The sequence below is a fragment of the Harpia harpyja genome, chromosome Z (genome assembly GCF_026419915.1).
Source record: "Harpia harpyja isolate bHarHar1 chromosome Z, bHarHar1 primary haplotype, whole genome shotgun sequence".
In the NCBI taxonomy this organism is placed as follows: domain Eukaryota; kingdom Metazoa; phylum Chordata; class Aves; order Accipitriformes; family Accipitridae; genus Harpia; species Harpia harpyja.
This window is the reverse complement of record NC_068969.1, coordinates 65,093,604-65,165,692: the sequence shown is the minus strand read 5'-3', so window position 1 is coordinate 65,165,692 and position 72,089 is coordinate 65,093,604. Positions and strand designations below refer to the sequence as shown.

Genomic DNA, 72,089 nt, shown 5'->3' with positions numbered 1-72,089 from the left:
TAGTTTTTTATTGATACGGTAGTGTTCCTTACTTGTAAGGTGCAATGGACGTATCTGTATATGTTGTAAATGTACACCTGTATAAAGACAGAAGTATTTAGTTTTTCTGCTGGTGAGCATCACTTCTTCCAGAAAGACATTTTGTGAGAAGATAGAATCTTTGCTTGCTTTTCTTAGGTGAAGGTAACTTAATGGCCCAGTGTTTGGGGTTTTTTTCTTTGTTTTTTTTTTTTTTTAAATAAATAACAAGTAAATTAAATGGTACAGTAACCTGTGCTTAAAGTAATGCAAAAAACCCACTGTACAGTTATTTGGCTGACTAGAGTTTGGCATTGTTAACAGCTACGTAAATGTGCATAAATAATGAATAAAGGGAAAGACTGTGAGCTTTAAGGAAGTTGTATACTTACATGTTGATTTGAAAGAAGAGGCAGTTTGAAAGATACTCTTCTTTGCAAGGATTACTTTGAAGGAGGCAGAAAGAAAGCAGAAGGGGAGGCATTCTGCTGTGTAGTGCAGACGTGACAAGAAATGAGAACAAAAATGCTTGAAGAGTCAGATCTGTGAAAGCTCTGGGTATACTGATGAGAGTGAAAATAAAAGCAATAGGTGATAGGTAATTGGTAGAGCACAAAAGGAAGATAAATACAGAATGGCCTGTGGATGGGAGAGATGTATTTTAAATATACTGTGCTGTGAGCTGAAAATCAGACAGGCAAGTGAGCAGGAGATTGCATTTGCTAAGGTGACTAATGACTAGCACATCACCGAAGACATTAGTCATGAGAACAGAAAGGAAGAATTTTGTGCTTTAGATGTTATCAGTGCTACTAATCCCAAAGAACAGAAATGATGAGCAAGATCCTAACGTAAAGACTCTGGTACTCTAAAATACTTAGTTTCAAAGGAACATTGTCATTTTGTGATCTCTGAATTGTCCCTGTTCCTCTCAACTGTGCAGAGAAATTGTATCAATCCTCTGTACTCATTATCCAAGTGTCTTTGTAAAGTTAACATTAATTTACTTATTGTCATCCTCTCCAAGGGAGGAAGGAAATTTCCATAGTGTATGAGTTGTTTTTCAGTAATTTTCTCATTTGTTATAAAAATGTATAACCGGAGGCAAGAAATTTCAGTAGACAATGAAAGAGTCACAAAATTCAGGTGAAGCAATACTGGAATTGGGTTTGATCCCTGCCTGTGCCAGAATTCCTGTGTGATACTGGATTAATCACTTACTTATGCCCTCCCCAAACTGAGTGATTTAGCCAAGCTATATGCCTAACCTTAGACTTTCAGACCCTCTTAGACTCTTGACTTGGTGGTTAGTCAAAGAACTATACATTAAGACAGCTTAAATCCACCTTCAGTATTTTTGCTTTCTAAATTTTCAAGTTTTTATCTGATGGAGATGTATGCACATTTATTAATATTTTTGAAGTAAATAGCATAGGATTTGAAAGGCTCACAAAGAAATTAATAATTTTATTTCATGTTAACTAGTTAATAGCAATGAAGATAAAATTTTCTGCATGCATGGGTCAATGAGTGTAACACAAACTACTGACCTGTTGTTAAGTAAACATCAGCTGCCGTGTACATTGAATATAGCAATAGTTGTCTGAGAAAAATTATATGTTATTATGAGATTAAAATTACTAACATAACACATACTTGCAAGTGGTAAATTCATATTGTGAAGAAGCCTTAATTAAGGCTATTCCAAAGGTTAACTCTAAAAAACCTCTAAAAACTCTTCTATTAAATGTAGTGATATTTATTTTTAAGTAAATAAAGCACCACAAGTACCACAAGAAATTTACCCATTAATAGGCTTCTAGTTACATGTCATGAGCTGGAACCTATTTTACTCTTGACATTATGAAGAACTCATAAACTCATACCACAGACAAACCACTGAGCCCGGAATTATTTAGTACACTGTAATTATTCTGCACAGTTTCCCTTCAACAGAAAACATTTTGATGCCTGAGAGTATGGTATGACCCAATAATGAAGTATAAAGGAGTTTAATTTTCTTCTAGGGGAATTCAGATGGAAGAAAAATGTCTTTTTGAAAATTGTGATTAAATAAAACTAAAATATTTTGCTGTAACATCTCAATGTAGCAAGAAAATACACACAGATTACAGAAATGCTTCTGTAGTGTAAAAAAAATGTAGTTTCGATATTGTAATTTTGACACATTATGCCTTTTAATATCAAGATAACACAATATAGTGCTGCATGTATATTTGCATTAACTCTGAACCTGGCTAATATGCCTAAGGGAATTAGGTTGTGCTGTTTTAGTAGCATGAGTGTCAACAAAGTGAAATACTTCAATTTTGAAAAAAAGAAAAAAAAAAGTTGTTTTAAATAAGGTATTTTATATGTATGAAGTTTTTTTCCCAGGGAATATAATAGCATAAATTTTGAAGTGTCAGCTATTTATCTCAATTTTTTATTAAAGTCATTTTTAAGTAGTGACTTTTCTTCTGGAATAGAAGTTTTGAATTTTACAGAAGAATAAGGTAAAATAGACATTTGTAGAAGAGAGTGTCTGTGACTTAAAAATATACAGCTAACTTTTCAGATTGTCAGAGAATGCTGTAATATGGAAAAGGAAGAAAACAGCTTCACGGTCTGAAGATTATCTTGCAGATTGTCCCCCACTATTGAATTCTTCCTAAGCATCTGTTGAATCCTTTTCTATATTTTAAAAAATAGAAACATATAATCTAGAAAATCTCTATAAAAATAAACTTACCTTGAAAATGCAATTCCCAGCTCTTCACATCTCACTATTCAACTACATCCCCATTAAAGTAAAATAATTATATCTAAATAATTGTGTCTTAATTTTCGCAGTTTATCTGTGAAACTTATGTCTAGCAAAGTCTAAAATCTTAAATCTAAAACTAGACAAGTAATAAGCAAACCAGGAATGGGTGGCTGAGTGGCCAGCAAGCAAGTCATAGCACAGAAACAGACACACAAAACTAACTTTTGACTAATAATGTCACACGGGGATTTCGGTAGTGAGTGGTGTAGTCATACTAGAGTTATTGCAGGGACCCGAGGAGGTAAAGATTAAAGTTGTGGTGGTGACAGGGACAGGACATCATGGAAGTTTTTGATCATTGGAAAGCATTTAGGACTCAAATCCATAGGAAATTAAAAATATTTTTTATAATATTTTGGAGTGCTGCTTTATTCTGTAATTTTCTGAGGACGTTAATTTAAAATACTTACATTACATGAAGTGTCTGGTCTCGAGTCATTCATTACAGCATGTCAACACTACAGACTTGTGTCAACCCTTCAAGGATGTAGAGAAATATCATCTCTGGTAGATGTAGTTTTATTAACAGAAACCTTTACTATCAATGTAATAGACCATTAAAAAAAAAACAAAGCACTTTATTTTTGTCTTTTAATTCACTTTGAATACACTGTATGGGTAAATCTGTAGTTTTGCCTGAATTCATGAAACTGTGCTCATACTAGGAGCCATTTGCCTGTATGTCATGCCACTGTATTAGTACTCCAGTAAAATTTAGCCATAACCTCCCAGAGAAGTGAATTGAAATACTCAGATTTTCTCATTCCTTGAAGAACTTTGTTGACTGCTGATGGAATAAGCTCATTCCTGGAAAGATAGAGTTGGGGTTCAGTCTCACCGTCATCCAGAAGTGATCTGAATTAAGAACTGATAGCAATCTGCAAATATAAACCCTACTTTTTTCTTTTTTCTTTTTTTTTAAATTTCTTTAGTTGCCAGTGTATTCATTTGAGATGAAATATAACAATGATATGGAAGAGTTTAACATTTTACTCTAATAGACTCAAGCCAATGTTTTTGATTTTACTCCTTACACAGCTCCTGCCTTTCTAATCAAGTATAGGAAATGGCACTGACCTGTTAAACGGACGCTTACTTTACTTGACTCTTGAGAATAGGTAATCATTTGTAGAGAAAGATCAAAAGCACCTCTTAAGTAAGAATCAGATGAAGATTTGAATCTGAATATAAATCCTTTAGAGGGGATATTCTGGTGCAGTCTCAGGTGTAAGGTACGCAAGAAGACTAAACCTTTAAAGCATGGGGAAAACCCAGACAGGATGTGAACTGAATGGAGAAGGAAACAGACTTCTTCTCAGTATGAAGTGCCATCGTTTTCACATCCTTTAAATAGGTATTTTATCAACTGCTATTTTAACTTGCCTTAAGTTATGGGTGATTTGAAAGTACTTAATATATAGGCAATCAATGCTTTAATTTTTTGTTATTCTTATAATTGTTGTTCTAGACTACAAATGCAGAGCATAGTATCCCCATTCATTTTTTAAGAGATGTCAGTTAATAAAATCATACTTCTATGTAATCTTATCTTGGCTTGGAATGGGATAACATAGGAGTCTAGCAGAAAGTCTTCCAGTAATCACCAGGGTAATTTTCTGGCCTGTTGGCCTGTGTCAAAATAGCATGGAGTACGTCTAAGTCATGAAGATCTTGAGCAAAACTGCAACAATGACTAAATACAACAAACTGGCTCTAAGAAATCATCTTGGAGGTAGATGCCTAGCATTTCCATTCTGTTTGCTTCTGCTTTGTGGGTATGTGCTAGGGAGACCAAAGTTAATTTAAAAGGAAATAAAAAAACCCCCATATTTCTAATCAGGGTGTTTTGAATAGCTACCAGCTGGAAGGATTCAGTCTTTTTATTATCCTGTTGAATTTCTAGGTGAAAGGGCTGCCAGAATCATCCTTCAAAGGATTAGAACAGGGTGTTTGCCTCCTATGCCTTCAGGCATGCCTAAGATAGATTTCAACTTGCCTCTGTTTTCTGAGCTTTCATGTTTCCATCACAGAGTTAAACAGTATGCCAGAGAACATCTGTCCCTTATTTGTGCTTTCATTATTTTGTACTTTGATTGCATTAGAAATTTTACCTGATGACACTGAAGATGATGTTATCAATGTTAGCTGATACAACAGTTTGTTACTGTGGCCTCTTCTTCCTAGCAGTACTTCTCTGTACTTGTATTCCCATTTTTGAATCTGTCCCTATGTTACAAAAAATTGTGTCTTCTATATGGAACACCACTTTGAGAAATACTTTGTCATCGTGTATAACTGGGCTATATGCTAAAATACTGATTTCTTTAAATTCAGTAGCAAAAATGTTTGCTCATTTTCTTAGTTTTCTCATGTGCCTCTTTTCTCTTGTATGGAAATGAAGAGGGGAAACAACACTCTTGAAAGCCCAAGAACCAACATACAATGGGCAAGGGAGAAAAGAATTTTAGGTGCTTAAGAGTTACAGGTACTTGTACTTCTCTGCACATGTTTGGGCCATTTCTTCAGAATCCTGAAACCACAGTCATTTTGTGGTGCAAGAGACACATTCCTCAAGCATCTTCTACCTAGATCCTGGTAAATGCGATTGTAAAGCAAATTGTTCTCGTATGATGTGTTTTTTCACACCTAATAACAGTTTCTGGCACACATTAATTTCAGGCTTGCTTGAAGCAATGTTTGACATGCTCTTTGTGCTCCCCGTGCTCCCCTTTTTTCCTGGTATTCTCCTTTCCCCCTTCACAAGGCAGTTTACACAGAGAGGTGACGAGAAAACTCCCACTTCATATTACTGTGACTCCATTTCACATGGTCAGTGTCACCAAGCAGCAACAGCAGGGCTACTCAACAACCTGGAGGACCAAACGGGTGCTGAGGATGCCCACAACACAGGCAGTAGTACCCTCCCTGACCAAAGGGCAGTCCTGCTGCACCTGAACACACCAGGGTCTGGGGTACTTCAACATAAGAGCTGTCAGCAGTTCCAGACAAGGCACAGGGATGAATCAGGTCCAGGGTCCATCCAGTGAGTCCAGACAGGAGATGAAGCCAAAGGTAGGACTAGAGACAAGGACACAGCAAGGTCCATCCACAGGACAGGACACCATAGTTCAGGTAGGAGTGGCTGCCTGGGCCTGAGCTTAAATAGAGGTCTTGGGGCCTTTGGGATCCCAGGTGACTGTTGGTCAGGGCCATTAAGGCCAATTAGTGACACTTGCCCATTGTGGCACTGCCTGGGACTTGATTCTCACAGATTCTAAGAAGCTGGAATGCCCTCTGACTCCAGCTGGAGCTTCACGTCTTCAGCTGTATTCTGAAAAAACAAACAAACAAAATCCTTTATGTTCATTCAGGTAACTTGTCATATGAAACGTAGAAGAGATCTGTCACATTGTTGAACTACCTTGATTGATAAACCTTCTGATGTTAATGAGGAACAAATAAAGGTGACTCAATCAGATCTTTTAATGTCATTAACTTTGCATTTATTTGATATAGTCAGTACTACATGCATAGAAAATATTTTTTGTATGTGTCATTTTATGGCATTTCTAAGCTATAAGCCATGAACAGTTAGACAAATTAGCCATTTTCTTAGTTTCTAACTGCCTGGGGTGTGTCTGTGTTATTAGGTGGTTAGCTTAATAATGAGAAGGTAAATATGTAGGTATCTTCAAATGCTAGCCTGGTAATAAAAGAAAAAAGAAAGTGGTAACAACAAGGCAAGTATAGACACAAAAAAATCAGCATTATGTGAGCAAATAACTATGCTTTTGTTTCTGAAAGGGACTTTTGTGCCAAAAACTTCAGCTGGATGCAGTTTAATAACTTTTTATATCTATATGAATGATCTTGTTGTAAAATATAACTTTCGTGCCAGGGTGTTGGAAAAGTCATTTTCAAGGATATGTCTGTATGCAGTGGCCAATTTTTTTTTTAAGGAGTTACTGTAATGAACATTAGTAACCTGTATCGTACACTAGTCCATTAACCACTTAAGTGGCCTGTTGGCTAATCGCAGCTTCATAGTCCTGTCTCAACAGTGTTAACAATAACCTTACAACATGAGTGTTAGTGGTCAGTGAAGTACTAATACATGCTGAGGTAATCCTATTTTGTATTTTCTCAGCTAGCACGCTGTCCACTCAGGTGCCACTGTTTTGACAACACTGAAAATTGCTTTAATGCGAGGTAGTCAGCTTCACTTCAACTGAAAGCAAAAGGAATTCTGGAAGCTTTCAGAAGGTCAGCTGACCATGCAAAGATGTACAAAGATGACCACCCAACATGATCTGACTGGAGTAATTTGTGGTTAGTATGTCTTCCTACGTTTCCATCCGTCTGTAAACCATGATAGCTGAAAAATCACAGCTTGGGGAAATGAGCTTAAGAGTTGCTTTTGCAATTGCTGCAGAATGCCAAGGCTGGAAAGTTTGTGCCCAATTAGCTTGTGGAATAAGCAAAGCAGAGAATTGCCTAGCTGGAGGAGGAAAAAGCACAGACTGCAGAAAGAAGAGTTTCACATTTGTCATAGCAGTGACTGCAGTAGTCTGCCTAGACAGTACAGGCTCAGGCATGGCAGTAAGCCACTTCTCTCATGCACTCTCTTCTCTAAGTAGCTTAGTGAAGATCTCACACCCCAGTAAAACTGCAAGGGTTGGGTTTTTCTTTGCCTTAGACTTCTTCTGACAATGGGACAAGAAAGGATGAACACAGACACAGGGGAGGGGGCAGTAGTAAGGGTAGAGAGGCCAGTGACATGCTGCACTCCTTACCTTGTCCCCTTCCTGTCCCCTGTACCTCAGCACTACGTTGCCTTCCAAAGGTTGGGTGGATGCTCTTTGCATTGTCAGAGGTCAAGGAAGTGGAGTGGTGGTAAGGAGAGAAGCAACATGCTGTAGTTACATGTCCTGAGGCTTGATAGTTATTCCAGCTTTAAATACTGATTATTTGTTTTTCTGAAGTTAAAGTCCAGAAATCTGCTATGCCTATATATTGCAGAAATACAATCTTCATTAGTGTCACTTTTTCTGAAAGATTTTAGAGCCTTATTACTCATCTGGGGCTCTTACCTAGGAAAGTGAGAAAGGTTCTGTCTGGAAGTTGCTAAAAATCCTTTTCTGAATGAGTGTTGAGTGTACTTATGATTTGGTTACTCCATATTTATTTGTGTGTATTTAATAACAAAATTACTTAATTTGCATGCTTTGCAAATGCCATATTCAGAAATTACTGGTTAGTGAAGTATTTTGAGAAAGGCTGACATAGTTGATTTTTAGTAAAAATTCAAGAATCATCTCCTTGAAGTTTCAAAAACAGATCAGAAAAATTATATGAGAGGTATTGCTAAATATAATCTAGGTAAAAGACGACCATTTAATAGGTTTCTCTATTAAGGGCTTCACAATCACGAGTTCTGTTACATTTAAACTGTTTTTTCAACACAGAACATAGCAATTTTTAAAAAGTATTGTCAGTTGAAATTGCTAAATGCTGCTGTATGTGTTAGAAAAGCTGTTTGACAGGGCTGGCAGAAAATAATTAATATAAAGACCTATTGCTACACAATACCTTTTTCCATTCTTCCTCTCAACAGGCAGACTCTAAATGTTCATTTACTGTCTCTAACATTCAGAAGGAGAATATCCCACATATCACCACCCCTTTCAGCTCTTTCACAAACCCCACTGTAAGGCTGCATAAGTATTTCTGTCTCTGAAAGTCCTTAATACCTTTGCCATATTGTTGTTGCTCTTCTTGCTGAAAAAAGGCTCAGGCCTCAAGGCATACTACAGAATGCTTAGGGTTTTTTACATTGGAAGTGGTACTTGTGTTAAGGTTATCTAACTGTTCATTTTTACTGTGTCCTTGTCTATACCATATATTTATCATTTTGGGGGGAAGGTAGCTGAGACTCGTAATTTATTCATACTGACATTTTTCCTCATTATTATTTTCCTATTTTCCTGATTTTCTTATTGAGGTGATTTGAGCAATCCTATGGCTTTAGCTTTCTTTTTCTCTATGTCCTGAAGTAAAAGTACAGAGAATTTTGGATAAGGTTTCTCTATATTGTAATTCACATAAAATGCATATGTATTGTTAGTATTTATGTGGCAGTGTAGATGTCCACTTAACAGAAAGAAAAAAGTATGTAAAAAATTAAGCATACATACATACAGAGTGAGAATAGGTGAAAATTTTATATCATCTACTTTGTACAAGTAAATAACTATTTTTTTTAATGTAGGGTGTTTTGTACTGCTAATTCTTGCAATTCCATTTGTTATTTAAAGTTCAGTTGTGGACTGTAGCATATTATGTGTCTTAGAGCAAGAAGCTGCCTACACTGGAGATTATTTTCGAACATAATCTAGATTTCTTCAGTGCTTTTACTTCAAAAGCTACAACTGCCACCATATGCAGGAATGAATGACCTCTAAGATGCAGGCAATATAAAGCACAGTACCAGTACCTGTTATTAAATGGGCCCATTACTTCACACAGCAATTGTTATTATGATAATGGTCAAGACAAAAATTGAATTAATTTGGTTATTTTGGAAGAGTTTCTTAATTTGGCACCACTGTTGCTTTCAGAAAGTCACTGTTTTGGGAAATCTTATAATTGCTATGTGAAGGATAAATGCATATGTCAATATACATGGGTAGTAAAAAGTAACAGGAGCTATGTTGTTATCAGATTTCTGTTATTAAAAAGGCTGTGAATTACTTCATAAACACTTTGCTTCACTCATTGCTCCAAATTCCCGAGTGATCTAGTTTAAAGACTACTGTATATGTAGTTATTTACAGTACAGCATGCCAACATTGTTTAATTTAGATACATTCCTTTAAGGCTTTCAAAAGAAATCTTTGGTGAGTTATATTGAATTTGATAAAATTCAAGCAAATACTTTCATCTTAAACACTAAATCAAGCATTGTCCAATAGTAAACACACTGCAATATTTAAAATTTTGTCATGTTTTTTAATTTTTGAGAGAGATGTTGCTTAAGTCCAGATCCCCAGAAACTTGGAACAGTTTAAAACTCACATTTAGTCTTTTTTGTAAGCACCTTCCCTTCTCCTTGACTTGAGGCGTCTCAGAATTTTGGTTTATCTGTAGGACCTCTGAAGATAGTATAAATATGATTGTTGAATAGAAGTCATAGCAAAATAAAGCAATATCAAGCACTTTGAAAAATTTTTCTTTATATCCATTTGGGATTAGCCTATCTTTCCTGCAATTAAGGAAAGATGATCCCTCATCTTAGAACTTTTCTCTCTTTTGTCCAATTTCAATGTTTAGGTACCAAACTGTGGTCTTCATGTTGCTTTATTGCATGAGGACTCATCAACATATCAGAATACTTGGACTGCAATTTGCTCACCCCTATTCCTCTCTGCTGTATGTGAAGTGCCGCACTTTCTCCGCTGTGACAATCTAGGGAAAATGGCGCATCGCCAGGGACTCACCCTGGGGAGAAAACGGACCAACACAGATACTGTGGATCAAACGGTTTCTCCGTTTATTAACTGCGCAACACTCGGTTATATATGTTTCTAATATCTACTCACACATAAGCCATTTGTTGATTGGTTAACATGTGCCGTTCACGCGCTTAAACAATAGTCTAATTGGATAAAGTCTTCTGATCATGCGAATAGTTCCTCCACCTGCATGCTGTCTTGCACCCTGTCTTCGGTCACGTTGCCCTCCTGTTATCAGTCACGTAGGCCCGACTTGTTCTACTTTTGTGCTTACTTCAACAAACTTATAACAAAGAACAGTAGTGTCTTGTGCTAGCAAACAGAGAATAATGGTTGTGCCTTACACAGTTTCCCTCATTCTCCCACAAGTTCTCCCACAAATTCTCCCACATGAAGGATATTGGCATATTTTCAGCAGTTGTGACGTTCCTTTGGTGCTGACTGTCAGAGTTTAACCATCATGCATGTGGTAAAATGTGCCGCCTTTGTATATTTCAAAACAGCAGTTACAAACTTTTTTGAACAAGATGCAAAGGAACCTTTCAGTTTTTCCTTCTCAATATAAATACGTTTTTCTGCTAATGGGATTTATGTTTTCTTTTAAGCTTGTAAAATGAGCTGTATTTGTGTTGCAGTTTAAAGCAGGGTATTTTGAGTAATACTCTAACAGTTACAGAGTTCTCTCATTTGATTTCTGTAAGTGTTCTTTTAATTAAACCCCCTATTTGTAGAAAATGTTCAAAGATGTCAAACTTGTTTGACATGTAAAAATTTAATAGTTAATCAAGTCCTATCAAAGAAAACAGACAAACAAGTGCTTTTAAGCCTAGGAGAACACTAGCAATGCCAGATAAAATTAGCAATGCCACGTAAAACCATTGGGGTATTTTAAAATCAGCATGTAGAACGTGACATAGAATGCCATGCATCACTTCAGTTGCCCCTCAACTTCTAATAAACTTAGCCTGCTTTCTGGCAGTTTGTTTACCTGCCTGCCTGAGGCTTGGAGCTCCTGCACTGTCCAATATCTGTACAGGGTAAAAACTTCCAAGGTTTCTGGACGTATGAGGTTTCCCAAGTTTTTGTGCTTCTTAGCTGTCAAGACTCCAAAGATTTGTGGCTGGATATTAAGAAACTTCTACTTTTATTTCTTCCAAAAGAGGCAGTGGGAGCGTTGGTTTTTCTTTTTAATGCCTTCCCTCCCTTATGTATTCTTTCCTTAAGTTGGTCTCCCAGGGAATATTTTGCATATTTAACTTGCTTTTCAACCCCCAAAACCGGATTTATTCATAGGTGGGGATGGTTCTTGAGCAAGTTAAATCATGTACAGGAACAGCAGAATGATGAATTTGTGGTGTGGCACATGAGCCCAGATAGAAGCATTCTCTGTAAAGACTGCAGGACTGTTATGTGCATGACCCCGACATGGGCAGGAGCGTTGACGGTAGGAAATGTATTCAGCTGCTGTATGGAAGAGACTGCAGAATCCGATCAGCACTCAAGTGTTATATTGGAAAAAATTATCAGTGACAATAACAAGCTCTAAATCTCAAAAGTATAAATCTCAAAAGTTTCTTGACAAAAATGAGAAGAGGCATGTCTTTGCCAAATAGTTTGCTTGCATACAAATCATAGATACCTCTTTCTGTCCTTTTTACTGATAAGTAAGCTTAACACAAGGCAGCATCAAGCCTATACAAACTTAATCGCTTGTAGTATGTACATACACTTCTGTGTAAATATAGCTGTAGTGTATATATTCATATGTAAACACATCTTCTTCTGAACTTCTTTCCAGAAGGGATTTCTTTCTGCTTCTAGCATGGCAAAAGCATGTAGCTATCACCTACTTTCTTCAGATCTTAAAAAAAAGGCAGCATTACCAGCAAATAAAAGTCCTGGTATCCTTGCAGCTAAAAGGATTCCAGGTTTTGAATAAAGAAATTAGTGTCCTCTCTATTTATTTTTGAAATTGTTAATGTGTTAAGGGTTTTTTGTCTTTATAGGACATTTTTCCTATTGCCAGAAACATTTTGGTCTGCATATGAAATACTCAGTCCTTCAATTTCTTTAAGGGTCGTCTTATTCTGTAGGTCACTGTTGTTTCACACCTGTCTGTGACATAGGTTAAGAAATTATATATTTAAAAGCTTTTCTGTACTAAAAATCCATATTATTTTAAATTAATTTTTGTAATGGTGGTTTGACTCTGGTTTAAACACTGAGTTTCAACTGTTGTAATTTGTTAAGGTTGTTGTGCAGTCCCTGGTGGAATTATTTTATGAAAATTAGTTTCTTAGGTAATATCAGTTTCAAAATTGAATGCATGTCTTCCTCCAAAATAAAAGCAAAGTCATCCATACAGGAATTTGAAATAACAAATGAAGAGATGTGACTGATACTGATACTGTTTTGAACTGGGTGTTTGCTGATACAAGAAAGAAACAGTGCAACAAAACAGACAAGATGCTGAAGTCTGATATGATCATGGAAAGTACCTAAGGAGAAGCAAAAACATGAAAGAAAGGTTAACACTGGAAGAGATGACTAAAGGCTTTGAACTGTGAAGCAGATGAATGTGTACGGAAAAATACCTGACTCTGCCATCTGTTCCTATTCTTACCACAATAATCTTACAGATCTTGAATTTTGGCAGGTCACCTAGACCTTACTGATGCATACAGAGGAGATTACTTTTAGTCCTGAGATAAAAATCCTCCTGTTTTTGAATAAAAATTACAAAGCATAGCATGGGGAGGGGCCCCAAGAAGTCATCTAGTACATCTTCACTTTTAAAGAAATTCAACTGTAAATAAAGTATTCCTGATATTTATCTCACCAACAGATACGGCTTATGAGAACAACATATGTGACCAATCCTTGTGCCCGTATGAAGATACATGATCTCTTGTGAATGCCTGTCATGACTGGATGGCTTCTTTTTTGAGTCACTGTATGATATTCTCAAGTAAGTCCATAACAAGCTATTGAAAATAGCCTGGCCAAAAGCTTAGGGCACATCTGAGCTAAATTTTTTTTAAAAGCTTCCAACAACATATTTTACAGCCTCCTCAGCACTCTACCAATTTCTATTAGTGTGTGAAAGTGTTTCATAATACCCAGCTGCTTTGTTCTCTTCTTTCACCTTGAAAGTAGTGTTTGGTTCAGTGTCCAAGCATTGAGAGCTCTTACCCAAAGATACCTTCTATGCTGCTGCTCTGCTGCTCACGAAAGTGTGTGCTCATATTCTGGATTTGCAGGGCCAGGGGAGAATGAAGGGAGACCCATGAGAAAATGAAGTCCTTTTGAAGAGGACTTCTACTTCACTGTTCTGTGAACATCTAGTTTAGGTGCAACTCAAAGCACCCAGGTTTGAAAGCTTTATCGTTAGTAGGAAGAGATAGGCACTTTCAGAGGCACCTTCATGCTTAATTAGGTGGGTGATACGTGCTATTACTGCTCGAGGTCATCAAAATTACCCTTCAGCATTTTTGGTTGTATCTTCATGGATGAATGCAAACACAGCTGAATTCTTCTCTCTGTGCTCTTGAGTTGTTCTGGAAGCAGTGTAACCATGTTAGCCTTGCAGAAGGAGCAAGCTTTGATGCAGGTCAAATTATCTTGGCCACTGTGCTTTGTACCCAGAGTAACCTTAATGGTTTTGTGCTTGGAGCTTGCTTTACATGGCCTGCTGGAGAATGAACAGCCTTGGTGTGCTTGTACCTACTTTGGAAAACATGTTATTTGATTTGATCGCTCTAACCAATAAACCCTTCTCATCAAGAAGTTGCTGATTGGTTATCTTCCCTTTTGTGAAGGTACAATTCATTCCTTCTTGCATTTAGTTCCTTGCATATTTTCCATCTTATTACTTCCCGCGTTTATCAAGACTATTTTGCAGTCAACTTGTACTGGTAGCTGAAAAAAGTACTGGTAGCTAAAAAAAAGTACTGGGAGGTCCACCATCGATGGACAGAAATTTATTAGTTTATCTTTTGTTCCTTAAACCAGAGATTAAATTACAAGTGAACTGGAAACAAGAGATGTAGTTTATTTTCTAGGGCTTTTAGAAAACGTTAAGCATAAACACCTTTAGGTGGAGTGAGGTAGGACATAATTTGCTGCCTGTATATATGTGCAAGTGAATAAGCTACTGACTTTTCATTGTGCAGCCATGGCTAGAATTGTCTTGTGCTCTTCATTATTTTAACTTCTGCTGAAGAATGAATGTTGGGAAGGAACTGAATGTAGAGAGGAAAGGGGTGAGGAAGAAAGGAGGAAGTAACAGACAGACAATGTTCTCTAATGTGTCTCTGTAGTAAGAATAAAGCCAGACACGTGACCAGACTTTTCTCTGAGCTTCTGGGAGCTCTCTATATTATGCTTATTATTAGAAAATAATTATGTTAAAGCAGTTTTACAAAATAACGGTGTCCTGGACTACATTAGGAGGACTGTTGCCAACAGGTCAAGGGAGGTGATCCTCCTCCTCTCCTCAGCACTGGTGAGGCCACACCTGCAGTACTGTGTCCAGTTCTGGACATACTGGGGAGAGTTCAGTACAACACAAAGATCATTATGGGCCTGGAGCATCTCATGAGGAAAGGCTGAGTGAGCTGGGACTGTTTAGCCTGGAGAAGAACAGGCTCAAGGGGGATCTCACCACTGTGTACAAATACCTGAAGGCAGGGTGTAAAGAAGGTGGAGCCAGGCTATTTTCAGTGGTGCCCAGTGACAGGACAAGAGGCAATAGAGACAAACTGAAACACAGGATGTTCCTGCTGAACATCAGGAAAAAGTTTTTTCCTGTGAGGTTGACCAAGCACTGGTGCAGGTTGCCCAGCGAGGTGTGGAGTCTCTCTCGCAGATATTCAAAAGCCATCTGGGCAGCTGGCTCTAGGCATCACTGCCAGAGTAGAGGGGTTGGACCAGAAGACCTCCAGAAATCCCTTCCATCCTCAAGCATTCTGTGATTAAAAATCAGACTACTGCTGTTTTGTAAAATTCTGTGCATTGAAACGCTAAAGAAAGCAAGTACCAGTGATGTTCAGAAATGCTACCATCTTGTGGTGCCTGAAATGACTGAATATACCAATAGCACTCTTACAGTCAACTCTTTACCAACATAGTATATAATTACATGTAGTGTCTACATGCCTGCTAAAACAAGCTTTCAAATTAGTTTTGTGATTCCTTAGTACTATTGTAGTAATTTCTTTCAGTAGATTAGGTTGTTTTGGTTTTGAAATGAAATACCTTTTAACTACTTTGCACCAAATTATTATAAAAGATTGTAAATGTTCTATGGCTTAGTGGCATACAAAAAAATTTGTTTATGAAACAAAAGGCTGTTTTGAAGGGTTCTACGACCTGCAGAAAGGCACTCAAAGCAGAATAAAAGGATTCTTTGCTGTAGAGACCTTGCAGTTCATGTGCTTCTTTTAAGGTTATATAATAATATGAATGTAGGGACTCGATAGCAGTTTATGTCTTTTATAATGCTTGGTAAAGACTTTGTCCCCATTGATTTTATACTTCACTGGTATGCCTTGGTGTCATATAACTAACCTTTCTAAGTATCACTCCCCCTGGCACTAAGTATTATGCCTTTATCTGTTTACATTATTGTTCTCAGTTACTGGAGAGATTTTCTTTATTTCATTAGAGAATAATACAATAAAATATATTTTACAGAAAATGTGTATAGTTTGGGGTTCTTGATTACAATGTATAGAAAATTAGGCCAAAAGCTTCTAATATTACAGCTAAATATGATTTATAGTTAAGATAAAATTATTGTGCTGGCAATTTGTTTCACTTGATTTAATGTGCAGCATAGTTTATTGAAAGCAGTATGCTACATTAGGTGCAGTATTTATGCGAATGTAACAAATACTATTGTTCTTTTAAAATCAGGCTGTGAATAAGTTATAGGGCTTCAAGTGGCGCTCTGTGAAACATTTCTTTGGTACATTTTGTGAATACCTCTAGTTATATTTGATGCTTACAGTCAGTTCTATTATGTAAATATTTTCTGGTTGTCATACATGCAAGTGAATAAGCTACTGACTTTTAATTGTGCAGCCAGGGATAGAATTGTTGTCTTGTGCTCTTCTTTAACTTTTTCTGAAGAATGAATGTTGGGAAGGACTTGAATGTAGAGAGTAAAAGGGTGAGGGAGAGAGGAGGAAATAACAGACAGTGTTCTGTAGTACATCTTGATAACAAAAATAAAGCCAGATAGGTGACCAGACATTTGCTTGGGCTTTTGGGAGCTTTCTAAATGTTGTAAACTTAATTGAATGTATTGGTATCAGCAGTTATATAGGGGTAGTCCTCATAAAGCTTAACGGTATACATGTTTAGGGGGTGCATGTGTGTGCATTTATATAAAACTTCAGATGGTACGAAAAATACAAATATTTTGTTTACAGTAGTCAGTACAGAGCTGTCTCAATACCATGTCATGATCTGAAAATTTTTGATGCTTTGGAAATAAGGTGTCAGCTTATAAAATGAGCTCTAGGTGAGCTCTATTTTGTGTGTTAAAAGACAACAGTAGAAGTAGTTGGAGGAACTACTATATTAAAGTCATGAGTAACTTATCCCTTCCTTTCTTCACTAGGATGCCCAGAAATGGAGAGCTGTTAGCAAGCCATAAGAATTTCATTGCCTCAGTCAAAGGAGATTTTTGGGGTGATCTACGGTCACATGTTGAATTCAGACAATTGGAATTTCTTGGGCCCTTCTCAAACCCATATTGTGCCCAGTATTCTTCCTAGTCCACAAACAGCCAATTCTTAAGAGTAAGAACTTGGGACACTGTTTTTTTTATGGAGCTCTGCTTATCTCACTCCAAGCTCAGAAACCTTGTGTCTCATGGGAGATATCAGTGTGCCATAGGCGTATGTAGTATGCTGGATATAGTATGCTGTCCAGTTCTATATGCTTGTTTTACTTACCAGCTTCTAGATCTCAAGCAGTCCATTTCCAGTGGCTGTGTTAGGTCCTGTCACATACTTCTTGTAACTTGGAATGGCAGAGGCACTGTGATGGATCTTGAGACATACACTGCATCATCAAGGATTACAGGCTTTTATGATCATAACCGAGTTTGTTTTTTAGTCAAATTGCTTCTTATATTAGACAATGAGCTTTTGTGGAGTGCAGCTGACTTCTGTTCTGTGGTTCTACAGTAGACCAAGTGTTTTGGTCAGTTATCGTGTTTCAGTGCATTACAGCAGTAGTAGCAGTATTAGCTAGCATGGCAGTAATAGCATATACTGAAAACCAAGAAAAAGTAAGTCTCATGTTTGGGAAAAAGCTAACCATGCAAGTCTGTAAAATGGGCTCCAATGGGGCAAGAATTAGCTTAATACAATAGCTATTTTATTCATCCAGACAAAAGATCATGTGAATTCAGGGAAGTACACAGTAGAGAGGCTTTCCCTCACATAAGTGTGGACTTGTTTGATTTTTAAATGTAATCAGATATGTACAGTCAAGGAAAGTACATCCAATGGGTGTGTTAATATTATATTCTCTGATCTGCTTCTGCCTGCAAAACTTTATTGCACCTTTTAGCAGATTCTAGCTGTTCACTTCCAGCAAAAGCTGGAAGTTATAGTCATTTCTGTCCTGTTTTCCTGAGAACTCTATTTCAGGAATAGGACAATTAGTGAGTAAAAGAAGAGGTCATGTGCCAGCAGGGATGAATTTTTGCAAATAGTTTGATCTGTGTTAGTTCTGGTATAAATTGTGAAAAATAATTACCACTAAATACTACAACTGTATTTTGACATATTTTATTTTCCATAAAAATCTGAAATTAAGCATCACATAAAATATTGCAATTAAATATTACATAATATAATTAACAAACTATTGTGACACAAATTCTATCACAGTAAGACTGATTTGATTATCTTACGTTTTTAGAACAAATATTGCATACTGGCTTTTGTTGAAGTAATTGCAGGACTATATTTGAAATTTACTTTCTGTAATGTAGACTAATTTTATTTGTATGCTTTATAAACGTATTTCACCAGAAACCACATTCTTCTATATCTCTCTTGTCAAAGGAATATAGGAATATGCAGGCTCATGCATGAAGTACAGAGGTTCAGGTATAATTTTTGGATTAAATCCTTCATTCACCAGATGCATTTTCTGATGCTTGAAAGTTGCAGTAATTTGCATAACATCCTGAAAAATAAATAATTCAAGTAAAGTGCAATATTCCATTTCAGCTTATATCAGTGAAAATATGATGCAATTACTCAATAAAATGGATCATACAGTTTTAAAATAGAATATCTTCAGTTAGACAGAATGACCTGATTCACAGGTGCAGTGAAATCTAAATCTAAATGCAGCTTTTATTTCTTGTTCATTTCTCTATCAAAGCCACATGCAAACTTGCAAGTTTCTGTTTCAAAAGAAGCATTTTCTTTAACTTTCATTAGTGCAGCTGATCACAAAATCTGTAGCTTATGGGACAGTTGGTAATGCTCTGCAGAGAGCTGGCTGATTTTATGGTTCTGGCTCTCCTCTGATTTCCAGCTGCTAAACTTCATTTAAGACATTAAACCAAAAAACGTTAAATGCCTTCCTGTGTTATTTTTCTGTGTAAGCTGTTGCTGTACAGCAGTTATTCAAATGGCAATTCATGAACAAGTTGGTTTGCACACAATAATCAGCGTATGAGAGCAGAAGTGGTATATAAAATAATCTAATTTTAAATGTGGCTCACATTAAGGGAAGAGTTTAAAACACACTGTTCTCAAGCATTGTTATTACTTGTACGGTGTTTTCAATGTAGCCAACATTTTCTTTTAGTTCTCATGCTGAAACAGGCCATTTTTTAGTTCTTGTTTTTCTGTCTTGATCTGTAACTTGTCTGATTTCCTCTTTGCACTCCTACTCCATTTCCACAGCTCCCAGATCATTTAGTCTTTGACTTCTGAGCTGAGACTGTTAATAAGTTTGCCAGTTCATTCTTTCTTTTGGCAGCACTTTACGATAGGAACCACATTTAGACCACCAAGTCATTTCACACATACACTGAATAGCTGCCAGATGGTAATAATGTTCAATCATTACCAAGCAGGATTGCTTCAAATTGAATAGCTAGCATGAATTTGTCTTGGTAGTTATTTAAAAAATTGCAATTGTAAGATTAAAAGTTTAATAAAGACAGGTATTAAATATTTTAAATGTGTATTATGAATACAGATTGCTGAGGTTTTCTGTTTAAATGATCCCCTGATGTTATTTTAATGAAGTCAGATTTTTCTACAAGGAAATGAGAGTTCTGAAAAAACCCAAACCAAAACCAAAACAAAAAACCCAAAACAAACAGAGCACAAATAATGCAAAACTGAAATCACTCCCTGGATGCTCTTAGAAACCTGTTCCTAATGTCTGTCTGCAAACAGAAAATGAAGTTAGCAAAAGTCAAGTGAAAAAACTACTATCTCAGAACCTTGGAGTACCCTGGTTCTTTGCATCATTGTCCCTGTGCCTCTGCTCTTCTTCTAGAGTCAAATCAGAGAGGTTGAGAAGAAACTCTCAGTCTGTCTGGTTGTCACAAAACCAGTCAACCATGGTTGCAAGTCCTATTAGAAAGAGTCTACATATGGACTGCTGAAAACTTTTCAAGATTGATTTTATCTTAAAAAAATTTTTGCATGAGAATTCCATATTTTTGTTTCTCACTTGATTAGGATGAACTCTTTCTCAAGACACTTCTTTTTTTTCAGAAGGGACTTAATTTTCTGTCCACTCAGAAAATTGTGGGTTCAGCATTCATCCTATTATCCTCCCCTAAGGTGTTTTTTAAAGTAATAACATGTTTTTTATCATTCTAATTTTTTTATAAAATTGGTGTTACATCCTTTAATAAGACTTTACACATGTGTAAATATTCATTAATTAGTACTGATAGTATCTTTCATAGTAAGCTCCTTTCAGTTAGCTGAAAAAAGCTTTAGTCAGAGAGCACATAAATGCAAACAGGTTTAATCAGTTCCACATATATAGACCCTAGAGCTCTGTATAGATTTTCTCCATCTAATGGAACCATAAAGACAAGTCTGTTCCAAAGGTTTTTCCCAGAAGAGGGCACTGCTTGTCCTGAGGCACCATAGATAGTACAACCTATGCTAACTGCATTTGAAGATACATTTACTTAGTACAGTAACCTACTAGTGAAAAAATAGCTTTCCTCAATTCTTTAAACTCTCTTAAAATTACACTTCTCTCTAAATGTATACTTTTTTTTTCTCTTCCTCTTCAGTCTCACTCACTCTGTTACATTTCCATCTTGTTCTCTATCAAATTTGTGCCTTTCAGACAATTTGTCAGTATTTAGGGAGAGGCAACACTGCCAAATGCCTCTCAGCATCCCCTAACAGCAGACGACTGTCTGCTACAAACTTGCAGGAGATGTAATGTAGGGCCCTTTCCTACTCTTTGCAGCTCATGCTCTCCTGTCCTGTTGCAGAAGATCATCCTGTGCGAAGTGCACAAGAGGTGTAATCCTTGCACTTTTAAGATGCACATTAAAAGAATTGTATCCCAGTTCTGCTTTTATACTCTGAAGCATGTGGGTACATTTTAGTTCTCAGATTATGAGATCTTACTGTGAAGTATTTATTTTAATATCTGTTGCAAAGAACTACATATTTCTTCGCTGCTTTGTCAGTAACTGAATAATAATCACTTCAAGAACAACTATATTAGGAAAAAGTTTTACATGGATCATGTCATCCTTTTATAAGAGGACACTGTTACATGTAGTATTAGCCATGTGTGTCTGCTTAGTCTTCCATTGGCTAGAAGAACACTCTAATTAAAGAGCTTTGAAACAAAATCCAACTTTGCCAAGTTATTAATCACATCTAGGATTTTTAGGTATGAATGGATCCTTAAAGCAAAATATAAGTTTAATTCATCAAATATTTGCTTAACTTCTTAATAATAATAGCAACAATAATTCAGACTAGTATTACCTTTTGGGTTTCAATTCTTGAAACTGTTTGTAAATTACTCCTGCATTCCATGATTGTAGAGACCAATTTTCAGGTCAGACAGAAGATAAACACAAGTAGGAGGCAACTGATTGTCTTACCATGATTCTCACAAAGCGTGGTTGGGCATAACTTGGAAGGAAGTCCACAACATGCTTATGAGGTTGGTCAGATTTAAGCACAATAGCTGCCATCCCTGTTCTTCCTTCATAGTCTACAAAAAATTGAAAAATATTATGACAAGTAAGAGTGTATGTGAGTCTTGTATGACATTTGAGGGATTTAGTATTGCTCAGAGCAAATATTTTAATATTATGAAATATCTGCCCTATCCTCTCAGACATCATTGAGTATAAGATACATGTTACTTTACATCAGAAGACTTAAAGTTACTTTCAGACTTTTTATTCAGTTAAAAAAATGTCACCAACCTCTTTTATTAGAAATTCTGTATGGCTCACAGCTGGCTGCTAGGTTTTCTTCCTACCTTGCTCAATTTTAACATTGGTGACACAGTGGCCTAATGAAATCAGAGTGACCGTTAGTTCAGTAAAAAGCTGAACGTGCTTCCACAAAGACTACTGCAAAAGATGGACATAGACATGTATGGGACTGTACTTGGTCTATACAAAGTCTGGTGGCTATTGTACATTGTATAAGCAGTGCTGAGTGTTTTCTGCTCTATTCCACAGACAGATTAGTTACAAATAGGGGAAGTGCCTCTTAGTAAATTGCAAGTGGCAAATTATGTCTGATGTGAAAAGAGAAACAAAACCCTTTTAGAAAAGATGTAACAAACATAGTTGCTGCTTTGTCTTTATTCAAACACAAGTAAGAATTCCAAACAGAGAAAACATCTAAATTAGAAGCAATAAGCTGCCATGGTTAAATCTGTCCAGAATGAAAGAGCAGCTTTGAGGTGACCAAGGCACTGGAAAGATAAAATGTGGGTGTTCCCTTTTCATGAAAATTAAATGTCTTTTGTGAGAGTCAGTTTTCAGGATTTTTTCTCAAAGATATTCTCAGCTGTGAGGCCATCCTATCTTCAGCCTGGGAGCTTCAGCTCTTTGAATAGGAATATTCCATTCTAAGTAGGAGTTTGGAGATTCTGTGCAACTCTAGGTACTAAATAGTTAAATCTGGTTTGGTCACTAAATGTAAAAATATGAAAAATAATTATCCGGATTTTGAAATGGTACTGTTCTTCCTCAGAACTTTAAATTTGGAAATTAAAAAGCATCTGTAAACATCTGGTCTCAGAACACAACATATCTAGGAATTACTGTGTCCATTTTACTTGGAAAAAAAGCAGCACTAAGAAATCAGATTTGTTCAGGAACATGAATAAGTTTTTGCAGGTGAGAATAAAAACATTCTGAGCTCAGAATATTGATTAAGTTCTTATATTATTGTATCTTTGGATATTTGGGTATATTATAAATATTTGGATATGTTATTGGGTATATTAGCAATAGATCCCTATTTGGATCTATGGATAATATATTTTTCTGTGTCATTTTCAAGTTCTAAGTGCTTGTCAAGAACCTGTTGCTCACAGAACAGAGAGTTAATCCCTGCCCCAAAATATCACCATCTAAATTGAGGTATCTGTTAGTTAATAGTTAACTAATACTTCTCCTTACCTATGGGTGCTTTCTTACACCTTCCATTTTCATCCTTCATAAGTTCTTGTTTCCAGACATCATATTTCAACAGCTCAAAAGAATGTAGGAACAAAATTTAAAAAGTGCATATGCATACTTGAAAACCTCACTGTCTTATTCACTTTCTGGTTGTCCTGATAAAAATCGCTTTGAATTAACGGATAGTACCCTATTGACTTTGGAAGACTTGGAACAGCCTGAAATACACTGAGAGTATTCTGAGAAGCAATTGTCAGAAAGTGTTCATATCATGGTAAGCAACACTAAGTGTACATATACAGATGAAGTGTTCATCTCCTTTATCGACAGAAAGAAATCCATTGTTTTAGAGTATGGCCAGTTTCAAATCATTTATAGAAAGTGAAGTAGTGCTTTTGATCAAATTGTCAATTTTTCTTTAAATCTACCATCCATTTCTAAGTAGAGGCTTAACGTTACTGGAATGCAAATCAAGAAGAATCTCTGACAAAACATCCAAATTAAATTTATAGACATCTCAAAAATTACTCCAGCCAGATACAAGTAGAAACTTACAGCTCATTGGTTTGATTTAGGCTTTCCTGCCTTCATTCCCTGTCCTCATAGTTAAGACTGCTAAAAGACCAAAACCATTGCAGAGTTTTTATTATGGCCCTGGGAAGGCATTTTCAGCATCTCAGATTAAAAGGAAAAATCATTTGGAAGTCATTAATCTGGTTTTGATGTTAACTAGTCTGAATCTTTAGTATCATTTGAACAGTATTTTATTGTAGTATAATTTTCATGATTCACAAAGAGTCTGTCCAAATAGGAAAAGCATTTGAGACTGTCAGGGTGTTTTTATGGGTGAAAGATGTGTATCTCCAATGAGAGCTTCAACAGCAGTCATATATATGAAGTTTATAGCTCAGATATGTTGAGATTTATTTGCTGAGAATTTTGAATTTTTTTGTTTTGCTTATCTTATTTCAGAGAAAAAAATGTGATGCTGGTTTTAATGAGTGAAGATGTAGTCAAAGGGTAAATTTGTGTAAGTTTGCTCTGGAACACATATCTCCTGATTCATACCAAAAGTAAAATCAAAAGTAATTTCTGCCTCATCACTTAGTATCTGTGGGTTTTAAGGATGATAAGTAAACTTCAACAAAAAATAGAATTCGTCATTCCTGTGGATAGGCACTTCTATACAGTGAGGGCTTTTTTTATATTCTGGGCAAAAAGTCGGATACACAAAGCAGTGGTTTCAGATTCTGCGGACTTGTTCTGTATATTTATTCTAGCTTCACAATATGTGTACAGAGAGTAGAGTCATGTAAGGGGCTAAGAATTAGGTTTCTGCTTCCATGAACAAAATTTTGCTACATCTGAACTGTAGTAAGCAGGTTCTTCCTTGTATGCTTTCCTGCTCTTTATAATTTCTGCCTTTCATCTGCTTTTTTTTTTGGTTGGCTGGTAAATTGGTTGGTTTGTGGGTTTGATTACATTTACCTTTGAGAAGATGCCAGCATGGCCCACAGCTCTATTTTATTAGTATAGTTCAAGAAAGAAAGATTTCCTTCTGTGGATCCATAGAATTCAAATATTTTAATTCGGCCAAACCTCATCGGAAATTCTTTCCAGACAGCAGGTCTGATATAATTTACTAGAGCAATGCCCACTTTGTGAATTCTGTCCTCTTCTTTCTGTGAACAACGAAAAAGAAACTTTCTGCATCTGAGAAAAGTGGGTCTAAATACCTGGGGTTGATCTAAAATTTTCTGATAGAACAATTTTCCTTTAGAACTGCCACTTTGGCTAAAATACTTCACAGAATAATATTTGTTTTGTAAAAATCAAACAGAAAATCAGAATTCTTGATGGTCTGAGGTTGAAGGATTTTCATAAGGTGAAAACTTTATTTCTGTAGTCCTTTGTATTTTCAGTTATAAATTCTATAACTGAGATGTATATTACAAAGATTAAAAGAATTATTTTATCGTGAAAATGTAAATAAATAGTTTTTAAGTAAGTGCCATTTCCCATAGAATGGAAGTTCCTTTCTGAACCAAAGAAAGGAATTTTTCTGCATAAATAAAATCATGTCTTGGAAAACGCTTGTGACATGCTATGGTCAGTTCTACATGTAATGGTTTTTGGTAGTAAGTTTTACACATCTGCCATGTTGCCTAAGGAACCTGAAAAAGTAGCAGAATGACTTAAAGCTCCTTACCATATCTCAAATGATTAGGCAGCTTTTAATCTTAAATCCAAATTCAGAAAAGATGGTAATCAAATCTGCAGTCAAAATGTAGTTATTAACTTGTCATTGTTACATGTCCATTATGTCATTATTGTGACTAACTACTCAAATGCTTACGTAAATTTTTCTGCATTGGGCTAGACTGCTCAGCACCCTATGTATAGGACTATAGTCAAGACTCTGCCTGTGGAAAAGCCCCCACTTTTTTTGGAGATGTAGTTGGTATTGAGTGGTTAAGTTACTGCCATAGCTGAGTGACAGCAGAAAATAAAATTATTTCAGGTCCACAGGAACAGTTTCTTCACACCAAATAAATGCATTTGTTTCCATTTCAGTGTTATTTTAAACTTTAAAAATTGTAAAAACATATTTGATTTCTAAATAGTATTAAGATGATTTCAAAATGGAACATTGCCTAAGAATTACACTGAATTATTTTAGCAGAACCGGTGTTTCAACTTTTTCACCGTTAAAAATGTTCACATAAAATTGTTTTGTAGACACTGGATTAACAGATAATTTCATTTGATCCAGAGCTGCATTTTATGGCAGGTAATTTATTTGCCACAATAGGATCAGCTGTAATGCAGACTAAACTCCACTTGTTAAAAACAGGAGTGGAGCCTTCCCTGCTTCCACTTAATGAGCTGTTTTCTTTTGCAGTTTTAATGGTAAACCTGAAGGAACAGCACAGTTTGATGACATGTATGTGATCAAACCCAATTATGAACCAGTTGGCAGGCTGATTGGCAGTTACATCATGCCTAATATTGTCCCTTCTTCAGCGCTTGGTCTTCAGGATGAAATAATGGATTTTATTAGGTTTTTTTCAAAATAGCTGGTGAGACTCTAGGACTTAGAGTAAATCTGAGGAGCTTCAGAGATTATAAGCATAGGAGACACTGTTATACTTACCTTGTTTCATCCCTGGTATAACAATCTGCAGGGCTTCCCTGCATTACCTTGAATTTTAAAATATCTTTATTTTAAAAGTTGTATGGTTCTCTTTAAAAACATTCCTCGACATACATTCTGTTTTGTTTGTTACCTTCTGTGAGGTACTGTGTTTAAAATTTAATTCTGATAGGTACATGGATGTTGGGTAAGCTTCCTGTAGACATATTTGGTCAGAGAGTAGCGTCTAGTGTCTCTGTCTACATCAAGAAATCCACGAGTGCCTCCTAGTTCCCAAATCCATGTTCTTTCTCAATTTCAGTGTGAGACCTAGGCGTGCTCTGTGGAAGCAGGTAAGGACAAACATCCTGGATGTGACCTAGAGAATACTCCAACAGGTCCCTCATTTAGGTAGCCCTAGTCTGGGGCAACACCAGGACTGCTGTGTTCTGTCATGTCACCACACGAGTCTAAGTGGAATGTAGCTGGCTAGCTTATTAGCCTGCACAGGTTTATTTCACTGTGGAAGAACCTGTGTGGTACACTAGAGGTTATATGTATTGTAATTCGGTAAGATGCCTGATCTTGACAGGATTCTACATTTACCCTGATCCACTTCTGTTGGCATCCTCAGCTTCCTCAACTCAGCTAGGCCATCTTTCTGTTTTTCCCTCTTCTTACCAGTTGCCAGTTAAATATCAATATATTCTCTGTTAAATTCTTGTTGTTGAGCCAAGTAAAGAAAGTTCTTCCTGCCTTTTCCTGCAGGAGAGACCTTTACACAACTAGTGTCGCCTAGCTAATTATTCCTTTCTTTTTTTTGATCCATGGACTACTGACATAATGTTTGTACAGACTTGAGTTCTGGCCAACAGCTTTCCTGGCTTGCTCCCTCCAATACCTTTTTGTCTTTGACCCCTCTCCTGCATCTGGACCACACAATCCTAGGTCTCTGTTCAAGCCAGCTGGTTGATTCTCTCAGATGTTCCCTTGTTGCTAGTTCTTGTGCCAATCTCTGACCAATGCAGTTGGAGGTCATGTGAACCTTGTGCTTGTACATGAAGTTTTCTGTGGTAGGTAGGAATACTTCTTGTCACCTCCCTTCAGTAACTTTCTAACTCCCAAGTATAAAATTAAGAAAATTAACCGATCTTTTCCACTGTCATTGAAAAACAAGCATTACAATATAATAAATATTTTCAGAGTTGCTTTCCTGCTGCTGCTGTGTTTGATGACGTCTTACTTTTGTCCTAAATCTGATCATGATTTAGCTCCCATGTTCTTCAGCATTGTTATCCCAGGGTTGACCAAGATTTTGCACCACATTATTAGTACTATGGCTTTATACAGATAAGTTTATCATCATATACACAGCCGTGCAATAAAATGTGCCTTTGGAACACGTCTTAAAAAAAAAAATTTAAACAAAACCTCATTCAGCAGTTTTAAAGCCATACAAAAATTAATTATCAGCCCGTAAATGTTGAATAGAGTAGCCTTCTCTTACTAAGTAACTACTTGGGAACAGTGCAGTGCAGGTGGTTAATCATTTAATCTGGTTCATGCTCTTGTTTGATCATTGAGTCTGATAAAGCTTTTACTGCTTATACCTTTCTTTATTGACCTGCCACTTGCCTGTCACTCAGATGAAAAGCTAACAAGCTTGGCTTTACAGAGGAATTTATTTTAGTGTCTGGGCATAGCTGTCCCATCCTGCCAGGCCTGCTTCTGTGTAACCACTACATTTGCTGATATAAACTTGATGGCAATCATAGAACTACAAGGAACACAAGACCCAAATTTTGCATACACTGGAAAAAACCTATCAAACATTAAAAATACTATACCATTGAGAAATGGGTAAATCTATATAACTTATAAAATATAGATTTGCTATATTTTAAAGCTGCATTTGCAAACAAGAACTTACACTGGGCTAGTTACAGAGGTAGTGTCAGAGTTCTCTTATGTACAAAACCACTGTAACATTGTATTTTCTACAGTCATTCCAAAACTAACTTGCAGAAAATCTCTTCTTCAAAACTTAAGTTGTTCCTAGGTGACGAAAACAGACAAGAAAATTCAAAATAACCTTTAAAATCTATCTTATCTTCTACCACTATTGTTAAAAAAAAGTTGTCATTCTCTTAATTCAACTAATGATAAATTCAGCTATTTAAATAAATTATAAGCTATTTCCAGCACAATCTTTCTGTTAAATGTGACTAGCACAATGGAGCCTTGCTGCTTTTTCTGAGTAGTAACTAAAAACTTACAGTACCAGAAGCAGTAGAAACAAACCTTTTAGTTATCTCCAGTTGTTAGAAATAGGTCAAAGCCTAACCATGTTGTTTCTGTCAAGATGGTGACTGGGTAACTCTGGAAAAAGAGAGCTTGGGATGAGGGAGAAGGTAGCTTGCAGCTTCTCTATTTGTGTGAGAAGCGGTGGAAAGGAAACCAGCTCAGAGTCTCTTGTTTCTGTCTCACTCCCCTTTTCCTGTTTCTTGTCAACTCATCATCCTCAATTTTTTGTTTCTGTGGCCCTGAAGTTCCTTCAGAGCTTTCCATTCCAAAAGCCACCTCATCCTAGACCTCTCACGTCTGCTACCCCATCCCTTTTTCATAGTTTTTTCTAAGTGTTGTCAGCCAAGAATTTACAACTTTCCCTGTTTCTGTCCTTTCCAAAATTCCTTTTTGCCTGAGTGCTCTTTGTCCCACATAAAGTTTCCCAGTGCCTTCCAAGTTCTGAATCCCTTCTAGTCCACTTGCTCCTAGCTTGCCTGTTCCTCCCTGACCCAGGTACCATCTCACGCAAGACTTGAAGTCCTCTCAGAGCTCTTCAGCCTCACTCACCTCAAAGCCTTGTCATTTGAATCCCAGGCCCCCCAGAGTCCCCATCTGAATGGTCCACGTAAGAAAGCAGTTATCCTACTTTCTCTGTTCCAAGACAAATCATAGCTTCAAACCTTTTTATACACTACTTTTCCCATCCCATATGCGTTTCTGTTAGGCGGCAGCAGTCTTGTTATCAGTTGCTGTAGCCCAGCATGCATGCCCGTGCTATTCCTGAAGAAACAAAGTACTGAAATGGCTTTTAAAACAGTCCAGATACATACTTACGATACCAAAACCCAGCATCTGGGCAAGACTCTAAGAACAGGAAAGGAGGATATATCTGAAAAAATAACATTGCTAGATGTCTACAAATAATTCCTATTTTCAGAATCAAAAGCGGAGGCTCCATCATTCTTCCTTTCCTTCACTTTAATATCACAAATCTGATTCTGTAAGTGTTACTCAAATATGTGACTCAAAAAGCTCCAAAACACATTGAGTTGACCTTATTCTGAAGGTTAGTTAAAGCTTCCACAATGTGTTTGTATCTTCTGACACTAAAAATCAAGCCTGACTTCTCAGGTGCCTATGTGAAAGGCCTTTTAGACTTTTGGTGTAGGATACAAATATGATTTCAGGTTAAACCTACGGAACATATGCAGTGGTATTAGTGATACACAGACCTCAAGTCACATTATATTGGATCTATGCAACAACTGGTGTCTGTTCTAAGCTTCAAAAACTATGCATATATATCTTAGATACTGTTTGCAGACTGGAGAAAGTGATAAAAATGAGAAAATGACAAAAGTCTATTAGTAGACATAGTATTTGAGTTTCTCACCAAACGGAGTTACTCACCAAAAAATAAAATGTTACAGCATTCTCAAGTTAATGAAATTTCACTAGAAGGTAAATTTTTCCTAATTCAGTGCATCCACTGATGCCAAGAAGAGAAGCAGTGATGTGGTACAATGGAAAAGTGAGATACATAATATCCTGAGAAAATGCGCCACACTGAGTAAAAGCAGGCAGATAGAGCTCTTAGATGAGTGATGATAGCAGCTTTTGGGAAACCTGGCAAAGGGAGAAGAGCAAATAATTGTAATTGTACTGCTCGCATTATTAATTTTGCTGCAAACTTGGAATGTACAGGGAGAATTGTCTTTTCTTCTCAGTCTTTGTCTGCCCTGTCCTTCAGTCTTTACCCCATGAGTATATCTTCTTAGTCTCTCAACTTCTTCAGTCTTTTTGTCTGTGAGGCTATTTAATCCTCTCATCTGCTTTGCCTGGGGGAGAAAGTGCATACCCTTCACAGGCAAGTGCCGACCGACTGTGCCTACAGTGTTCCCTCGCCACGAAGTGAGAATGGGAAAGCTTCCAAAGAGCCGCTGTGCCACTCAGCTGCTGTTGCAATACAAGTAACTTTTACAAAGTTGTTTGGCTTGACTAGAGGAAGGATTCCCCTTTCCTTCCCTGTGAAGATGAAGCTTCATTATTCAGACCAGTCTCAGAGGAAAAATTTTCTCCCAAGGCCCAAGCACTTGTGCTGGCTGCGTTTCTTTTTAGTATAGACCTGCGAAATTCTGTCACTTTGGAATCTGAGCAGCTGTTAGAGACTGACTTTATTGGCCTTATATTTAAGAAATAAAGTTCAGCAAAGGAACATCTGTGTGAAAGTTCACTAATTGGAATTACGCCCTTGTTATGCCAAGGCAAAAATAGTTTAAAGTGTACTATGCTTGTAACTAAATTAATTGCTCCCTATCTTGACTTAAAAATTCAAGTTCTATCTTTTTGTGTGCCTGTCTTGTTGCTAAATTCATACCACCTGAATTTTCAGAGAGCCGCAGTTGTACTTTGTTAGTGCACACCCTCACCTGTACTTCCCAATGTGAAGATACACATAGCTGTGTTTCTTGTGTTAATGACAGCTTTAAGGTGAGATGGAACAGGATGATCTGGCACCTTGTCTAGTTTGTCTGGTGTAGTCTGAGCATGCTGGAAAGGAGAGTTGGTGCTCATCAGCTAGACAGCAACATTATTTTCCAAGAGATGAAAAATAAATTCTTTCTCTATTGATCCCAAACAATCTGTCAAGTTAAAAAAATTATATGCTTATTATTAAAATAATTACAACTAAGACCTGATTACCTGCCTTGGAATTATATACCCTACCACCCCATACAGTAAGCTTACCATAGCCTGCAGCAGCAATAACCCACCTATTGGACAGTGAGAAGAAAATCATGTTTAGTTTCCCTGTACTTCTCATGTGGCTTTAACTGTAATAGGTAAAAACTCCCTGATCTTATCTGGTGACTTTAATATACAGTATTTAGTTTAATCAGTATGTTGTAACATTTGTCTTAATGCTTGGTACACAAACCAACTAATAAGCCCTCATGGGTTCATATGGAATTATGGAAGCATTGCCAACCTGTATTAAAGATAGGAAAAGAGAAGTAGAAAGCTTAAATAAATTGCCCAGTATTACATAATATGCCAGTAAGAGGGCCAAAATTATAGCTCAACATGCTGTACTCTTTGCTCCAAGCAATGCTACCTTGGGACCACTACTTTAAAGTAGTTCTAAAATAACCATAAATTTGTATGGGAAGGAAATCACCACTAACAAAGGGAATCTGAGCCTTCCTGTAGTCAGTGGAGTTTTATCTGCATAAGCCAATAAATAGAAATGGAAATGAGATGATGCTGAAGTATCTCCCCAGGCTGTTCACTTGCTGATACATGATTGTTTCTGCTGGTACATCGTCAGTACTTGGAGAGTTTCAGATTTAAGCCTTTTATTATACTAATTAATTCCACATATTTTTGGTGCTTATATACTTGAAATTTAAGCAAGACTATCTCCTTCCCCTCTTTTTTTAGCCAGCAGATGTGTATGTATATATGAAGTGCTTGCAGCTTTGAATGGCTCTGATTTTTTATTTTTGATAAAAAGCATTGTGGTTTAACCCCAGCCAGCAACTAAGCACCACGCAGCTGCTTGCTCACTTCCCTCTCACCCAGTGGGATGGGGAAGAGAACTGAAAAAAAAAAAAACTTGTGGATTGAGATAAGAACAGTTTAAGAGGACAGAAAGGAAAAAAATAATAATGATGATGATGATAATAATAATAATAATAACTTGACAGTATTAATAATAATAAAAGAATTTGAATATACAAAACAAGTATTGCACAATGCAATTGCTCACCACTCGCTGACCGATGCCCAGTTAGTTCCCGAGCACCGATCCCCCCAGGCCAAATCCCCCCAGTTTATATACTGGGCATGACGTCACATGGTATGGAATATGCATTTGGCCAGTTTGGGTCAGCTGTTCTGACTGTCTCCCCTCCCAACTCCTTGTGCCCCTCCAGCCTTCTTGCTGGCTGGGCATGAGAAGCTGAAAAATCCTTGACTTTGTATAAACACTACTTAGCAACAACTGAAAACATCAGTGTTATTAATGTTCTTCTCATACTGAATCCAAAACATAACACTATACCAGCTACTAGAAAGAAAATTAACTCTATCCCAGCCAAAACCACGACAAGCGTAAAGCAGTAAAAAGTCAGTAGTAAGTCAAATACAATACAGAACTTACCTTCTCCTATCACTGGTGCTTTTGCTGCATATGTATTAATGCAGTGCAGGACAGATCTGGAGTGGACACTGAAGTTGAGAAAAGCCACCACGCAGCCCAGCTGGGCCAGTCCAAACCAGACATGGTTGAAGTCAGGTCTATTACCCATCAGCAGATCCACAGTGTCACCTTTTTTCAGATTCCCATAGTGTAGGAAGACCTCTGCTATCCTGTTACTCTTGTCCACATCCTGATAGGTGTGCACCTTCCCTTCATAGATGAGGAATGGCTTGTGGGGAAGCTTTCCCACTCTCTGCATGAAAAGGTCAATTATGGAGAGAATTCCATTGCTTGCCCATTTCTTTACCATTGCTTTTAACCTCTTCCGCCTCAAGTAGTAGATCAGATCTTCCCAGAAATATGGGAAAAACCATCTTCAGAAAGACACACAGCACTTCTATTCCTCCAGCAATTGTCGAAAGCCACGTGCATAGCAGTGCTTGAGGGCAGAAATAATAGATTAGCTATTTCAGAGATATAAAATACAGTACATTAATATAATTAATAATATGTTTTAAGGCAGAGACTGGAAGTTAATAAGCTAATTTCAATTCCACCAATTAATTTGAGAATTTTTTAAGATACCATATTGGAGTTTACTAGAATACAAAGGCCCAGGAACAACATAAAAAAGAAAAGGGAGTAAAGAGTAAGAAACGTTGTGCAGTTTATAAGGACAGAGGAGCTCATTCAGAGTAAAGAATGTGGCCAGGGTGACAGTAGAATGGAAAAGACATAGATAATTAAATACAAGATGGAAATGTAGAAATTTAAGAATTATCTGAAGAACAAATAAAAAAAGGTATAAACTGAGGAAACAATTTAACACTTTCTTTTTTTTTAACTTGGAGTCAAAATTTTGTCTAGATTGTTTATTGTACCATGGCAAATCCTAAAAAAATGGAAACAAACAGTTAAATCATACAGTATCGTATGTATATTGTGAAAGTATGTTAAGTATCATGCATCTGTAAGGTGCACCAAATATGTTCTTCTTTGCTGCCTGAGTTGTTTTTTTGGTCCAATAGAATTTGAGACCATCATCTAATCCTCCACAGGTTTGAACAGTCTGATGAACATACGCTAATTTCAGGCAATATACTATGAACCTTCTGCATCTTCTGAAATAGCCAGTTTTCACCTTAGGATTTTCTGGCATTTGCAATAAATGGTGATTAATAACTTTGCATTATTTATATTATTTTCATTATTTACAATAGTGCCTGAAGTGTCAAACAAAATCATGCACAAGCCCATACTAAGATTTGGAAAAAAGCCTTTATAGCATAGCAGTTACTAACTTTGTTGATGTACTTCAGGCAACCATTAATTGCTGTTTTTTCAAATGGTTTTAGAGAAGGACTTGTGAAGATCATGCAAGATACCTACAGCTCGATATGTGTAACATTGTGTCCTTTTTAAAGTTTCAGCTATGATTACTACAAATACCTGAAACATCTTATGTGACAGTCTAGGATTCAGGAACACTTCAGCAGTACAGGCTTTTCTAAATGATGTGGCCTCCACTCTGTAGTTTAGAAATATTTTACTGACAAGCTGTACTATTACTATGTTCATCAAGCTTGTTTACATTTTTCACAATATTCAGTGAATATACAAAATCGTGGATTTTTTGCAGCAAGCAGGATCTTGTATCTACCATAAAGCATATATAATGTTGTATGGGTAAAAGAGCAGCTTAAAAATGAAAGCATTGTGGCATTAATTGCATACAAACATATAAACCAAGTTAAAGTATATAAAGCATGGCATTTTAAACTTCTAAACAAAATTTTTAAACCCATCACTTTCTGAACTAATTTGTAAAGTGACATTCTTAGTTATCCTGAAGACTGCCAATTATTCTTCAATATTATGTCACATATCAGACCAACTTTTTTTTCTTTTATATATTAAAAAAATGAAAGTAGCTACAAGTTTACTTTTCCAATAGATATGCCATTAAAACACCCTGTGTTTCAGTTCATATGGCTCCCTCATTGACTTTTTGGCTTTCTCAGAATGTTGTTATTTACTGGCCAAGAGCACTAACAGAAGACCTCATGACTTTCATGACTGTTAAGTTCTCCTCGACTATGACTTGGAAACGTTTACTCATTTTTCTTTGCCACAAGTACAAGAATGCAAGATTCACTATAACTCCAGACAGTAAATTTAGCTCTGGGGAAAGTCTAAATGGCAGAGTTTATAAACTGAACCAATAAACACATAGACATAATCTTAAGAGAAAGTAAATAAAAAGGATGATGACATAAGACTAGGCTCAGCCCTAATTTTCTTTTAGGCAAGATCAGAAGTAAACTGAATAAATAATAGGCTGGCTATAGCATTCTTATATTTCTTCTATTGCCAAGTATGGTCATGGTGTATAAGTGAGAAGTTGTAGTAGAATAAAACAGTAAAAAGACTAAAGCAGGCTGCATGAAATAATTTTGGTCTTCAGAGTTGTTTCATGATTAATAGATTTTCACACTTGAATGTGCATGGAAAGGCCCGCCAATCCCTTGTTTTAGAATTGTTCGAGCAAAATACTGTTTATGGGGTAGAAAAATTAAATACAAGTTAAACAAAGGAAATGAAATGAAAAATGTAGAATATATAGATGGAGAAGAAAAAGAGTGAATATTAGGAAATAATAGCTATTAAGAAAGAGTATGCACCTCTCTGAGTGATACTACAGTCATACATTCAGCTGCAGTCCAGAAGCCATGCTGCTATGACCTGTCCTACACCTGGAATGACAAGCCTGATACCTGCTTTTGGCTGCAGTATCCTGGTGGTACCACCTAGCTTGCTTTTGATTACTGGACTTTAGGATTCTCCAAAACATTCACAAAAGGTACATGCACAGGAATTTAATACACACTCCAAACAAAGGAGCTGCTCAAGGTAGGGAAATATTTTCTTAAATCTGGACAAACTGAAGGCATTTTGAAAAAAATAATTATTCATATGCTGTGATGAATAACTTATGATTTAGCTGTAAAAGCAAAGAACTCGGTTGTTCCCGATCTTATCAAATGCATGCTTAATTTGCAGTCTAAGCAAAACCTTTGTATTTTTCTCACAATGTCATCTACTGTTGAGATTTGGCAAGATTTGGTTTGGTTTGGTTTGGGTTTTTTTTTGTGAAGGCTGTCTGTCAATATAAGAGATAAGTGCTTGAAATCTGTGTTATCTCTCTGTTGCGTCCTTTTCACAAAGTTTCACACAGTGGAATTTTGCTGCATGTGTATCCAGATTTGTATCTCTGCATGATCAGAAATAAACTTAGTTATTCCAATGAATCAGTATGCTCTGGGATATTTTCCCTCAAGTCTTGGAAAGGTCATTTCAGCAATTAGCTTGAAATAACTGAGTAATTCCTTCAGCCTTGTTTTGAATAATGGGCAATCAGGTATTTCCAGTCCTTAGTCTTCATTTGTTTATCTGGTGAGTCATTCTATGCCAAAAAATATTACTCTAATGAAAACCGACTGCTAGCTCTTCTCAGTCTGAATTCCCTTTTTCTTTGCCCGGCTCTGGTCTGGGGTTATTCTCTTAGAAAAAGGGAAAATAAACAACAGAGCTGCCACATCAGACACAGAGCTACTACACGTCTACAGCTTCACAGGCACATGCAGATTAGCTCTGGGAGGCAGGGGATGTACTAGAGAGAGGAAGAACGCAGGAAGCATTCAGTCAGTTAAGGAGCACGTAAGACTATCCAGAAATGTTCTCCAGTCCCAGGGGAATGTAAACAGCCCTGTGTTTTGGCCCTGATGTCAAGTTCATGACCTGTTCTCTGAGGTATCTAAGATATCTCTGAATTACCTGACATACATAGCCTTTATGTAATTGCCCTTATAGTTCATATTACAATGACCCTAGAAGTGTGCACAAGACTAAGTATCTCTCATACAAACTTTAAATAGTGATCCATCTAGTTATCCAAATTTCTGCTGTGGAAAAAATATATTTTCAAGATATAAATAGACTTTTAATAGCCTTAGTGTTTTGAACATTTGCTACATAGCCTCTGCCTTGAAATTTGGAAATACAGAATAGAAATTGAATTAATGAAAATTGGTCACCAAACTCACTGGTTTTGGTTTGTTGGGGGTTTTTTTTGTGCTAAAGGGTCAGAAAGTGGGGAAACGTGGAGTTTTATTTACTTACTCCTTCTGCTTTGTTCCTCTGTTTCTTTTCTGCTTTTCCACTGCAGTCACAAGGATTGAAAACATTTCCTTTTAATGAAAACTGAGATTCTTAAGTATCTCTGGGTATTTAGAGCTTGAGCTTGAAGGAAAACACAAAAGACTAAGAAAGCAGTCAACATTATTAAAATGCACAATTACCTATTTTTCAGTATTTAGGCAACCACGTGAGTAGTGACAAATGGGAAACATTTCCAAATACAGTAAGCCCAAACATTTACTAAGAATTCAAATGAATATTCCGTTTTCCAAGTAATCTGCCGGGTTTTTCAGTAAAATACCATGATAACTTCGCTAAAAGCAATTGGATCAATAGACAGCAGAAGTTCAGTTTTAAAGCTTACCGTACTATTTAATTAATAAGAATAGACTAAGTTTATCTGATTGATGCAGAGAGAAGACAACTTCAGAAAAGTGTAATGCAAGCAATTCAAGGAATGAGTCTAATCTGACTTCAGATACATACAGGGGACTTTTTGTTTTGTGTAAATAATAAGAAATTACCTATAAAAGAAATTCAAACGTTGTAATTTAGCTAGGTTTATAACCAGTACTTTTTTCCCAGCATCTGAATGATAAGTAAACAAATATTTTCTTACCAACTTTTTGATTTTGTATTTTGATGAGTGTCCTGCATTCAGTTAGATCCTTTCTGCCTCTGTGTGTCTCTCATAGGAAGGTTGCATGGGTAATCTGAATATGTTCATTTTATCCAAGCAGATGTTCTCTTTAAACTCCACACCCATAGTATTTCAATGGTGACAGCATGCCTAGACAGACAGACTCCTGTTTCCTCGATGTCCCAAGTCTCCTGTTCTGTAGTTTCTCAGTTTTGCAGCTATTTAAAGCATGTGAGTGAAAGGAAATCAGACATTGTATGTTGAAACGCACTGTGTTTCCTGACTGTATTGAGAGTTAATTATTAAAAGAGAAAGAAGTCAGTTATGCTCTGCTAGTGTATAGGCTTCAAAGGACCATAAGCAGCAACACATAGACTTAAACAAAATGAAGGCAGTAATCTCTTAAAATTACTGTTTCGGTGTAATAGCCATGACATGTTATTCTATCTAAGAATGCAAGCAGAGATTTTGTTGTTGGTGATACCTTTGCAGCACCCTCACCCAGCAGTTTGCAGCTCAGAGACTTCCTGAGCGTGTCTTTATGTTTGCTAGCTCTCCAGTGTGCTTTTCTTTCTGGGCCTGGGATTCCGTGGGTTTGAACATTTGAAAAGCTTAGTATGCACAAAACCGAGCAGCGAGAAGTTCCGTTGCTTAATGGCAGGAGAACCACCTCCTGTTTGCTTTAAGTCATCCACCTGCTGTTCACATTTCATGCCACCTTTCCTTTCACGACACTGTCACCCTAAAATGTACAGATCCATTGCAAGTTGCTTTTATTCAGGCAGTGTGTATGTCTTGCTTTGATGCGGGTCCCTGTATCTGCCACTCAGAAATTATGGAGGTTCTCCACTGAACAACCGCTGCAGAAGGTTCATCCAGTTGCCAAGCCACATCTTTGGTCTGTTTATTCTTTTTTCAGATCTCTTCTCTTTCATTGCAAGTGCAGCTACCTCTAGGTGAAATTTAATCAGAAGAGGGCAGTACTTCACTGATTTTGACAAAGAGTTTCCCAACCTGGAGTGCTCTTAAGAGGGAGTGGTACAGCTTGTGGGGCCCTCAGAACATCCTCTGATGAGGGTTTGCTTTTCAGCTCTGCCCACTGCTTAGCTTCCAGAGCATGATATAAGCAGGTTTACCTGCAATGAACACATTTTTCCTTAACCTAATTAAAAATCGTAACTTCAACCACAACACCTCCAGTTCAGAAGGATAATATCCTGGAGGATTTTTGCTAGATCCTGGGGGAATTTTACAAGAGCATTTGCTACGTGCAGTTAAAATTGCCTCAAGTGGCTTAACTTTATGCAGTTGCGTAGAAATACATCTCAGCTATAAACCTTCCATTTTTAGGGCTGTGAAGCGTCTCACCTGATGGCTGATGATCTACTGGGTTTTTGCAAGTCAAGGAGCTTCACTTCAGTGAAGGTAGATATGGGGGAATGCAAAATATTGTAATAACCCTGAAACAGTCCCTTCCAATATGCTTATAGTTAGAATTAGTCCGAGTGGGAAAATGGCGTTTGACCCTGGACCCCGACATAATGCATGTACGTTGTGGGCACAGATCTCTGAAAGTACCTGCACAGCCCTGTGTCTGTTTGGAGCCATGCTGGTTCGAAGGGTCGATTAGTGACATACATAGGTCTGGTTGCAGGGAAGAAGACACAGTTTCTGAAAGCATCACTTGGGGTGTTAGAGTGAAGTGGGGGCACTTTTTTCATGTTGTTTTGTCATTGTCATTGCTGTTTTTATATCAGACTACATACCAGGAATTTACTTGTCCCTACAAGCAGTGTATTCGCTTGGATAGATATTTTTGCTAAGCTTTTAAGTTTTGTCAGTGTAGTTTTCAGGTATGAACGGGAAACACGCATACCCACAATGGATCTGTATTCATGAGATCAAAGCTGATGTGAACACTGATGCAGAGATGTAAGATGACTGCAGGAAGCAGTTGATCACAGTGCCGATCTGTGGCAGGGAAGGGTCTCCTGGGAGTCATTCTGATTCTGACAGAAAAAGAAAAATCATGCAGGAAATTTCTTAGAAGTGCGTGAAGTAAGGCATTTCTGTGGTATCTCTTTCCAGATTCTGGATGGTACTTCTCCCTTTTTAAAGTTGCAGAGCCTGTGGAAAGGACGCGCAAGAGAAGTTCCATATTCCGTATGTCTTTCTATTATCTTTATCTTTTTAATAGCTCCAGCTGAGAAAAATGCCGCACTATTTAAAATGAAAATGTTTACAGAGTTTGGGGATTTATGGAGTTCTGGAGGCATCCCAATTAACATTGAGGTGCATAACCTTGGTGCTAAAAAAATGAATGTATTATATGGTATATTTTCATGTGCATATATTTACATGTACCTCTTAATATGTGTTCGATTGCATGCATGCCGGACCGTTATCAAGAGGAATCCATATGAAAATGGGTAGTCACCTATTCCTGAAAGTCACGTTACAAATTAGGTCTGACAAACTGAGAGCAGAATGCGAACTAATGTTGTTAGAGTATAGACCTGCTGAGCATGAATCTAGGTCAAATGCTTCTTGCATGGGGTTCACACTTGTGATTGGAATATATAACACATGAATGCTGAGAAATAAACACCAGCCAGAATCCATGCCAGGCATAGCCTGGGACATTTAGAGTAGACCACAGGGCCTATCCGCATGGTCCGACCTCCTAGAATGAGACCGTTTACAAAATTGCCTGAGAGAGAGTACTCCAGGTACCTATGACAGTATCGTGCCAGTTGGCAAAAACCACCGTTGTGTTCTAAGACCCACAGTCCGTCTAGAGTACAGAAAAAGCAGGACATCACTATCTGATGTAATTTAACATGTCTCAGCAGAAATACAGAAGGGATTAGACTTAAGTGATGTGTGCAGTCATAACCATACCATTTATTTTGAATCCCGGCCTTTGCATCCCTAACAGAACCACTGAGTATAATTTCTTTTTGGATGGGAGGAAGTATATGAGAAACTTTTTTTTCCAGAGGTAGCTTCTCAATAATATACACCAGGAAAATAAACATCGTCTATATCGAAAGCATTCTTACCAGCTCACAGAACTGGCCATGACATGTTGCTCTATCTAAGAATGCAAGCAGAGATGTGTGATTTTGTTGTTGGTGGTGTTGTCCCCTTGTGAATAACTTATTTTAAAGGTGGGGTTTTTTTATCCTTGAAGGCAAGGACAACACTGGGAGGTAGTCACAAAGTGAGGTCAAGAAGACTGAACGGTTTCAGCTGAAATAAAAATCCCAAGATCAGCAGAAGAGAGAGAAATTATTTCTCCTAGAGCATAATGGTTATGGGTCTGTCCTAGCAGTCCTAGATTTCAGTCCATTTACTTAGTAGCAGAAACTGCACCTGTGTCATACCTCCTGGTATGTGTCCTGAGGATGGCTACTAAGTATAAGCGCAGAACTGTACTACTTTCCCTCTTTGTTTACTTTGTATAAGCAAAATGAAGTTATTAGAATAGATTCTTCACACAACTCAAATACTCCCACAGCACCGCAGAGAGCTTGAGGTTGGAAGGGACCTCCGGATGCCATCTTGTCAAGGCCGCCTGCTCCAGCAGAGGCAGCTTGAGCCCCTAAGCCAGGACCATGTCCAGACTGCTCTTCGTTATCCCTGCTCCTGTCACTGGGCACCATTGGAGAGAGCCTGGCTCCACCTTCTTTGCAGCCTCCCTTCAGGCCTTTTTATACATTGATCAGATCCCCTCTGAGCCTTCTCTTCACCAGGCTGAACAGTCCCAGCTGGCTTAGCCTTTCCTCAGAGGAGAGACACTTCAGTGCCTTAATCATCTTCACAGCCCTTTGTGGGACTCTCTCCAGCATGTTGATCTCTCTCTTGCACTGGGGAGCCCAGTGGTGGATGCAGCACTCCAGGTGTGGCATCACCAGGGCCAAGTAGAGAGGAAAGACCACCTTCCTCGACCTGTTGGCAAAACGCCTCCTAATGCAGCCCAGGACTCCCTTAGTGTTCCTTGTGGCAAGGGCACATCGTTGGCTCATGGTCAACTTGGTGCCTACCAGGACCTCCAGGGCTTTTTCTGCAAAACTGCTTTCCAGACGGGCAGCCCGCCGCATGTGCTGGTACCTGGCGTTGTCCCTCCAAGGGGCAGGACTTTGCGCTTCCCCTTGTTGAGCTTGTCGGGGATCCTGCCTTGGCAGGGTATGACCCTAGGCCAATGCAGAGAGCAGCACCGAGTTGCGAGTCTGCGCAGGAGGAGGGATTTGGGTGCCGCTGTAGCGAGGCTGCGCCTGGCAGTGCAGGCTGGTAGGAGAGCAGAGCCCCGGGACGCGGGGGCAGAGGGTGCGGTGAGGAGGAGGATGAGCCTGGGGTGATGAGCGGTGGGGCACGGCCTGGTCCTGGAGAGCCCCCGGCTGGAAACATCTGCCCTGGGAGCAGTCTAGACCTGCTGAAGGTTGACTTCAGGCAGACTGAAGGCAATTTATTTTCTTTCACAGGTCGAGACTGCTGAGAGCCTTCTGGTTGACTTGCAGGCCGGCACATACCCCCACTGCTGGCCCGGCCCTGGTTTTGGCAGCTCCTGGGCACTAGGTCTAGTTTTGCCGGCGGGGTGGCCTCTTGGGGGGCTGGGAAGAGTCCTGGGAGCTGCCAGCCGTCCTCTTCAGGGGTCGCCGTGGCCCCCCAGGTGAGCGGTCCCTGTCGCAGCTGGGACTGGAGGGACCTGCCACAGCCTCCCCCGGATCCTGGTGCGACTCTTCCTGCTCCCCGTGGGTGGGAACGGGGACGTCGGGGGGGCTGCTGGGACCCCCACGAAGAGCAGTGGCGGACGTGCTGGGGTGCTCCTCTTCGTCGACTCCAGGTGGGCTGCCGGCAGGGGCTGGGCCAGGGGCAGGAGACCCGCTTTGGGAGGCAGCAGGACGACGGGCAGCCGCGGGGCTGCCCTCCCGCTCCTCGGCAGCGTGGCCAGCCTCGAGGCCCAGCAGGCGGTGGGCCTCCCTGCTGCAGCGTTGCACGGCAACATCAATAAGCTGTTGAACGAATGTCGCCGCACGATACTGGAGGCTGACCTGCAGCAGCCGGACCAGGACCTCTTCGTCCAGCCCAAAGAGGCCCAGCACAGACAGGATGAGGTCCTCCAACACGACGGCCGTCGAAGGCTCCTCCGCAAAGATCAGCCCCAGCTGCTGTTGCAGCCAGGGCAGAAAGCGTTGGAGCAGAGCTGGGTGGTCGTCGAAAAGGGATGCCCAGGTGTCGGGCTGGAGGCCACCCACTGAAGCCCTGGGCACTGACTCCACCGCCAGCACCTGGGGTGTTACAGGGCGAGGGGGGCTGCGGGAGGCTGGGTGCCTGGGTGCTCCTCCTGCCTGGCGGGTGCCGACTGACGCTGACGCCAGCCCAAATGCTGTGATGACGACCTCTTCAAAGTCGTCATCTGCCCGCACCGAGTGCACGAGGGATTGCACTCTCCTCTTGCAGAGGGGGCACTCGGGCTTGCTCTGAGCCCACTGCAGGATGCACTGGTAACAAAACTGGTGGAGGCATGGCATCACGTAGGCAGCATTGTCCCAGCTGCCCAGACAGATGGGACAGCGGGTGTCCGGCTCCATGGCCATGCTCTCCACCTGCTGCAGTGGGCTGGGGGGAGCTGGGGATGAGAAACTGCTCCCTCTGTTTGGCACTGCAGCAGCCGGTGTCACGCTAGAAAAGGAAGAGAGGGCAGAGTCACTAGCTGGCCCAGGGAGGGGTGGAAGAAATGCCCCGGTCCCTTAAGAAGAAAACGCTCCCAGCTCCTCAGGCTGAGGTGTCCCCAGCCAGCTCACCTCTGCTCCTGTGAGCGTGCCTCCTGGGTGCCCCGGCTGCCTGGAGCTGGCAGGGCTGGGGAAAATCCTCCAATGGCTCTGGGGTCAGGCACAGGGAGCTGCCAGGAACAACTCCCCAGTCAGGACACCAGCACCAAGACCTTGCTCAACGCTCCAGCCTCACGAACTGCTCGGCTGGAGTGTGGGCACAAGCCAGCTGGGTGGGACTCAGCACCCAGCTATAAGCAGCGAGGGTCGGCTGGTCACATTCCATCGCTAGGTGACATCACAGCCCATCCCTCGGTATCGTCGGAACCCATTGTCCCATCGGGGATGTCAGCGTCCATCGCCTGGGGACATCACGATGGGCCATCCTCGCCCACGGTGCTCGCCTCAGCAGCGCTGTGGCCCCAGCACAGGCATCTGGGGTGGATGCAGCACCACTGCCCGCTCCATCCTCCCAACTCTTGCCTTGTGCTCGGCATCGGTGTTTCACACCAGTCACGGAGGCCTTGGCCGTGTCTTCCCGGGGCCCTGTCAGGTCATTCTGTCCAGGGCAGACGGCTCCAGGCGCATACGGCAAGAGGGTTCACTAGATAACATCTCGTGCCTCCCCGGGAGGCTGCAGGACACAGTCCCACAGGCTCTGCCCACACCCCAGCACTGCTGGCCAGCCCTCCGCGCTCCCCTGCTTCCTCCCACGGTGGGGCCACAGGCAGCACTTGGCTCGCTCTCATGGGTTTTCTCTTCTCTTTCTCCCCTGGCCAGAAGGCACAAGGGTGATCTGCCTCTGCTTAGCACCCATCAGGGCTCATCCGGGCACTATGTCCTCTTTGGGGTCCTGGGCAGGAGGGAGGCTGACAAACCGGAGGGGCTCAGGGGAGGCAAGGAGGGTCTGTGGGCCTGGGGCTGGCTCAGCATGGAGCAGAGAAGGCGTCAGGGCCCCTGACAGCACACGCCAGTGCCCATGGGGAAGGCATCAAGGGGATGGGGGCAGGCTCTTCCCAGCCCTGCCTGGTGGGAGGGTGAGAGACGGTGGCATCTCCTGGAACTCGAGAGGTTTGGGCTGGAGATAAGGAATCAAAACCAAAATCCCTGTGAAGATCATGAATCCCTGAGTGGGATGCCCAGAGAGATTGTGGGATTCCGCAGCCTGGAGGTCAGCCTGCAAGACCTGAGTGGCCACAACCCGGAGTATCCAGGTCTATATTCATTGTTGACCCTTCCCAGAGCCAGTGGTGGGACAAGAGACCTCCTCAGTCCTCTTCTAGTAGGAGCGGTTCTGTGGTTTGGTGATTGGTATGGCCAAGTAGGAAGGGGAACATCTGAGCACAAAAGCCTCAGGACTGGCAGAAAAGGGGCTGTGAGAATGGCACGTGTTCATAGAATAATAGAATCATTTAGGTTGGAAAAGACCTTCAAGATCATCGAATCCAACCGTCAACCATGCCCACTAAACCATGTCCTGAAGTGCCTTGTCTACACGCTATTTGAATACCTTCAGAGATGGTGACTCAACCACTTCCCTGGGCAGCCTGTTGCAATACCTGACAACCCTTTCAGTAAAGAAATTTTTCCTAATATCCAACCTAAACCTCCCCTGTTAAAGGCACTCACACTGGCACTTCATCAGGATCACATCTACATGCAGCTTCTCAGAACACCCAAGCAGAGACAATCCAGAAGAAGTGAAGAGCCCTTCAAAGTTTGTGTCTCTTGTTCTCTATCTCACCTCAGGTAATTCTCTCCAGACTAGGTGGAAATACACATTTAGCTGCTTGCAATTAGGTGTATATGACAGCATGCATGTGAATGAATGGAATAAATTTCGTTTTGAAATACAAATCTCCCTCCGCTCCTTGCTTTGAACTTTGTAACATTACTGAGATTTGTTGATACAGTTTGCAATAGAGGTTTTGGACTGGAATGCCCAGAATGGCCTGGGAGACCCTCACAAACTCTGCCTAGAGACCAGCAGTGCAACATGATCTAAACAATCAAAGGATAAGATTACTTATCGTATTGCATGGCCCTTCTTCTTGCTCACGTAGGATTTGGGGGGTGGGGAGGGCAGATTGCTATTCAGGGGTTACAATCATTCCATTTACATATGAGTACAGTGTGCTACAAGGAGTCTGAAAGAAGAGCATGACCTCTAACTCTGTGTCCCCAGGTTCTTTATTTTTGTCAGACATTTCAATGTAATTTGCCTCATGTCATCAGCAAGCATATAGAAAAAAGACTCTTGAATGCATTACATTACCAAAAGCCATTCTCCAATTTCATCATATATTTATACCTTGTTGTGCAACATGGCCACAAAGCAACCAACAAAGACAAGAAAAACAAGCAAGCTATGAAAGGAGATGCCAAAGAAGTACTACATAATTTCAATGACCATTCTTTTTCCACACCCTGGCACCCAGTAATCTAAGCAAAAAATCCCCTACAAGTAATACATTCTTGCCAAAATCAAAGGAATGCCTTAGACTGCATGAAAGAAGAGCAGCTCAGACATGTGATACACAGAAGGGAAGATTTGAGGTCACAGTGGCTTTGGTGGTCCTGTGAGCTGAGAGGAAAAGGTACTCAAGCCTCCTTTTTTTCTTTTGTCCTCCTTAATTCACCAAAACTCCCCTGAAGTAGTGTTGTGTTGACACGGAAGTCATGGACACTGCACCCAATCAATATGATCAAGCAGATGCCACTTTATTGCCAAGATAGCTCGGTTTATATGTTCATTCTAGTTACTGTTCACGCATAAGCAAATTAGAGATTGGTTAGCATGAGCTGTCCACGCGCCTAGTTACACCTAATGATTGGTTATAACAACACTGGACACGCACATAAACATAAGGCATAATTGGTTGTATTAACTAAAACATGCGAAACTTGTCTCAGTCTAATTGGCCAAGATAAGCTGCCGAATTGAGGTTCTTTGTGCCAAGTTCCCTTTATCATGGAATGCGCACCTGTGTTCTTCTAATTGGCATCTTTCTTTTTTTGTCTTCTTGTTTATTCTGTTCAAGGCCTTCTAAAGGCATCTGGAATGCTCTTACTACCATTAGCTAAATATGTGTCCACAAGCAAAGCATCCTTGAAGTCTGCTGCCTACAAAACATCCTTGGCTCACAAATTGATCAATTCCATCAAGTCTGGATTGTTCACTATGTGCCCATTACTTTCCAAGTATCCCACAAATCCCTCTTTTTGTTTTTGAACAATCCAGACTTTAGCCATTGCTTTCTGTACCATCCTTCCTAAACAACTGAGTATACAAGGGATAATTAATAACAAGACTACCAATACTAACAAAACAATTCCCAACATTTTTAACAGATCTCTTATCCATCCCATAATTCCCCAATGGGTAAACAGCCTGTCTAACCATCCCAAACCATCACTAACCTGCAGTTTTTGAACTTGGTCCTTCATTATTTGTATAGCTTTATGGACCGATTCAGAGTGATCAGATAAATTCATACAACACGTTCCATCTAAATCTTCACAACCATGACCATGTGCTAGCAATAGAAAATCAATAGCAGCTCGATTCTGCAACATTGCATGCCATCTTGCACCGCAAACTCAGCCCAGCAATCGGTAGGTGCCAGCTTTACATGGGCGTCCCCATGGAGGCAACGATGGCCTTGCCGTACACCAGCCCGATGCTCTTCAGGAAATCCCAGTATTTATACATTTGCAGAGGAACGGATTTCAGCACACGTGGCCAGCAGGTGCCAAAATCCGCCTCAGTTGCAACATGGGGAGCCTATGACGCATGCGCTCGCTGGCCAGGCGCGCTGCACGAGTCATAGCCATCCTGTCTACTGGTTCATGGGTTTTGTGATGCGGTTGCAATGCACCGAGAATCTTGACCTGTTATGTTGGCCAAGGTGACCTACAAGATCTATGAACACAATTAATTAAACACAGTAAAAGCAACATTATACCTAATAAAATACACAAGAATAAAAGAAACCCCGATTTTTAACAAAGATACAAACCAACTCCTAAGTCCCCATCCTGCAGCTAAATGCTGTAAGCCGAAATGACAGCTTTCTTAATTGCGTTAAAGCTCTTGCAGCTCCTTCTTGCCTCTGCAGTTCTGTTATCTTGTTTATTAATTGCTTCACTGTCCAAGTTCCTCATGTCCATTGTTTTTCTGGTGGTTCAAAGTCCGTTCATACTGCAGCTGTCACGTACTCTGGCCCACTCATGCTAACTGCGGCCTACTTATGCTAACTCTAAATAATCAGGCTCAAAGAAATGTCCCCCATTTTCCATGAAATCTCCCACAGTGTTGTCACTGGAACTGGGTTTACAATTTGTTCCCAGAGGAGTTAGGAACTCCTTTCCCATTCCTTCTTAATCCTTCAATTCCTTGGAAGTACACGTTTCTCTGCAAGGTGTGGGCTTCCATGTTAGATCATGGCTGCTTGGGCGTGCCTTGTGGCAGCTCTCCTGAAACCAGAGAGGAACAGTGTTAAAAACCAATACTTGGTCTCTTGGCATTCCATCTGACGCCACGTTGAGAACAGAACTGCATTCTCGTTTTGCCCTTATCTTTCCCCAAGGACAGATGGTTTTTCACGGCACAGGGCAAACATACAAAAGAAAACCCAACGGAAATGTAGAAGGCAAATTTATTCTTGATCTTGATACTTCTGAGTACGTATATTGAATGGATAGGCAAGCCAAGCCAAGCAGCATTTTGTCATACAACTAAGGAGAAGATGTGGGGGACTTCCACTTGAAGTCAGCTGTTCTCATTCAATTCAGAGCCCATTCAGATTCAAGTCAGTGCACACAGAGCTAGACAATATGTTTCCCCCAGAATGTGTTCTACCGTTAGTAGTAAACTGTTTAATGACAGAATTTAGCTCTTCTTTTCTGTTGAGCCACTTTGCGGCATTGGTTATCGTCTTCACCAAACGTGCCTCTGAATACCTATAATCCCAAATACATTACTATGTGAACAGGTTGTTCATGAGAAGAAATTTATCTCCGCAAGACGTATGTAAAATTGTATGACATTCATCTCCACGCTACGTAAAATAAGCCCTCAGAAAAGCTTTAAAAAGGAAAGTAAGATGAAAGAGGAACTGAATACAAAGTGGAAAGGAGAACATAAAAATGCGAAAATAAAATTAAATGTGAATTAAAATGCAAAAGGAAAATTGTTAGCACTATCCACAATCCACTGGTAGGTCTCATTGACCCCAGATTTCACTGCAGCAAGGACTTCAAAATAGGGTGAGGTAATTTTATGAGGAACACACAATGACCGGAGGTTTGAAAAAGCCCCTTAAGCACCCCCACACTCCCAAGTGCCTTTTGGTTGTCTAATATATCTTCTTGCTGTAAAGTCTATGCCACCTTCCACCATGGGCAAGGAAAAGACTTCTCTTTCACAGCTGTTGAAGATTTTGTGGCCAGAGGGAAGAGAGAGGGAACTCCACCTTGCCCTGAGGCAGAGCTCATTGGCCTCTGTTAGAAACAGGTTTCTGGAAAAGGCATGTTGTGGGTCTGATCCGGCAGGACAGTACTCCCCATGCAAGCTTGCACCGCACCCATCTCCCAGGTACTCTGGAGGCAGATTCCACTAGGGGACACTATGGTATTACATATTTCTTCAAAGGTGTAAAGGCCTTTGCCTGTTTTCTCCATATTATCCAGTTTCAAAGTTATTAGTTCTTCTTCACGTATTTCAGCACAGTCCTGTTTTAATTGATGCCACTACTTCTGTTGAATTTAACAAGAAAGCTGGGCTGGCTTGACCAAGAAAGCTTGAGCATGGCTGCCTCATGATAGCGTAATTGTTTCCAACTTTAATCCTTTAAATTGTGTGATTTTTCCTACAGAAAAACAGCTAAGTTTGGTAATTATGCTTCTAATTGTAGCATCATTATTTTAATAAAATAAGCTTTAGCAAAGAAAAACAAAACAAAACAGCTTAAATCCAGCAGAGTGCTTTGAAAGTGCTCTTTTCCCCACGAGAACTTGCATTTTCACATATTTAGTACTAATAACATAAAAGTAAGGTCTTGCCTATGTTTTAGCTACTGCCTTCATGGCAGTAATGTTATGACAGAGAGATAGCTGCATCGTGATTAGACTGACACTAGAATGTCTGTATAGGAAAGTCAACACACTCCTCTCCTCCACGCGGATGAGCTCATACCGAGTGCACAGTTATGCCTTTGGAAGAGGCCACTTTTCAGAAGGACTGTGAATCCAGCAACTATGACAGCATATGCTTCTGATGAAAAGCATAAACCTTTACAGAACGTTAAGTATCTACATGGAAGGTAAGGGGGACAGGCAAGGAGCAACATCACAACGTGCCACATCCACAATTTCTCCTGTGTGAACTTGGGAAGCTGGTTGGATGCGCTTAGTGCAGGCACAGAGGAAGTGAGTATCTCCCTATGCTTTCGGTCCTTGATTTTGTAGAGCTTGAATGGCATCTCTTTGGATTGGGAAGGAAAACCTAAAAATCTCATACTTGGTGTACTCATTCCTGAGAGAAAACAAAAGTAAAATGTCCATTGCTTTTCTGGAAACTTTGATCAAAAGTGCCCTCTGATAATCACCTGCATTACCAAATTAAATTGAAAAAGAATGTGACAAGAACATTATTTTCCATGTTTCATACCCAGTTGTTATTTATTCAGAAAGGAGAAACTGAAAGATGCTACCTCCCCAGCCACCTGTTCACTTGGGTATCCTGTGTCTTAAAACAGCCCCATAAAAATCTGTAATGGTTGGACAGGAAAATACGGTTTTGCTGGTTTCTTCCTTGAGATTTGGTTTTGAAGTAGAAACACAGAGAGGCCAAGACTTAGTCATGAAGAGGGGAGGCCAGGGGAAAATACTTTCCTTTCCAGTTCCTCTCTTCTCTACCAGGAAGGCCACAGAACCATGGAGAAGTCCCTGCAACTCACACATGCTTGGCCCAGCATGGGGCATGCTCTTTACAGGGAGGTGCCTCCAAAATGCAGCGGGACTCATAGTTCTCCAGGCCCACCTCTCACTGAAGTGACGCTGGCTCCCAAGCTGCAGCTGTTGTGGAGCCAGGGGGGACTGAGAAGTAAAGAAGACCACACGAACTGAGCTGTCAGGAGAGCTCAGAGGAGGGCACTGTGGCATTGGTTGTTGGAAACTTGCAGGTGAAGGGACTTCAGTGGGGTCCCTTTTTTCTGCCATTTCCATGGAGCAGCAAGAATCTGAAGATCCAGAAACATGAAATGGGTCTAACTCAATCCCTTCGGGATACCAGGTGGCACTCTTGTTGGCAGCCACTTCCCCTCCACAGGCGCCAGAGGCCAGAGGGCAATGCACTGTGCACTGTGGGGAAGCAGGGCTCAGCCAAGACAGCCACAACCACAAAGAGAAGAAAAACTCCAAATAGATGCTGCAATAAGGCAGGATATGCTTGCGACCTGATTCAAGGTGCCCTTCCAATCCTACTAGAAAACATAGTGCACTGTTGCTAATATACGTCACCATTAGATGATATGAAGTAGTACATATGAGGCAATGCATTACTAAATCTTGCCACTTGTATTGTGAATATAAATATGCATACATGCATGTATACATATAGATATGTACATTACGTTCAGTCAGATGTCCATCAGGCCCTCTTAGAAATTGCTATTTCTGTCAGAGGAATTTTTTTGCATCGGTCATTTTCATTGCACCAAAAAGCACAGGTCAATTCCTGCATTCTCTGGCACAGCGGTCAGAGGATGGTGATTAACCTCAGCAAGTGTTTAGTCAGTCCACAAGAAACCACTATGAGCTGTGGAAGCTGTATCCAAAAGGCTCTAGCCAATGCCAGGATGGAGGATTTGGCCAAGGCAAACAGAGAAAGGGGAGAAGGATGGACGTCCTCCATCTCTGCTGTACAGAACAAATATTGGTCATTGCAGAGACTCTTACAGACAGATTTCTTGGAACATACCTGTGTATGCGGGAGCTCAGATAATACTATTTTTTTCCAAGCATTTTTTAATTTAGTCTCCTGCCATACATCCATTGCAACCAAGAAATTCAAGTTTTTCATCCGTCACCAATTTTGGTTTTAAGGAAAAACCTTTCTTTGTTTTATGTTTCTGCAGGTAAAAATCTTCTTGTACCTGAGTACAAATCAGTATCTCCATAGTGAAGGAAAGAGAAAGAGAGAATGAAAATAATCTTATGAATCAGTACTTATACAAAACCTCCTAGAAACTGACAAAAATTAGGGAAAAAAGCAGCTTCACATACCCTTTTTTTCTCCAGAAATCCACCTTCAATGGAAGTTTAGTTACGCTCTGTATTTAATAATATCAAGCCTAAGCATTCAAGCTTGAGTCTAAGCTCCCACTGCATGCAAAATATGCCATTTGGCATATCTGTTTTCTACATGTCTTATAGTCATTTTCAATCTTACTCCCATAACAGTATGTTGGGGGAAAAAAAAAAAAATCAAACTCATTGGTTTAAGTGAAAGCTGATAGTCGTCTGTACTGACCATTAGCCTCCTAGTCTTGAGCTTTCAGAAGGACACTGAATTTTATGAAAACTGTGATAAAAATTTTTAGTCTTTTCAAAACCACCGTCATTTTTGCATGGTTGTTCATGGTGGATACAATCTCACGTAACATTAATGTCTGCAGTTTTCTGTCTCTTAATGACCTGAATTTTCTTTCAGCAGAGAGAAATGTGAGTCTCTGTGCATCAAGTCAAAATATATTAAAACATATGTCTAAACTCCCTGGAATCGTATCAAAGAGATCCTATTTCTGCTCAGTGATTAGGAGGAGAAGAAGATAATTAACTCAGAGGTCAGGGTTTGGAGTGAACCCATCTACACAAGGCTTCAGATCACCTCACTGTTTTGTGTAATTGCTCTTCCAAAGAGAAACAATCATCTGCTAATAACAAAGAAGCATTTATACTAGCACAGATAGCCTCAGCTGTCCAGAGTTGGCCTTGTCCTTTCAAGACCTTTGCATAATCACAGGGTGTATTTTAAAATAAACATGCTGATAACAACAAACAATCATCTGTGCCTGTTTCCAGTGGTTCCTGTGTGCCCAGAAGAAGAGCAGACAACAGCTGAGGACAATACCTCAGCTTTCAAAACCTGACTAGGTAGATAGCCTTCTTAATGACTATGCTTAACGACTAAAAACTCTGCTTGTGTTTTTTGTGAACTCAATGTGCAGCAGCAAAACTGAGGGCTTATGTGACTCGGGGCTGCCAAGCCTGAGTGCTCTGCACTTTAAAATGCAATCATTTTGCATGAGATGATGCAAAGAGAATACTATGCTCTCCTTTGATGCAAAGTTATGTTATAGTATCTCCCCAGTGCAAACCCCAAATCTTTACTTTTCCCTTTGTAAATTAAACATAAATAATTAATACTGCATGCTTCTCGAATGCTCTCTGGTTTAAAGCTTTGACTTAACTGTTTGGTTCCAAGTTTCTTTCAGGCTGCCTTCCACTTGAAGTGGGCTATTGCTACTGGGGGCTTCTGTAGAGCTTGTTATTTATGTCCTAAGGAAAATCTGGCGAGGAAACAAAGCAGAAGAGGAGACAGTAAGAACTGTCATTTGTGTCAGTGGGGCCTAGCTGGAGGACTGTACTTCAGTTTGTGCCCATGGCCTCTTGTCCTTTTGCTGGGCTCCACTGAGAAGAGTCTGGCTCTGTCATCGTTACTGTCCCCATCAGGTATTTATCGGTAAGATCCCCGGAGCTCTCCTTTCTCCAGGCTGAAGGGGCCCAGCTCTCCCAGTTTGTGCTCATACAGGAGATGCTCCCATCCCCTACTCATCTTCATTGCCCTTGGCTGCACTCACTCCACTACGTCCAAAATTTTTCTAAGTGTAAAAGCACAGGCACTTTGTTATTGGTCATGACAGCAGTGCAGGTTTTAATGTGAGTAACCCCGAGGCCTTGAGCAGGGCAGTGGCTCCAGCAGCCAGGCCTGCTCAAGAGCTGCGCCTCCACTTCCTGAAACTCCTGCTTCAGGGGTGCGTCCCACCATGGTCGTGCTCCAGCTGATCCCAGCACCAGGAGGTATCCGCTGTGGCCGTGGGGAGCCCACACCGGAGCAGGGGAAGGTGTGAGAGGGATGGAGTGGCTGAGAGAAACTGGTAAGTGCTGCCCGACCCCCGTCCCCCCGCAGTGCTCAGCGGGGCTGGAGGAGTCTGGGGGGAGAGGGGGGTGCTGGGCCTGGCAGGGCGGGGAGAAGAGGTGCTGCTTTAATATCCGCCTTGGCTCCTCGCCACCCAAATCTATTTTATTTGGCAGTAAATTCAATTAATTTTTCCCAAGTGGAGTCTGTCTTGCCCAGGGCAGTAGTTGGTAAGCAACCTTCCTGATATTGTCTGGACCAACGAGCTTTCCCATCCTATTTCCTCCCCCCATCCTGCTGAGGAGGGCCTCGGTGAGAGTCTGGCCCTTCACCATGGTTAACCCTCCACAATCTTAACCGTCAGCCATTGATGGAGCATATTTTGTAGAGGATGTTCCGTGAGACCTTCTGCACCACTACTGATTTAGTAGAAGTGAAATTGGTGGCCCAGATGAGTCCCCTTCATTCCTGTCTTTTCTGTGGTTTGGGACGTGACAATGTTTGAATACCTCACAGCAGGAGATAGTCCCTTTTTGGTGTATTACGTTGGTACTAGCTGTTTCATTAGTTAACCTCGGCAGCATAGTGATACAGCTCAGATTCAGTAGAGGGTGTATCAAACTAGGGCCAGAATTTAGCCCTAACTTCCCACCAGGAGAAGACATGAAATAACAGACTGGAAACCATACAGCTGAGATCTGCAGAGAGGGGCCAACAGCAATAGTATCTGTGACAGAAGAGTGGTCATTGAAAGCTCATTTGGCAGCTGGATTTTATATCAAACTATAAATGAAAGCATTTCCAGTAAGCGCTGGTAGATATTTCATAAATACTTCACAAATTGAGGGCACCTTTTGATGCTATTAAGCCCAAATATTATACCTCACAGCATTAAAATCCCCATTTATGACCTCGGCAATAGAGAAATTAAATTATCCTGATTCAGTTGATTAATTTAATCACTGTGTATAAAATCATTTTGGGAAGATGCTTGCTCTGAGTCCTTCAAAGATGTGCACAGTTACAAGACTTAGAGCTTCCGACAGCTTGGATGAGAAGCAACGTGTGTGTTTCCTCTCTCTTATTTACAGGCAGTGTGCACAGGACAGGGTTTTATGTGCAGAGCTGTCACACAGCCAAAAATGAGGAAGAATGAAATCACATTCTAATATTGCATGTGTTTGTGTCAGAGTGCTTACAAACAACAGGTCTCGTTCACTTGAGCTGTCCCCAAGTGAAGAAAGTCTTTTCCCGGTAGAAGCAAAGGAGACACAAGGTAGTTTTGAGAACATCAGGTGTTGCAATGAGTTTAAGCAAAACCAGGTTGTAACCATTACTTTGTGTCATCCAGAGGCTTGCAGTTCTTACTTTATACCTTGAGAATACTTGTGAGAGTTATTTGCATTTAACTATACTCCAATTTGTCATTCAAAACTAGTTGAAGTCAGGCAACTGTAAATCCCCTTTACAGCAGGTTCCTTTTATGTACACTGCCTGGACTTGAGTAATGTTAAAGACACGTCACAGAAATTAAGTACTTCTGTAGCAATAAATCTCTGAATGCTATTTTTGTTTGTATTGCTTTGTATTCAGCAAATACAGGCTAAAAATTGCACTGTGGCTGCATGGTATTTTATTGCAGGGGCTCCTGAATTTGTGTTACATTATCATACTGCAGAATCTGGAGAAAAGAAGGTTTCTTGCAATGCCACACTTCTGCATTGTGCTTTGTTCAAAACAGCCACCTGTGGTTTGGGGAGCTTCAGTGTCAAAGAATATAGGGGCATCTTCCTTGCTGTGCTAAATGTGTCAAAGAGGGGTCTTCCTTGCCATGCTAAATTTGTTGTGTGTATCTTGAACTGAGTTCAGAAATCATGCCTGCACATGGGGACTGTTGCCAAATGCAGAGACATGTATTATACTGCTGCAGAGGAGAAGGCATTGATCTCCGTTAATATATAGTCCTGGGGGTTGTCACGACTGACAAATATCTTGCTGTTTATAATCAAAAGTCGCAGTGCTTTTATTTCACCCCCCTGAAATAAATCAACAGGGGTAGAATACACTGGACATGGGCCCCCAGTTGTTACTCAGGCAGAATGCCCTTTGAAATCAATGCACTCTTTACTTATGTGAAACACTGGTAACTTCGTCCCAGTGTTTGCAAATTATGTTCCTTCAGCCTCTTCCCTGCTTTATTCTCCTGAGTGGTACTTCAGTCCTTTACTAGTCCTAGTAACACACCCATGGTGAAACTGGCTGAAAATGGAACTATTGAGAGCAAAAGAAAAGCGTGAAAATATGGCAAGTCTGGCCTTGGAGCCTGTAGTAACCTTTCAGAAATGTCACTGACGCTTGTTGCAAAGCTGTGGTGCATTCTTTTGATGCTTGTCTCCTGCAGCTGGCAAGAAAGCAGAAGCCTGACATAAGCTCTAAGTTTTGTTGTGTGGCTACACTAAAGGAAATTAGATTGTGTGCTCACACCTGGTCTGGAATGAATTTGTTTTGCTGTGTAGTGCGGCAGCACATGGGTGCAATACTAGTAAAAACAGGTGATGTAAAGCTGTAACGGGGTGAAGGTATTGGAAGGGAGGATATATAAGGACAGAGAATTGTGGGGTAACTGGTCTGTAAACTAGCAGCTCTCATGCTTTTTCTTCTACTGCTGTGTTGCAGGAGTTGCATCCTTCAAGTTTGTTGTTCTGACTGCTCTTTGATACCTCTCATCTGCAGGTCTTAATCAACCCATGGCCGAGGACTGGAACATTGCAATAACTGAGAAAAACAAAGCACCTGTTGAACTCAGCCCTGTGGTAAGGTGAGGTCTGCTACAGGTCATCAGCTTACAGTAACACTATAGGGTAATGCAAAAGAAAAATAGCTCTGCAAATGAGGATTTAGCCTCCCTTTGGAAATGTTTCCTTTCATTAAAGTATTTGGCCCCAAACTCCTTAAAATTCCCCATCTTAAAATGAGAAAGGAAGCATGTGAAACTTTACCTCTCTTCAGGACTAAGATGTTCTTGATCTCTTACTGCTCAGGTGTAGCCCTTTTCATAATGGAGTGGAGGAGAAAACACCCTGAAGTGCGGTGCCCCACCTCCTCCACACACCATACTGTGATGTGCTGGAGGACCTTTGCAAGGAGTTTGCCCCATCTTCACATCATGTGATCTTCTGACACTGCTGACACCAAATTTGAGGAGAACAATAACATCCTGTTTTCTTTCCCAAGTGTATCTTCTGCTTAAACAATTCTTGCCCCTTCTCAGGCTCCATCCTCTTTTTAACGTTTGCACTTCTGCATTTGAGAAGAGTAAATTTCAGTTTTCTGAGCCAGCCCTTTTTAAAGGTATTATTTGAATAACCTCGCTCTGCAGTGATCTGAGCAGCTGAGTTTGTGTTTGTTACCAACTGTATGGCGAATATGCTACAATGATTGTTGTGGCTAATGGGGAGCAGCACCATTAGAGGATTGTCTCCTGCAAGTTCACATTAGGAGCTGGACATTTGTTTTGGGTTTGTGTGGCAGAGTTTTGGTAGCGGGGGAGGGGCTGCAGGGGTGGCTCCTGTGAGAAGCTGCTGGAAGCTTCCCTGGCTTCAAGTCGGACCCACCTCTGGCCAAGGCCAAGCCCATCAGCGACGGTAGTAGTGCCTCTGGGATAACAGATTTAAGAAGGGGAACCTGCAGTGGGGGAGGAGATTGGAATGTGAGAGGAACACCTCTGCAGACAGCAAGGTCAGTGAAGAAGGAGGGGGAGGAGGAGTGCTGGAGGAGGGGATGCCCCTGCAGCCTGTGGTGAGATGGCAGGCTGTCCCCCTGCAGCCCATGGAGGGGAGTGGGGGAGCAGATGCCCACCTGCAGCCTGGGGAGGACCCCACGCCAGAGTAGGTGGCTGCATCTGAAGATGCCTGTGACTCCATGCAAAAGCCCGTGCTGGAGCAGTTCATGAAGGACTGCAGCCCACGGACAGGACCCATGGCAGAGAAGTTCATGGAGAACTGTCTCCGGTGGGAGGGACCCCACGCTGGAGCAGGGGAAGAGTGAGGAGTCCTCCCACTGAGAAGGAAGGAGCGGCAGAGATAACATGTGACGAACTGACCCCAACCCCCATTCCCCATCTCCCTGCACTGCTGGGAGGGAGGAGGTAGAGAAAATCAGGAGTGGATCTGAGCCCAGGAAGGAGGGAAGCGTGGGGGCAAGGTGTTTTAAGATTTGGGTTTACTTCCCATTACCCTTGGTTGGATTCGATTGGTAGTAAATTAAATTGATTTGGTTTTTTCCCAAGTCGAGCCTGTCTTTTGCCCGTGACCATAAGTGGGAAGTTATCCCTCCCTGTCCTTGTCTCAACTCATGAGTTTTTCTTTATATTTTTTCCTCCTCACCCCACCGCGGGGGAGGAGTGAGTGAGCGGCTTCATGGTGCTTTGTTGCTGGCTGGGCTTAAACCACAGCAACGTTGTTCCATGGACTTAGTAGATTCACAGGTTTTAGGGCCAGGAGGAGACATTATGATCAGCATGTCTGGCATCCTGTGTAAAAGAGACCTCAGAAATTTGCCAACTCACTCCTGTGTCAAGTCCAATAACACACTGGAACTGGAGCATATGTTACCAAAAAAAAAAAATCTGCTCTTGTTTTTTAAACTGTTGGGGGACAGAGTATTCTCCATGCTTGTTCTACCTCGTTAGTTATTCTAGTGGTTAATGTACTTCTCTTTTAAAACATGTGTGTGATAGGCAATTAATATTTTTCCCACTTCAAGCATCTGTTTCCCTTGTGCTTTTGTCAGCCAGGTAAGTATCAGAAGTTTTCTTATGTAGACAGGAGGTCAGGGTCTAGTCACTTCTGACCTTGTAAACATTTCATTATCCACTGAAGAAGCTGACCCATTATGTTGTGTCTTGACTTAAAAAAATGCCTAATTACATATACACAAAGAAGTGGAACTTAGGTCTCTCAGGAAGGCAAGCCCCCAAACACACATTTAACTTTATAGATGGACATGAGACTCTGATGTATATAGCTTGTTTTGAAACTCTTCTAATGAGAGTGAATTCGTCTAAGAGGCTCACGAGCTTCACACTTAGCTTGGCAGCATATGTACCTTTGTACTGATACATGGCAGAGATGCATCTTGATGAAAGAAGACAATTCCTCAATAGCTGGTTTGAATGACAAGTCAAGCTCCAGTTAGTTTGATTTCAGACTGTGTTGAATTACTTGCTTTCTATGTCTGTCTTGTGTCTATCAAAAAAACATATTGAAAATCTTTGGATTCAGGACTGGAGCCTGGAGCCTGCAGGTCAAAGACAGTGCCAAAAGGGATAAGGCTTGTGGCAGAAGGGAGGTTTGTTCCCTGTGCAACTTCAGAAGGGGCAGAGGTACTTGCTGGAGGAAAACGAAGCCTTGGGGACTGGATTGCTTGATAAAAGCTGGAGGAGCATGAGACTGGGAAGAAAATTAGGGTTTCCTCAGGCAGCTGGCTGATGGAAGAGAGTTCTCAAGGCAGAAGTAGCTTTTTGTGTAGGATGCTAGAGGGTATCAAATCCCAGAAAGCAAAAGAATGGAGGATGGGAGGCTAGAAACTAAGAATAAGGTGAAGATGGAGGACTACAGACAATGCGGCTGGAGTCATGTTAGCTTTTAATTTAAACAAACTTTAAAATTAATTTTGTTTCCAGCCACAGGCAGGGATGCTGTAGTTGTATTACTGCAGGTTGACTTTAGCTGCAGCCCAAACATTTTACTTAAATTAACCATGTCCTCTTGATTACTGGCTGCTGCTTAAACTTTCATTATCATGTGGATTTTTTGTTTGTTTTGTTTCAAATCTGTGGGAAGGCTAAGGTACATATGGACAAATTCTACTTCAGTTACACTTCAGTAAATTGGGAGTAAAGTTAATGATTCAAATTAAGTTTGTGAGGACCTAGCAAACAAAAATGAAGCCATAATCAGCTATGTTAAATAACACAATCTGGAAACAGTGGAGAAACTGTGTTGGACTATGGACTCACAGGTGACTTCCAGTGTCCTAGGGCTTATGTAACAGCTTCACCTTTTTTCTTGCATATCTTCTGGATACACTTCAGGAAAATTCCCTTGTGCTTACATTCGGTGCAGAGGGGTTTGCCATGGTGCTGGGCCTCCTAGTGACAGGGGGAACTGCCGTCCTTGGAGTGGAAGTTTCCTTTTCTGAGTATGGACATTGGTGGAGGTTTGCTGCTCCCCTTTGCCAGCTGTGCTTTTCCTATGCAATTTTTCTTTAAACACCTCAGCTAAGAGCACTGCTACAAACTCTGCTTCATATTCCACTTGTCATTTTCCTCATTTCCCACTCTCAAGAAACTCTCTCCTCATTTTTGCATTTCTCTTTTCTTCAGACCTCGGTAATCCTCTCCTTTTCATACAGCTCTTTGTGCTTTAATTTTTTGGTAAGCAAAATACCAATGTCAGTTTGGTCTCAGCAGCAGGAATAAAAACATATGGAAGGATCATGAGCTTATTGTTATTTCCAACACTGTCCCCGTACAGTAGAGTAGCTGTTTCACTTTTTTTCTTGCTCTTTGAATCAGTAGCTGTTTTTCTTTCTGTAAAGTAGCTTGAAAGCTCTGGTATGAAAGAATCAAATCAAATCAATTGACATGTGTCGTGGTTTAACCCCAGCCAGCAACTAAACACCACGCAGCCGCTCACTCACTCCCCCCCACCCAGTGGGATGGGGGAGAAAATCGGGAAAAGAAGCAAAACCCGTGGGTTGAGATAAGAATGGTTTAATAGAACAGAAAAGAAGAAACTAATAATGATAATGATAACGCTAATAAAATGACAACAGTAATAATGAAAGGATTGGAATGTACAAATGATGCGCAGTGCAATTGCTCACCACCCGCTGACCGACACCCAGCCAGTCCCCCGAGCGGCGATTCCCCCCCCCACTTCCCCGTTCCTATACTAGATGGGACGTCACATGGTATGGAATACCCCGTTGGCCACTTTGGGTCAGGTGCCCTGGCTGTGTCCTGTGCCAACTTCTTGTGCCCTTCCAGCTTTCTCACTGGCTGGGCATGAGAAGCTGAAAAATCCTTGACTTTAGTCTAAACACTACTGAGCAACAACTGAAAACATCAGTGTTATCAACATTCTTCGCATACTGAACTCAAAACATAGCACTGTACCAGCTACTAGGAAGGCAGTTAACTCTATCCCAGCTGAAACCAGGACAACATGTCAGAAAAGCATCATGACTTTGAAGTAGATATTTAATTAAGTGGTGGGTTTCCATACAAAACAAATTACTAATAATGTCCTAATAATAGTAAGGGGTTACCCTCTTCATCCTGTCTGGCTTAAATTCAGAATTTTCTGATATTTCTGTAAGTCAGTAGAGACTGTTCCTTTCCTGGGAGATCCTACACCTGCTCTAAAATACTTGTTCCTATGCATACTGTTGCAACAGACTCTATGTGTACACATCTATGCCTACGTTTATGCCTATGCTTACACCTATACATGTACCTAGATCTATATCATCTCTATGCATTTACATATCTCAGGGAATTAGGGATTTGATGGCCATGTTTAGAAGACTGGCAAATCTGGCCAGTTTTATACTGCATTGAATTCATTCATTAACAGCACACTTGGGCAGTTCTTATGCAACATTACTCAATACCTGTACTTATACAAAAGTCTGATACAGTCATATTCTGTATATGTTAGTCTTACACAATTGTATTCTAAATTAGCTAGGGGTATATAGTACCATGGAACTGATGCCATACAGTGAGTCCGTATGGCCAGAGTCCTGGGTGGTTCCTTGTCCTGAGATCATGCCAAGCAGGCTGGGCAGATCCTTAGTGGGAAAAATCAGAACCAAACTGTATGTGTTTTTTTAATTCTTAGATTCTCCTTGCTCTTGCCAGTTTTTACACTATTGCCCTTTCTTTCCAAAAATGGCAGGGCGGCAGAGGAGGGTGTCCTTTCTGCTTGCTGTTTTGCTTCATTTCTCTCATCTTGACACTCACCCTTCTTCTGTATTTGGGAGGATGCCCTGCCTCTTTGCATGCCCTCATGCTTATCTTGCCCTTTCTTTCATGCCTCCTTGCCTTGCATGTCTCCTATGTGCAATTTCACCCACCTTTGTCTTTTGGATGATCACACTGCTCGCATCCTTATTTAAAATTGTGCTTTGCTGACAGTACTACAAAAAACTCACGTGCTATTGCTATATCATTTTAATACACCTATATTCAGGTTCAAGGCAAGCTAATATTAATTTTATCCTGATTAGCACAAATATAACTTGTGGGTGACACAGGCCTCTGCTTTGGCTACAATGCTGACACACCTGTGAAGATCCACCAATTCCCCACGGAGTTAAAGGCCTGTGGCTTGGAGCAGAAGGATTCCTTCAAAACCCAGAGAAGGACATTTGAAGTGCTTTCCTGGGTTACTCAAAGAGTCAGAGCACTTGGGTAATTAACTCTGTGGCCTGAAGGAGCAAGAATGACTCTAGAGGCATCCTTGTTAGGGATGTGTGCCTCCAGCTGTATGACTGTCTTTGGGAAAAATGAGAAACACTACTTTATTGAATTTAACAAAAGTAGTGTTGCCATTTTTTTTGTGTATATGATTAATTCATTTCAACGGATGAAACTTTCCCAGTACATTTTAAATCAGTATTTCAGCGTTGCATTGTGCAACTGAATTTTCCTTCCTTCAATTAAAACTTTTCCAGAATTTTTTTTAAGAAACTTTGTTACAGCCCTCAAAACCTTGTGCTTCATTTTTATGTCTGACCAGTGAACTGAAAATTGTTTGCACAGCTCAACTTGTGGGGACCGCAAAACTTGAGCCAATAGATGCTGACTGATCGAGTCCCTTAACAAACAATTTTCTCTTATATTAAATGTAACCAAGAGTGTGTTTAATGAAGTGCCTACAGCAATCAGTACAGTATCAGCTCATGTTTTATTTAATAGAAGAGTAAATATTGCATAAATTTTCTGGGACTGCAATTTTTTAAAAAAAGGAAAAGCCACCCAACACAACCAAAGTACAGCCCAGAATATATGCAGTGTATTGAGTTCTGAAATAAGGGATGAGGCTTTGTGTGCTCTATGATTTCCAAAAGATTGCAACATTTTTAATGGGAGAAACAAGTCTGTGAATGAATTAGTTTGCAGACTGTTTCTGTTCTCTGTAACCAAAAACATGCAGGATGATTGAAGAATGAGATGAAGCTTGCACTGTACAGATTGCTAGGATTTCTTCTCTCTGTGCGTGTGCATGCTATAAATAGACAAGTACAACTTCAGCTTCGCCAGAAGTGCCATCGACAAACACAGTGACCTTCCATAGAATATTTACCACCTCTACCCCAAGGCTCCATAAAGATTAAGGTTTTTAATTTGCAAGGGAAAATCTGTAGGAAACATTGGTTTTACTCAGAAATTAGTTACTTGTTGCTTTGATAATGATTTGCAAATATATGAGAGGCAATGTAACTACCTTTGGGTTTGACTCCCAAATTACCATGCAAAGCATTTTTACTGAGGTTGTGCTTTTTTCCCCACATATGAAGCAATGTTCCTACACAATCCCTCTGAGAGCCTGACCTCGTTCCTCAGTCTGCCTGTTTTCTCTGTTTTCTCTCTGTGTTGAACTGTGCATCTGGCATGTGCATGTATCTATGTATTATACAGGTGTGTTTCTATGTGTCCACCTGCTGGGAATGCATATTTAGCCTCGCTACTAGTTGGACGTGGGGCATGAAACCATAGCAGCCTTGCCTCTGTCAGGCTGCCAGAGTCAGCAACTTCTAACATGAACATTCTGCACTTTTAATTTCCTGGCTTTTCTCTCTTTTCTCTCTTTTACTAGTTAATCAACCTTGAAAGCATTTTCACCTTTGGAAAGAGAAAACAGTTTCAGTGCCTGACCTCCATGCTTTTAGGCTGATGGTCTGAAATGACATTGCTGCCTTACCTCCTACGCTCTATGCCTCAAATTCTCTTATTTTGTTTCCCCTTTGCATATTGCTGTGTGCAAGCTTTTGGTCAAGTTTTGTTCCTGTTGTGGTTTAATCCAGCAGGCAGCTAAACACCACACAGCCGTTTGCTCAGGCCCCCCACCAGTGGGATACAGGACAGAATCAAACAAAAAAAGTAAAGTTCATGGGTTGAGATAAAGATAGTTTAATAGGACAGAAAAGGAAAGGAAAAAAAATTAATAATAATAATGATAAAAGAATTTGAATATACAAAACAAGTGATGCACAATGAAATTGCTCACCACTTGCTGACCGATGCCCAGCCTGTTCCCGAGCAGTGGCCCCTGGCCAGCTTTTACACTCATTTATATACTGAGCATGGCGTCATATGGTATGGAATACCCCTTTGGCCAGTTTGGGTCAGCTGTCCTGGCTGTGTCTCTTCCCAGCTTCTTGTGCCCCCTCAGCCTACTCACTGGTGGAATGGTATGGGAAGCTGAAGAGTCCTTGACTTAGTGTAAACACTGCTTAGCAACAACTAAAAGATCAGTGTGTTATCAACATTATTCTCATCCTAAATCCAGAACACAACACTATACCAGCTTCTAGGAAGAAATTTAACTCTATCACAGCCAAAACCAGGACAGTTCCTCAGCCCAATTTTCTCCCCAAAGAAGATCACACTACGGCTTAAGTGATGGCCTTGTGCAGTCCCTTATGTGCTAAATGTGAACTACTGATGGGCCAGGTTGCATCTGAGGTTAGGACTAGCTTACTGTGAACAAAGAAAAGATTTTCTGGCTCAAATTATGTGCCCAGAAGAGAAGCTCCTACTGTGACACTGCTGACTCCTTGTACTGCTTTTGGTAAGGGTAGTCAGAGTTCAGCCGTGTACCTGGTAATATGACCTGTGGAGCACACAGATCAAGGCTTTCTTACAGCAGCTCTAGAAGGTCATTCCAGAGCAAATGGTTCTGGTTATTGGCTGGCAACCTTCTCTTCAATTTTTTGCCTTTTGATTCATGCTTTTAATTTTATAACCTTTCTCAAGCTTTCCTTGACCTGGCTTATCCTGCCCAATGTGTTCTGTTATCTTAAAACTGTTCTTTTCTTTAAAACTGGTACTTTTCAGCAAAGTTCTGGGTTTGGGGCTTTAATTTCTTTAATCTTTTCTTGAAACTCTGTTTGCAAAACTGTCACATTTGAAACAGGTTTTTTTAATTGTGTCTCTTGTCTGCATTGATTATCTGCCCTTCTAATCTATTTCTGTGACTCCAGCTTTATTTCTGGACTTCAGCAACATTTCCTTACTTCAGCGGATGTGATCTCTGACTTCTCCAGCTTTTCTCTATTACAGTGACTTTCTACCTTTATTTGGCTGAGGGTTCCTGATCACCCTCCTGTTCTTTTTGCCCACTGAGTGAACTAAATGCCCATCTCTTAGCCTGGGTGAAATCTGTGCTACCTCCACAGGAACGTTTTTTAACTGACTCTTAGTGTTTGCAAACAATCAAACGGATCTTGGCATTATTTGTTTTCCAAAACAACCTACAGTAGTTTGATCTGTTTCCTGAAGGTTGATCAGTGAGGATGAATCATTACAAGTCACCCTCTCCTGGCTGATTTTCTAACTATGGTCTCAGTCCAGGATCAGTATTAAAAACTTGAGCATTTCGGCTGCCTCACTGGAAAGCTTTCTCAAACTGTGTGACTCTACCTTGTGCAGACTGCAAGTCTGTAGTGTGGGGCAGACCTTTGTGTCTGCAGAGTGTGCAGTACCTTGTGGTAGTAGCCCTGGTTTTGATGGGTCAGTTTGCCTCTGCTGCAGCAGTCAATAGTAGCCGTCTGTAGAAGCACGCAGATTAGCCCTTTGAAATGCATGATGGGGATCTACTGTTCAGATTAATTGAACCCTTACTCCTGTTACTCTCTCCAGTCATTTTGGTTAATCAGGACCTTGCCCTGCACTGACAAAATCCTATTTTATCAGAAAAGAACCCTGTGGATCTGCTGCAAAGGTCACTGAAATCAATGGGAAAAGCCTCATGATTTGGCCTGTCCAGCCGTTGGGGCAGGCACTGTAATTGCAGTCAGGTTTGAATGAAGCCAAACACAATGAGTCAATGGTGGCTCTGATGCCTTGATGCACCACCACAGGGCAAGTGAGTAACTAATAGCTGATGCCAGTGGTGTAAATGCTCCACTTCAAGTAATATACGAGAGGATATTACTGGGGGAACTATTTAAGCTTATACGGCAATTTGTAAATGCCATTGTTTAAAGAGGGGTTTTTGTCTTAGGCAATATGATCTAAAATATAAAAAAGAGATAGCAGTGACAAGATTGCACTCGGTGTTCTGAACTGTCAAAATCTTCAGTTCCTACAGCTTCAGCTTCTTCAATTACTTGGCTCTTCTCCCCTTGGGGATGGTAGAGGAATGCCTTGTGATATGAATGTGACCAGAAAGGCCCGCAGCATTTTCTAAAACTGTCCATTTCAGATGTCCTGGTACAGACTCTGCAACTACTGTGAAGGGAGGGATCTGAGCCACACATCTCTCCCTGGGGTAGCTCTCAGGAACTGGAGTAGGAGTTGCCGTGCACAGAGCAGCTGAATATGCAGTCGTGCTGTTTGAACACCCTGGCGACTTTGCAGGCAAAAGAGGCTTTTCACTGAGGAGCGGATGTGCCCCACCGCTTCTCCAGCTGCCCCAACAGGCAGGAGAGATGCCCAAGATCAGGGTGCTAGGAATCAGTTGCTGCTAGTTTATCCAGTGATATTTCTCTCTCTGAATGCCTGTGTTTGAAAATGAAACCCCTGTATACAGTACTGAAAACCTCAGCTTTGATTTGAGCTATTTGGAACATTTTGACCTTTAAGAAGTGCTGACTTAGCCAGTTTCCACATGGCTGTTAGTGGCATTCAGATGCTGATTGTTTGTTGGATTAAGAAAAGAGCAGAGAAGTATCTGCACATTGTCAGCTCAGTATTAATATAATCTGTGCTTTTCTTCTGGACTAAAGGCATGGTTTAGCACAGAGCTCATAAAGTAGAAAGATGCTTTTCCAAAGAGCAATAAACCAAAGATTTTTGTGATTCTTGCAACTGAGAAAATAAACAATGGAGAAGCATCCAATTCCTCTTTTTAAAAATAGTTAATAAATAAAAGTGATAATACAGATTTTTAGCGTATGGAAAACACTAGACAACAACTCTGAAGCACACACATTCCTTTTCTCTCCAGGCTAGAAGTAAATTCAAATGTGAAATGTATCCAATGTAAGGGCTCAAGAAATAGAATGCAAGCACTATCCATAAATGATTTAAAATTTAATCAGATATATCCATGAAAGACAAACAGAAAGAGCAGAACATGGAAAAAAGTCTCATTCACAATGCATTGAAACGAACACTATAATTGGAATAGAACAAAGCACATAGAGTATATCGTATACTTTTATTTTAAATCAAACTTTTCATAGAGTCTGTTCAGAATACTCAAAGCTCAGAACTCAATGAATAAACGTCTTGAAACTGAAGTTGTAAATGTAAGATTTGGAGGAGAATTTATGTTATCCTATTCACTAATACTAGCATGAAATTTAGTAAACCCAAGGAATTCTGGAAAGGTCTAATGGCAACAAAACCTTTTTGCAGAACACTTTTTCTCTTTTTCTCCTCCCTCTCCCTCTCATTCTCCTCTTCCATTGGTGGTTTATTCTATGTAATTCTATGATTGGCAACTGATTTCATATAATTATTGTTTGGGACTGCTGAATTTGCTGTAGCTCTAACTTGTGGCTCTGAGATGGAGTTTAAGTTTATGTTTGCAAAGACAAAGAACACTGAAAAATCTGTGGTTATGAGTTCAGCTAGCAAGGTAATAACCAAAATCTGCATTTGAAGATGAACATTCTAAAATCTCTTTAGCCAAGCCTGGACAGTATAATTTTATTGAGTTAAAGAGGAAGCAGAAAATCCCATTTTTCCTCCATTCTGGAGTGCTTTGAGTGCTGTGTAAGTAGTAAATAACATTGTTTTCATCTAGATGAGGAAACCGAGTTTTAGAAAATAAAGGCCAAAAAAAGTGTATCAATGTTTGCATCATCATTTCCCTAATCAAGCCAACAGCAGGCCTGATGAAGTTCTGCAAGGAACATGATATCAATTCCTTCTCTGCTCTGGGTATCTGGAGGAACTGGATTCAGTTGTTACAAAAAACCTATGGTGGGACCTCAGGTTGGCTACAGCTTTGAGATGGGTATGTCTAGATCTTCTCCCATAGTGAGCTCACCCAAAAGACCAAATGCCCTTTAAATGCAGATGAGATGTGACTTACAGTTTACTTTGTCAATAAGAAAACTCCACGTCATTAAGTCAGAACAGAAACAAAAGCTGTTTCCAGCTCACTCTTCCATGCCCACTGTGTCTTTAGGAGAGTCCCTTGCTTGTACATTTGGAGTCAGGCCATGGAGCTGTAGTGAACCCCGAGCTGTTGGCTCTGGTCAAAGAGAGTTCATTTTTCTGTTATCTCTGTGCCCTGCCTAATACATTCCTGGTTCCTTTTGACAGTGGTACGTGACCTGCAAGTTTCCAGAACTGCAGAGCTGCAGCTTTCTCTCTCATGTGACTGCCACTTTTTGAAGTGTGGTGCTTGCCCTGAACAGGCTCTGTTGCTACCAAAGAGAAGAGGGGAAGATGTTGTGTTGAATTGCAGAGGGCTCTGCTTTGCCCTTTCTTCAGAGAGTGACATAGCCTTCAGTGAAAACAAGCCATTCATACATATCATCTGTCTCACCTGAAAAAAAGGAAAACTGAAGAGGCCGGGGAACAAAGCAGCTTTTCCCTGGGAAAACTACAGAGCAGCATCATAGTGTTTGTGACTTCTTGTCATAAGGATGGTGCTGGAGAAACAAAGCTTCTGTTCAAACCTTTCTGCTGCCTGCCCTGCTCTCCCCAGAGCAAGAGAGAGTGGGCTTTTCCCTGAGGTCTGCATCTAGGTGGAACACAGTTCTATCATTATGTCTGGGGAAAATGGCATATAAGTAGATTTTTAAAAGGGGAATATAAAAATTCCTCTAGAATTTATGGACTGGCAATATCTGTTCTTCGTCATAATCTCTATTTTTAAAGGAGCTACACCAAAACTTCCAATAGGATGTTGCAGGTCATGGTGTCCTGAACAGCAGCTGTAAGAATATAAAGATCTTTGCTGTTATCAGGGAACAGATGGAGTAGGGAAGGGAAGTGTTGAGGGATAAGAGTTTGATTTGGTAAAACGTGATTGCTCTGCTCTGTTTTTTTCTTACTATTGTTTTTCTGAGTGGGACAATCATGAAGTGGTAGATGCGCAGGTATGTTAAACGAGACCTGACCTGTAGTTGGGCAGATATTTCTTGCAAACCTTTTGTGACAAAGAAAAGGAAATCAGGTTCTTCATGAAACTTTTTTCCTCCCAAGATGTCCTGCTGTACTGAAAATGCCAGTATGTTGTTATTGGGAGATTCAAAACTTTTAACCATAAGTCTTTCCCCCACTTAATGATTTTCACTTAAAAACAGCCTCCTTCTCTAAGTTCTCCCATCAGCTCTAAGTGTGGTGGCACCCTTTCCCCTGACAAAAATTACCTCCCCGATCCAGGTCAGTCAGAGGTATGCAAATGCTGCTTTTTCCCCCAGAGCAGTTCTCTGGGTTTTAATGTGCATATGTCACCAGACAACACCACGTCACTTGCACTTGTCATCTTTTATCATCTTCTCTGCAAGACCCTCAACACCGGACAGTTCCAAGGAGGAACTGCAAAAATGGAAGAGGGCTTTTCTGAACTGGCCCTAATTACTCCAAAATGACCAAATCCTGCTCCAGATAAGTCAGTGCTGGCAAAGTGCATTGTTGAAGGAATTGACTTTCTCTCATGGCTGAACATATAATGCCTAGGTCTGCTCACTACCTATTCCTTTGAATCTTCTCAGCAGAAACTGGATTATCATTATTATTTTTTCAGTTTACCTTCAGTGCAGAATATCCCTTCCTTGGTTGTGGGCTTTTACAGTAGCAGCCTGCATGCCAGTACTGAATTGACTAGGTTGGTTGGTAATGGAAGATACAGCATATTCATTTTTTAATGCCCTCATGCCTCATATTTAATTCTTGCTTGGGGAATTTGTTTTTTCTTCCCCTTCAGCTTCTGGTGCCTGGACTTTTGCTTCTCACTCTATTCAGCTATGTTTATCCTTATAACTTTTCTGATAATAAGCATAGCTTACAATCTGATCAATAGTCTGAGAATCTCTGTTTGATTCATTAAAGAGAATCTTCTCCTAAAACAAAACACCCACCCCCCATTTTTAAGCTGGAGTCAGTGCATTCAAACAGGATGAAGGAGGCCCCAAATTTGGATCTCTTCTACAGTGAGGGTGTCCAGATACATGACTCACATTCTCTCAGAGGAATGCCCAAGGCCTGATGGCTAGTAGCTGGGGTTGCAGAGTTCTGGGCTCATTGCTAATCCCTATTCATAGTGTGCAAAATGGAACAGTAATAGAACAGAAACTCAGAGTATCCCATCTCTGAACTGTCACTCAGTCACTGGTTTGATGAGTGCCTCAGCTTTGGAAAAGCCAGCTTTGAATTATTCTTCTTCTTAAGGAGGCTTCAACTGGACTCTTGCAGAAAGGATTCATACCATTCTGTCTGTATCTTCTGGCACACAGAGTGTCTGTTGGGTCAGCAATCGCCAACATAAAACTTCTGAACAGAATTTTGCATTTCTATCAGGAGGGCTAAAACATTTTCATTTTTGTTCACGTTGAATAAAATGTGGGTTTTACCTCTGCAATGAATAACACAATTATTGATCCTTGTCATGTTGGACATGACTACAGTGAAAAATACCATTTAAGTCTGCTTTCATGGGCTTCCCCTGCTTGTATACTTTTAAGTTTGCTTAGAGATGCTGCAACTGGTTTGGTTTTCTGAAGATTTCCACCCAAATGGTTTTCAGCTCTTATATTACTGGTATGTATTTAGAGTCCCCTGTTCTACCTAAAGCACTTCCTCAAGTCAAAACGAAGGCATAGACCCACTCTTTTAGTCACCTAGCTTTTCCCCTCCTTTATTTCATTCTCAAAAGGGTTTTACTGTCTGAGTTTTTGAAGTTACACAGATTTTAAACACATGGATAAATGCAGCCATCAGACATGAACACAACTGAACAAAATTGTATTATAATAAATATAATCTCTTTAAATCACCATTTAGGGTCACATTTTCATTCAGTGCAAAGAAGTCCGCAAAGTGGTACCATCTAGTGATATTTAAAGGGAGAATACTCCAAATCAGCCTTCAGAGCACTAACAGTATTTCAGGTATAGTATGCATGGGGGAAAAAAGAAACATTATATTCTTTTTTTTTGGACATATTTTTTCTTCCTGTTACCTTTATTGTCACTATCAGGAGGATAAAGAGATGTAAACTTTTGGGGGGGAGGGGAAATGTTTTGTGCTTATTTATGATCATTGTTTCTGCTAGATGTGATTTATTTGATCATAGAGGTCTAATGTTTTAAATTCAAATGGCTGCAATTCATTATTTTGAAAGTATATTTCTAGTTTCAAGCTTTTCTTATGCAAATCTGAGAAAGTCAACTTCATATTCCTTCAACACTATTGAAACAGAGGACTTTATCATTAAATAATTGACTTGTTTTGCAACCAAACAGCCCGCTTACTAATAAGAGAAAAAAATAGCATAAAGTTGTCCTCATGAACTACATAGGGTAAACAATAGGGCTATTGGTTATAAAATGGCCTAATGTTCTCAATAAACATATTTTCATTTAAGAAAAGGGCATGGACATTTCAAATCTATCCTAATGCTGTGCCTTAGGCTTATAGCACTATTAAATGATCCCCTTAATACCATACAAAAGTAACACTGAGCCTCAGTCAAGTCCTAATGGCTAAATAAAGGAATGATGGATTTTAAGCCTACAGTCCCCAGCCTCAGTGCAGCAACTCTTTTTTTTGTCTGATGGAAGAAAATTAACAAATACCTCAATCCACTTTAGCAGTAGCAAAGGAAGATAAATGATGTCAGGTGGTTTAATCATGTGGCTGTGTCTTCTGGTTCAGCAGCAAACAAGTGCTCAGAATAAGACCCGTCAGGCAAAGAGGCAGGCTCTTGTATGAAGGGCTTCAAGTGGTCTGTCATCAGTCCTATACGAACAAGGCCCTAACTATGATTGTTCCTGATCTACTGGTATTTTCATTATGAAAGGAAAGTTGTTGTGAATGGACTATTGAAATGTATGGTTTTATTCTTTAAGTGTTTCGTATAGCCTTCTCAGAAATTGTGTGATAGTCAGTACAGGTGTGCTCTTTCTGCACTGCTTTCTCATGTGATTGGTAAGGTAAGTACAACAGTCTGGGTTTACCCAGCAGACAGTTTAGTCACCACTCCTCTACACTCAATTAACAGGACTTGTGGGTGTGTAGTCTGAGGCAGTACAATCTTGTTAGGGCAGATTATGAAAATGCAGGAACACTATTTCAGGCTGCTGTAGATATTGGGATGTCTTCTGCACATGGCTTCTGGAGGAGAATGCTCTTTGGTGGGTTTATTTTTTTGCCAGAGATGATGGTTTGAGGCAAAGGTGAGGCCTCCCCATCCTGCAGTGGCCTTCGTAA

General features: G+C 40.2%; 1 pseudogene; it reads right to left on the bottom strand.

Moving 5' to 3' along the window:
• Positions 1-24,516: 24,516 nt before the first annotated feature.
• On the bottom strand, positions 24,517-42,019 carry LOC128136662 (long-chain fatty acid transport protein 6-like; annotated as a pseudogene).
• Between the last annotated feature and the right edge of the window lie 30,070 nt (positions 42,020-72,089).